This window comes from Rhinoderma darwinii, chromosome 1 (genome assembly GCF_050947455.1).
Source record: "Rhinoderma darwinii isolate aRhiDar2 chromosome 1, aRhiDar2.hap1, whole genome shotgun sequence".
Taxonomy (NCBI): Eukaryota; Metazoa; Chordata; class Amphibia; order Anura; family Rhinodermatidae; genus Rhinoderma; species Rhinoderma darwinii.
The window spans coordinates 593,295,288-593,367,376 of NC_134687.1; positions in this window are offsets into that span (position 1 = coordinate 593,295,288).

The window sequence follows — 72,089 nt, forward strand, 5'->3', positions numbered from 1 at the left end:
TTGACAATACTCTATGGGACGAGTCTGCTGGCCAATCCAGGACAGTGATACTGTGGTTATTAAACCAGGTATTGGTACTTTTGGCAATGTGGGCAGGTACCAAGTCCTGCTGGAAAATGAAAACAGCATCTCCATAAAGCTTGTCAGCAGAGGGAAGCATGAAGTGGTAAGAAATGTCATACTAGATGCTGCGCTGACTCTGGACTTGATATAACACAGCGGACCAACACCAGCAGATGACATGGCCCCCAAACCATCACTGACTGTGGAAACATCACACTGGAACGCAAGCAACTTGGATTAATACCTCTCCATTCTTCCTCCAGACTCTGGGACCGAGATTTCCAAATGAAATTCAAAATTTACTTTGTGAAGTTTCCACAGTCAGTGATGAAGCAACCTGGGCTTCCATACCAGCTCAGCAGTGCCACAGGCTGATCACCTCCATGCCACGCGGAATTGATAACACCTCAGCATTGCCACAGGCTGATCGCCTCCATGCCACACCGCAGTGATGCAGAAATTCAGTCAGAGCCCCGACCAAGTATTGAGGGCATATACTGTACATACTTTTCAGTAGGATGACATTTCGGTATTAAAAATCATTTTTTAAATTGGGCTTATATAATATTCCAATTTTCTGAGACACAAAATTTTGGGTTTTCATTAACTGTTACCATAATCATCAACATTAAAGAAAGAAATGCTGTAAATAGATCACCCTGTGAGTAAGGAATCTATATAATATATGAGTTTCACTTTTTGAATTGGATTACTGAAATAAATTAACTTTTTGATATTCTAATTCATTGAGAAGGACTAGTATACAGCACCAGAACCAATCTCTATATATATGTTTTGAGCTTGGTTGTTCTGATATATATGTACTGAGCTTTGTTCTAGTGCTGTATATATGTACTAAGCTTGGTTCTGGGGCTGTATTTATGTATTGAGCTTGGTTCTGGTGTTGCATATGTGTATGAGCTTGGCTCTGATGTTGTATATATGTACTGAGCTAGGTTCTGGCACTGTATATATGTACTGAGCTTTGTTCTGGTGCTGTATATATGTACTGCGCTTGGTTCTGGGGCTGTATTTATGTATTGAGCTTGGCTCTGATGCTGTATTTATGTACTGAGCTTGGTTCTGGAGTTGTATATATGGTCTGAGCTAGGTTCTGTTACTGTATATATGTACTGAGGGTAGCGTCCATGGCCTCCCGACGCCCGCAGCCATGGATCTGTGAGCGCTGGACTCCATCTCCTTCCTAGGAGACGCCAGCTCTCACTTCCGCTCCGGTCCGCTGTTTCCCATAGGGTGCGCGCGCACATGAAAACAATCATCATCATCATCAACCCACATGATTTCCTGGACTATAAGAAGGCCCCAGCCCTTCTGATCCTTGCCTGAGCGTTCTTGGTATATCCCAAGACTGTCTTGCAAATGGTCCCTTAGTGTTTCCCTTTCCAGTTGTTACCTGTGCCCTGCTACCTGTTTCTGTATCCCGGGCTGTGTTCTTGTTCCTGTGCCTAGTAGTGTTGGAGTCGTGTCCTAGTGCACCTGCTGTCGTTTGCCATGTCCAGTGTCTTCTGCCACGTCCAGTGTCTTCTGCCACGTCCAGAGTCTTCTGCCACGTCCAGAGTCTTCTGCTACGTCCAGTGTCTTCTGCCACATCTTGTACTGTCCGCCACGTCTGGCGCAACCTGCTGCACCGACCACCTTCCGTGCTGAAGCCACAACCACTGTCTGGACTAGTTCAGGTACCCAAGTGTTACTAACTGCTATAGACTTTTGTATAGACTGAGACCTGGTCAGCTGCCTCTCCGCTACAGCAGAGCGGCCTAGTGGGTCTACATACCCTGTGACTGTGACACTGAGCTTGGTTCTGGTGTTGTATATCTGAACTGAGCTTGGTTCTGATGCTGTATATATGTACTGAGTTTGGTTCTGGTGTTGTATATGTGTGTGAGCTTGGTTCTGATGTTGTATTTATGTACGGAGCTTGGCTGTGATGTTGTATATATGTACTGAGCTTTGGCTCAGAGCCCATTTTTCAAATCTGACATATTTCACTTTATGTGGTAATAACGTCGGAATGCTTAAACCTACCCAAGCGATTCTGAGATTGTTTTCTCGTGACACATTGGGCTTCATGTTCGTGGTAAAATTTGGTCGATATATTCAGTGTTGATTAGTGAAAAATTGCAAAATTTAGAGAAAATTTTGAAAAAATTGCATTTTTCAGAATTTAAATGCATCTGCTTGTAAAACAGACGGTTATACCACCCAAAATAGTTACTAGTTCACATTTCCCATATGTCTACTTTAGATTGTCATCGTTTTTTGAACATTCTTTTATTTTTCTTGGACGTTACAAGGCTTAGAACATAAACAGCAATTTCTCATATTTTTAAGAAAATTTCAAAAGCCTTTTTTTTAAGGTACCTCTTGAGTTCTGAAGTGGCTTTGTGGGGCCTATGTATTAGAAACCCTGATAAAACACCCCATTTTAAAAACTAGACCCCTCAAAGTATTCAAAACAGCAGTTATAAAGTTTTTTAACCCTTCAGGCATTTCACAGGAATTAAAGCAAAGTGGAGGTGAAATTTGCAAATTTCATTTTTCTTGCTGAATTTCAATTTTATTCATTTTTTTTTCTGTAACATAGAAGGTTTTACCAGAGAAACACTACTAAATATGTATTGTCCAGATTCTGCAGTTTTTAGAAATGTCCCACATGTGGCCCTACTGCGCTCGTGGACTAAAACACAAGCCCTAGAAGCAAAGAAGCACCTAGTGCATTTTGAGTCCTCTTTTTTATTAGAATATATTTTAGGCAGCATGCCAGGTTTGAAGAGGTGTTGAGGTGTCAAAACAGTAGGAATCCCCCAATAGTGACCCCATTTTGGAAACTACACCCCTCAAGGAATTCATTTAGGGTTGTTGTTACCATTTTGACCGCACAGTTTTTTCACAGCACGTATTTGAATTGGGCTCTGAAATCAAAAAAATGTCATTTTTTCCAATAAAATGTCATTTGTGATCAAAATTTCTTAATTTCACAGAGAACAAAATACCCCATTTTGTTGCCCAATTTGTCCTTAGTGTGGCAATACCCCATTTGTGGTGATAAACTGCCGTTTGGGCCCATGGGAGGGCTCAGAAGGAAAGGAGCGCTATATGTTTGTTGGAGTCCAGATTTTGTTGGATTGGTTTTCGGGTGCCATGTCGCATTTGCAGAGCCTCAGAGGTATCAAAGCAATGGAAACCCACCAAAAGTGACCCCATTTTGGAAACTACACCCCTCAAGGAATTCATTTATGGTTGTTGTTAGCATTTTGACCACACAGTTTTTTCACAGCACCTATTTCAATTGGGCTGTGACATTAAAAAAATTACATTTTTTCCAATAAGATGTAATTTTTTACCAAAATTTCTTATTTTCACAGGGAACAAAATACTCAATTTTGTTGCCCAATTTCTCCTGAGTGCATCAATACCCCATTTGTGGCAATAAACTGCCGTTTGGGCCCAGGGGAGGCCTCAGAAGGGAAGGAGCGCTGTGTGTTCTTTGGAGTACAGATTTTGCTGGTTTGGTTTTCGTGTGCCATGTCGCATTTGCAGAGCCCCAGAGGTATCAAAGCAATGGAAACCCACCAGAAGTGACCCCATTTTGGAAACTACACCCCTCAAGGAATTCATTTATGGGTAATGTGACCATTTAGACCCCATAGTTTCTTCACAGAACTTATTTGAATTGGGCTGGGAATTAAAAAAAAATATATTTTTTCCAATAATATGTCATTTTAGCTAAAAAATTCTTATTTTCACAAGAAATAAAATACTCCATTTTGTTGCCCAATTTGTCCTGAGTGCGGCAATACCCCATTTGTGGTGATAAACTGCCGTTTGGGCCCATGGGAGGCCTCAGAAGGGAAGTAGCGCTGTGTGTTCTTTGGAGTGCAGATTTTGCTGGATTGGTTTTCGGGTGCCATGTCACATTTGCAGAGCCCCAGAGGTATCAAAGCAATGGAAACCCACCAGAAGTGACCCCATTTTGGAAACTACACCCTTCAAGGAATTCATTTATGGGTAATGTGACCATTTAGACCCCATAGTTTCTTCACAGAACTTATTTGAATTGGGCTGGGAATTTAAAAAAAATATATTTTTTCCAATAATATGTCGTTTTAGCTCAAAAATTCTTATTTTCACAAGAAATAAAATACTCCATTTTGTTGCCCAATTTGTCCTGAGTGCGGAAATACCCCATTTGTGGTGATAAACTGCTGTTTGGGCCCATGGGAGGGCTCAGAAGGAAAGGAGCGCTGTGTGTTCTTTGGAGTACAGATTTTGCTGGATTGGTTTTCGGGTGCCATGTCGCATTTGCAGAGCCCCAGAGGTATCAAAGCAATAGAAACCCACCACAAATGACCCCATTTTGGAAACTACACCCCTCAAGGAATTCATTTATGGGTGTTGTGACCATTTTGACCCCATAGTTTTTTCACAGAACTTATTTGAATTGGGCTGGGAATGAAAACAAAATTTTTTTTGTCAAATAATATGTAGTTTTGGCTGAAAATTTCTTATTTTCACAAGAAATAAAATACTCCATTTTGTTGCCCAATTTGTCCTGAGTGCGGCAATACCCCATTTGTGGTGATAAACTGCCGTTTGGGCCCATGGGAGGCCTCAGAAGGGAAGTAGCGCTGTGTGTTCTTTGGAGTGCAGATTTTGCTGGATTGGTTTTCGGGTGCCATGTCACATTTGCAGAGCCCCAGAGGTATCAAAGCAATGGAAACCCACCAGAAGTGACCCCATTTTGGAAACTACACCCTTCAAGGAATTCATTTATGGGTAATGTGACCATTTAGACCCCATAGTTTCTTCACAGAACTTATTTGAATTGGGCTGGGAATTTAAAAAAAATATATTTTTTCCAATAATATGTCGTTTTAGCTCAAAAATTCTTATTTTCACAAGAAATAAAATACTCCATTTTGTTGCCCAATTTGTCCTGAGTGCGGAAATACCCCATTTGTGGTGATAAACTGCTGTTTGGGCCCATGGGAGGGCTCAGAAGGAAAGGAGCGCTGTGTGTTCTTTGGAGTACAGATTTTGCTGGATTGGTTTTCGGGTGCCATGTCGCATTTGCAGAGCCCCAGAGGTATCAAAGCAATAGAAACCCACCACAAATGACCCCATTTTGGAAACTACACCCCTCAAGGAATTCATTTATGGGTGTTGTGACCATTTTGACCCCATAGTTTTTTCACAGAACTTATTTGAATTGGGCTGGGAATGAAAACAAAATTTTTTTTGTCAAATAATATGTAGTTTTGGCTGAAAATTTCTTATTTTCACAAGAAACAAAATACCCCATTCTGTTGCGCAATTTGTTCTGAGTGCAGCAATACCCCATTTGTTGTGATAAACTGCCGTTTGGGCCCATGGGAGGGCTCAGAAAGAAAGGACCACCATTTGGCCTACTCGGGATTTTCTAGTGCGAAGTCATGTAAGCAGAAGCCCCTGAGGTACCAGTACAGTTGAAACCCGCAAGAAGTGACCCCGTTTTAAAAACTACACCCTTAAGGCATTCATCTAGAGGTGTCCTCCCTTATCCCCCTCTTATAGCAGACTTTGCACCTCTTTTGACTTTTTCCCTTCTTGCCAGTTTGGGGAACTTCTCCTGGAAAGTGTTGCCCTGGTACGATGCGTGTGGGCTCGCTTCCAGAAGTACTGGGTGCCCCCCCTTCTTGGTCCCTAAAGATTAGGTTCTTGATAATCACCTCTTGAAATTCCAGGAAAGTTCCCGTCTGGCCTGCACATCGACATAGCATGTACGCATTGTACAATGCCATCTGTATGATGTGCCCGGCCAGCTTCTTATACCACACCGCATGGCGCTGTAGGGCTTCAGGGCTTGATCTTACAAGTCCATCCCTCCCATGTACCTATTGTAGTCCAGGATGCAGTCTGGTTTGGGGGTGGCCTTTCCTTCATATATCCTAAACCTGTAGGTATACCCTGATGCACTCTCACAGCTTATACATCTTCACGCCATACCTTGCCCTCTTACCCGGCAGGTACTCGCGGAATTGAACCCTCCCTTTAAAATGTACCAGGGACTCATCAATAGAAATACACTTCTCGGGGGTGTATGCTTGGGAAAACCGGGCACTGGAACGGTCTAATAGGGGTCTCCGTTTATACAAACGGTCAAAACTGGGGTCATCTCAGGGTGGGCACTGCTCATTATCAGTATAATGTAAGAAGCGAAGTATTGCCTCATTTATTTATTTTTTTAGGTTCCAGTTCAGTTCTGAAGTTGCTTTGAGGGGCCCATATATTAGAAACCCCTATCAAACACCCCATTTTAGAAACTAGACCCCTCAAAGTATTCACAACAGCATGTAGAAAGTTTATGAACCCTTTAGGTGTTTCACAGAAATTTAGAGCAAAGTAGAGGTGAAATTTACATTTTTTTTTTGTCAGAAAATCCTCTTTATACCATTTTTTTTATAACACAAAAGGATTTATCTGAGAAACGCAACTTAATACGTATTACCCAGATTCTGCAGTTTTGAGAAATATCCCACATGTGGCCCTCGGGCGGTAATGGACTGAAGCACCGGCCTCCGAAGCAAAGGAGAACCTGGTGGATTTTGAGGCCTCTTTTTTATTAGGCACCATGTCCAGTTTGAAGAGGTCTTGTGGTGCCAAAACATTGGGAACCCCCCAAAAGTGACCCCAATTTGGAAACAAGACCCCTTCAGGAATCCATTGTAGTTTTCTTGGGGTGCATGCGGCTTTTTGATCAGTTTTTATTCTATTTTTAGGTGGCGTGGTGACTAAAAAACAGCAATTGTACTATTGTTTTTTTTTCTTTTCTTTTTACAGCGTTCACCGTGCGCTATAAATGACATATTCACTTTATTCTGCAGGGCGATACGATTACGGCGATACCAGATGTTTATAGTTTTTTTTTATGTCTTATAGCGTTTGCACAATAAAATACGTTTTGTAAACAATCATTCACTTTTTGTGTTGCCTTATTCTAAGAGCCAGAACGTTTTTATTTTTCAATCAATAAAGCCGTGCGAGGACTTATTTTTTGCGTAACGAACTGTAGTTTCGATCAGTACCATTTTTAGGTACATGCGACTTTTTGATCTCTTTTTATTCCATTTTTTGGGAGGTGAAGTGACCAAAGAATTGTGATTGTGGTTCGGTTTATTATTATTTTATTTTACGGCGTTCACCGTGCGGGATAAATAATGAAATAATTTTGTAGTTCAGGCCGTTACGGACGCGGCGATACCAATTATGTATAGTTTATTTGTTTGTTTATATATTTTTATTAATAATAAAGGACTGATAAGGGAAAAGGGGGATTTTTACTTTTATTACTTTTAAATCTTTTATTTTCTTATTTTTACACATCTTTTTTTAACTTTTTTTGTACTTTATTACTTTGTCCCACTAGGGGACTTGAGGGCAGGAGGCCCTGATCGCTATTCTAATACACTGCACTACATGCGTAGTGCAGTGTATTAGAACTGTCAGCTACTCACTGACAGCAAGCATAGTGGGTCCTGACGTTGTCAGGACCCACTAGGCTTCCGTCTATGGCATAGCCGGACGCCATTGTTTGGTGTCCGGTTGCCATAGTCACCATCGCCGGCCGCTATCGCGTAGCAGGCCGGCGATGGCAGCTTAACCCCTAAAAAGCCGCGATCTCTATAGAACGCGGCTTTTAAGGGGTTAATCAGCGGGGACACAGCGATCGGTCCCCGCTGTAGGAGCTGTGACAGCTGCTGAACAAGACAGCAGCGTCACAGCTCCTGTATGTGTCGGGAGAACGGCCGAAACGGCCGTTACTCCCGAGACATACTATTACGGCATGGAGCGCGAACGATACAGCTGCCATGACGTAATAGTACGTCAAGGAGCGGGAAGGGGTTAATGCCCGTGGAGGCTTTCTTAGTGTTTTGGCACATGGTTTTACGTACCCATGTCACACTTCTATAGGTGCACACATGTTATGGATACATCCATACTATCATTTTCCATAGCGCCCTTATGTATAATTACTTAGTCTACTAGATTTTCAGGATGACCGAGAGGTATATTATGTTTGAATACTTACGCTATGTGCTATTTTACACTCTCTGGCGTCTATAAGATATTCCCCTCACCTCCATGACTGCCGTGGCTTAATTTTTTCTACGGCGCATGCACCGTTTACATCCTGTTACTCGCAACTAGACTAACTTCCGGACATGCGCAGTGCGGTGCACGGATGCCACTTTCGGCGATTAACACTTTTGACATAATGAGAGGTGATGTAATTTTAACTCACGCTACACCTGTTTTCACACAACCTGTTTATATGTTTTATGTGCATATACCTGTCTGTATTTATCAATACCGTCATTTTACATACTGTTTGGATTCTCTGCCACACACCAATGTTATACTTGATGCCATATATTGGTCTATGTGATTTGTTCACTGCTTCACTGATTACTGTTGTAACACTGCTTGATTTACTTCCTGTTATATTGTGTGAACCTACACTGTGTCATTTGCTTGAGAAAGGCTCCAGTGGACGGAGCTGAAACGTTGCACGGGCATTAAAGTACTCACTTTTTTCACCTATAAAAAAACACAAGGGGGGGGCGTGGCCATCTACTGATGTGAGAGGACGTGTGTGGCGATAGCTCCGGGCCGGCATCCTGCATTATATCCTCCTGACGGTACTGTACTCTGTGAAAGCTGCCAAAATTCCTTACCAGCTGCGTCGGAAGGGAAGGACATCTTCCAAAAAAAGACGAGCCCTCCTAAAGCGATGGACGCGGCGGAAAAACTGAAATCATATGCCCGCGTGGTGATCCAAGATGGCGCCGGCGGGTGCTCTGCTGTGCAGGCCGCGGCAGTGGCAGGGACATCCACCTCTGTTTCCTCGGAACAGGATGCGGGAATCACGCTGCAGGAGGCATCGGATAAGCTGCTGACAGCCATCCTTGAGACACGCACGACACTCACGGCTAAGATAGATGAGGTGAGACTGGACGTGGGCCTATTGAGGCAGGACCTGCAGAATGTGCGGGAGAGAGTGACGGAGACGGAGGGCAGGATTTCGGCCTTGGAAGATCTTACTGCTAATATGCCTGCGGCTATACAAGATCTGCACCGTAAAGTGGATTTGTGGCGCCAGAAAGCCGACGATTTGGAAAATAGATCGCGCCGTAATAATCTCCGCATTGTGGGGTTGCCGGAGAGGGCAGAGGGGCAGAGATCGGGAGAGTTTGTGGAGAAATGGCTGAAGGAGACCTTCCCAGCTGCATCATTCTCGCTGGCGTATGCGGTAGAAAGGGCGCACAGGGTCCCAGCACGATTACCACCTCCGGGTGCTCCCCCAAGACCTCTGCTTGCTCGGATGTTGAACTGCAAAGATCGGGATACGGTTCTGCTGGAAGCTCGGAAGGCCGGAGGGATCCGATTTGAAAATGCTTCTGTGTCCATATATCCGGATTTTTCTCCTGATTTGCAGAGACAGAGGGCGTCTTATGTTCCTATCAAGCGCCGACTACGGGACCTGCAGATTCCTTATTCGATGGCATATCCGGCTAGATTGCGGGTTGTGGATGGAGATAGAGCCATATTCTTTACGGATCCAACTGAGGCGGAAGAATGGCTTACGAGAAAGCATAGGCAATCTCCCCGAAGATGAGTGCTGTGGCTGTGCAGGATGGAAGTTGTGTTCGACATATGGAACTCATGGATACCCCATATTGCTTATATTACAGAAGTTCCAGTTGAAAGTATCCTTCTAAGATAATGATGTGATGATGTACCATATTATCTGCAACATGTTATGGGGGGCATGAGGCCCATGTTATAAGATGGGCAGTTTAAACCCCATAGTCTCATCCTTATATGTTCTAAATAGAAGGGATGGGGGACCGATATTATGCGTCAGGTATTAAAATGTCTTTATAAATACCTGGGGATGCTGGCTCGGGGATGTGCTACACCTATACAGATAGTGTATTTACGGCAGAAATAGGCTAGCCGTAGAAACTACCCCCTAGAGTATAGGCTACAAAGGTTAGCTCCTGTTGAGCAATGTTTGTTTTTGAAGGTGTTATGAAGGATATTGAGTCAACTCACATTACCGCAGAAAACGGCTTTGATATTGCACACCTACGAGTCATGGAGGGTACTGTATACGGGACTGGGATAATTGCCACTCAGGGGTTGGGGGATAGGCTCCAGGGCAATGGTGCTCCAATATGTGTTAACAGTATGAAATGGCAGGATTACGGTTAATGTCCTGGAATGTCCGGGGAATGGGGTCTCCTGAAAAGAGGCATATGATATTCGCTACTGTGCGGGGACAGCGTCCACATATAACGTGTCTACAAGAAACACACATGACACCGGACACTGTGTCGAGTCTGAATAAGCCCTGGGTACAGTGGGCGGGACATGCTTCGCACACTTCGTACTCCAGAGGGGTGGCCATCTTAGTGCACGCAGAGCTCCGTTGGAAATTGCTACAATCCAATGTGGATCCGGAGGGGCGGTACATTTTTTTACATGCGGTCCTAGATGACTGCCCATATGTGATCCTGGGGGTGTATAATCCTCCACCAGCCTCATTGGCAATAATTCAGGAAGCCGTCCGATTTGTATCAGCACACCCGGGAGTTCGAGTGATCATGATGGGGGATCTCAACTTGGTTATGGACCCAGGTATAGATAGACTGCAGGGGAATGGGAGTAGAGGTCCTGGAAGCCCCACACAATTGAGCCTGCTGGTAAAGGAAATGGGATGGATAGACTTGTGGAGGGTGACACATGAAGGGATCAGAGAGTTTACATGTCACACCTCGCAATACAACGCGCTGTCCAGAATTGATTATATATTTGGATCACATGCGGTTTTCCAGGAGGTAGATTCAGTGGATCATTTACCGAGGGGGATCTCGGATCATAGCCCGATCTTATTGACATTAAAAAGGCCACAGGTAGGCAGAAGGGGGATGGGTAAAATACACCCGTTTTGGCTTCAGCTCATCCAACAGAATGATCGCATACCGGAACAGTTATCAATATTTATAGAAGCGCATGCTCAGATGGAGAATCGGTCACTGGTGTGGGATACCCTCAAGGCCTATTTAAGGGGGTGTCTCCGATCCTCCATATCCTATGTAAAACGAGCTTCCGCCCTGCAGGAGGAGGACTTAGCATATCAATGTTCACAGGCGGAAGGGGCATTTGTTCAGGATCCCACATCAGCTAACCGGAATGCATGGCTGGATTTGGGTAGACAGTATCTACAGGTCCTGAGGGATAAGACATCGCGTAGTTTATTCTTTAGCAAACAATCTCATTTTGAATTGGGCAACCAATCGGGTAAAATTCTGGCACATATGGTACGGAACAGTTCTAGATCCCCTCCGGTGATGGGTATAGCGGGGCCTGGAGATAGGATGTACACCTCCCCGGGAGAGATTCTCGAGCAATTTACACAGTTTTATGATCAGCTGTATGCCTCAAAAGCTGATTATAAGATGGAGGAGATGGAGAGCTACTTGGATGGAATATCGTTTCCTTCATTGACAGCGGAGGGGGTGGCATCGCTAGAGGCTCCATTTACGGTAGATGAGATTTTGGAGGGAATGGCTTCATTGGCTAAGGGGAAGGCTTCAGGGCCGGATGGTATTCCCCTGGAGGTATATCTACAGTATGGAGAGCTGCTGGCCCCCCAATTGCTGGCCCTGTTTGAACACAGCTATCGGAATTCTGCTCTTCCGGAATCCATGTGTGACGCCACCATAATTGTGTTGCTGAAGCCAGACAAAAAATCAGATGAATGTGGTTCATATAGACCGATCTCGCTGCTGACAGTGGATTACAAAATCTTGACTAAGATGTTAGCTAACAGGCTCTGCAGATTGATAAAAGAGATCATCCATTCAGACCAGTGCGGCTTTATACCTGGCAAGTCCACCTCAGAGAATATCAGGCGGGTACAGGTGGTGGCAGATTGGATGGGAGGAGCAGCAGGACTGGGCGGTGGCATCTCTGGACGCGGCAAAGGCATTTGACTCGGTAGAATGGCCTTATCTGCTGGCAGTGCTGCGAAGATTTGGGTTTGGGGAAGGATTTATTAATTGGGTTTCCTTGTTGTATAAATCTCCACGAGCGCAGGTGTTGGTGAATGGGGCCCTGTCCCCTTCCTTTGGCCTCCATAGCGGCACGAGGCAGGGGTGCCCACTTTCGCCACTTCTCTTCGCATTGGCCATTGAACCACTGGCTCTTAACATCAGGAGGGATCCTGCATATATGGGAATTAGAATAGGGGACAGAGAGGACCGGATAGGGTTATATGCGGACGATATGGCGTTGTTCATGGCGAACCCCAATGTCACCCTTCCCAGGGCCATTTCCCTCATTAACATTTTTGGAAGATACTCAGGTTTACTAATTAATTGGTCTAAATCGTATCTGATGCCTTTGAGGCAGGATAACTGTGGATGGGGCACCCAATTTTGCGGACTGCCAGTAAGATCAGAGTTCAAGTACCTGGGGATTAATATTGCTAGAGATAGCTCTAGATCGTATGGGTTAAATGTAGCACCCTTGGTCACGTATCTAAGGGACAAAATACAGGTGTGGAAAGGCCTGCCTTTGTCAGTGGCAGGACGCGTCAATCTATTATAAAATGATAGTATTGCCAAAGTTCTTGTATGTGTTGGAGCACATGGATGTGTTGGTGCCTAAAAGGTTCTTTAAAATAATAAACTCGTTGTTCGCGCCGTTTGTGTGGGGGGGGGGGGGGAGATCTAAACTCAAGCTGTCGATTCTACAAAGACCTAAAGATGAGGCTGGGGCTGCGTTACCGGATGTTTTTCTATATTACTTGGCGGGTCAGCTCAGGTACTTGATCTCTTGGGTCTCCCCCCCCCCCTAAAGACTAATGCTGAGTGTCATCTAGCCCGGGTACTGGGCTTAAAAACTTTGTGGCCGATACTGGAGCCGCATGATTTCAGACACCGTTCCCTGTTACCCTTACATAAGTTGGCTAGACGAGTCTGGCAACAGGCTAAAAATCTACTGGGGTGTGTGGGGGTGGTGGCGGAGAGCCCGCTGTGGGATAATCCGAGCTTTTCCCATCTGCATGGGTTGGTGGGGAAACGTTACTGGTCCTCTAGAGAGGTAGTTGCTATGTCACAACTGCTAACGGAAGAAGGGTTGGTTATGTCGGTGAGTGAGATTCGGGCAGCATTTAATATACCGCCAGGGGATGAATTATATTGCATACAGCTTCATCATGCTCTATTAGCACAATTCCCATTGAACTCCGTGACGTACTCTAGCTGTGACTTGGTGGTGAGGTTGAACACGCCGTTTACAAGGGGTGTTGTTTCCCAAATTTATTCTTTTCTAATGGAGGCTAAAATGCGAATGGAGCCCCTGGGGGCGGAGGATAGGTGGCGTGCATTAATTCCACAACTCACAGCGGAGGAATGGAGGGAGGCGCAGGGCTCCCATCTGCTGGTTTCACCAGCTGCAAATAATAAACTAGTGCAACTGTTCATCATCCACCAATGTTATTTAACGCCCGTAAAGTTACATCGTATGGGAAGAATGGAGTCCTCACAATGTCATAGATGTGGAGAGATGCGGGCAGACTTTATACACCTAATGTGGGGTTGTCATTGGATTCTTCGCTTTTGGGAGGAGGTGGTTGCATTATTAACGGCAGTGATGGGGAGGACGATAACTTGCAGGCCGGAGGTGTGTTTACTGGGTCTGCTAAATGAGGAGCAATGGTCAATATATGAGAGGATCTTTCTCAGAGAAACACTATTTATGGCAAGAAAGGCGGTGGCCATGAGATGGATGGCGGATAGGACCCCGACAGTAGCGCAATGGCGTAAACTGGTCAATGACATGTTTCCATTTGAGAAAATAGTGTATAAACACCGGGGAAAACCAGCTAAATTTGATCTGATCTGGGAAGGTTGGTGCTCATCGAATCTCACTCACTGTACAGTCCAAGGGCTAACAGCTGCTCTGGCACAAGCTGGGGTGGGAGAGGGTAAAAGAATCGGGAGGATGACACGTCCAGGTGCTTCAATGTATGATGTACGAGAGGATTGGGGCGTTGTGGTAGAATATTGAAATGCGGGAGTATTCCTATTCTCATGATGTACTGTAATAAAAGCCAGGTTGGATTGACTTGAGAATCCTGTATTATGTATGTGTGGTCTGCGAACCACGGGTTAATATGATGGATACCTGCGAGTAATCCCTTTGTATATATTGATTCTTCTGACATATGTACTATTGAATGTATAATGTTCTCCTGATGTATGTGATGGTTTGACTCTGACAGTTACTTTTAATAAAACGAGTTTAAAAAAAACAAAAAAACACAGGCATTAAAGTACCCACTTTTTTCACCTATACTATTGGAGTTGCTGCTCATTTTTGGAATTCTGTGTATCTGGGACTTGGTCTGTCCCTCAGAGCTTGCACCCTCACGCTGCCGGTGATGCTGGAATTTGTGTGTATATATATATACACACACACACACACACACACACACACACACACACACACACACACACACACACACACACAGCACCAGAACGAAGCTCAGTACATATATACAGCACCAGTACAAATACAGCTCAGTACAGAGATAATTTGCAAATTTAGTTTAACGCCTGCCATATAAGTTTGTACGGAATAAAACTACAGTTCCCAGTATGGCCAGAACGATGGTTAGGATATGCTGGGAGTTGCAGTTTCACAAAAAAGAACGATAAACACATCATCTCGCTGCAGATCATACAGTGACTACAGTACTGAGCAGTTACAGGGAGAATAAACATTTAGTCACTCATCAATGATGACTTCTAAGATTCTAGTCGTTCTTTTTCTCTTTACTTTTCCATCTGGTCCAGAACTCTATGATGCCTCCTGGCCATGACCCATTTCTGCAGAAATGGGTCAATTTGCTCAATCAGATGTCTTCGGAAGCTCACTTTTTCAAAATTTCTGCACCTATAAATGACCTATAAATAATAGTATCATACACTGTGTCCCCTGAATATAATAGTGCTATACACTGTGCCCCTGAATATAATAGTACCATACATTGTACACCTGATTATAATAGTACCATACACTGTGCTCTTGAATATAATCGTACCATACACTGTACCCCTGATTATAATAGTACCATACACTGTGCCCATGAATAAAATTGTGTCTAACATTGTAGAGTAATGCACCACACACAGTGCCCCCTGTATACAGTGCCCCTCATAGAGCCCTCTGTAGATAGTGCTCCCAGTAGAGCCCTCTATATAAATAGTTCTCCCCATAGAGCCATCTGTATGTAGTAGCGTTGCATGTAGATAGTGCCCCATGTACCGTTCCCTGCAGACAGGGCCCACTGTAGCATTCCCTGTAGATAGTTCCCCCTGTGGCATTCACTGTAGCGTTCCCTGTATAGGGACCCCGGTAGATAGGGCTCCCTGTAGATAGGGCCCCCTGTGGCGTTCCCTGTAGATAGAGCCCCCTGTGGTGGTCCCTGTAGATAGGGCCCCCTGAGGCTTTCCTTGTAGATAAGGGCCCCTATATAGTCCCCTGTAGTTAGTGTTCCCTATATAGTCCCCTGTAGTTAGTGTTCCCTATATACTCCCATGTAGTTAGTGTTCCCTATATACTCCCATGTAGTTACTGTTCCCAATATAGTCCCCTGTAGTTAGTGTTCCCTATATACTCCCCTGTAGTTAGTGTTCCCTATATAGTCCCCTTTAGTTACTGTTCCCTATATACTCCCTTGTAGTTACTGTTCTCTATATAGTCCCCTGTAGTTACTGTTCCCTATATAGTCCCCTGTAGTTACTGTTCCCTATATAGTCCCCTGTAGTTACTGTTCCCTATATAGTCCCCTGTAGCTACTGTTCCCTATATAGTCCCCTGTAGTTACGGTTCCCTATATAGTCCCCTGTAGTTACGGTTCCCTATATAGTCCCCTGTAGCTACTGTTCCCTATATAGTCCCCTGTAGTTGCGGTTCCCTATATAGTCCCCTGTAGTTACGGTTCCCTATATAGTCCCCTTTAGTTACTGTTCCCTATATACTCCCTTGTAGTTACTGTTCTCTATATAGTCCCCTGTAGTTACTGTTCCCTATATAGTCCCCTGTAGTTACTGTTCCCTATATAGTCCCCTGTAGTTACTGTTCCCTATATAGTCCCCTGTAGCTACTGTTCCCTATATAGTCCCCTGTAGTTACGGTTCCCTATATAGTCCCCTGTAGTTACGGTTCCCTATATAGTCCTCTGTAGTTACTGTTCCCTATGTATTGTCCCCTGTAGTTACTGTTCCCTGTATAGTCCCCTATAGATAAGGCCCCCAACAGTGCCCATGGTAGAAGGGAAAAAAAACCACTATATTCTTACCTCTCCCGTTCCTGCTCCATCCTCCAGCGGCGCTAGTTCTCCTCCAGCGGAATGATGCAGCGGTGCGATGTCGTCATTGCGCCGACTGCATCATCACTAAAGCGCCGAAAGGCGAGGCATTGTGTGCTTCGCCAGGGCAGCGCTAGTGAAGTCAATTGTATCCGCGTCCTAAGGACGCGAATACAATTGAGTGCAGGGGACCGGTTCCGGCTTCCCGCTTCACCCTCCTGCTAACCGGCCGTAATTTTAACAACCGGTTCGGGAGAATCGGGGCGAACCGGCCGGATCCCACCCCTGTGTGTATAGGAGGGAATAAGAAAGGGGAATTGCATTGCAAGTGAGAGCAGAAAAAAAGATCACAACCTGTTACTGTCATCTCCCTTCTTGTCCAGCCTCTAGTGACCCCAAGGAGCGATACAGGAACTTTTCTTAATGTTATCACTCCCTTGACAATCAGGGATGGCATGTGGGGAGGGGAGGGGGGGTCTTTTTTTCTACTAAAGAAAAGAAGATCAGTTACACATCTAATCCCCCTGCATCTAATAAGACCATTTGTTGACAAAGTGACTTGGATGTTTACTGCCATCTAAATCGCTGATATTTTTGGTCTATTCGGTTCTGGTGAATATGTGAAGATATATGCATGAAGACATAGGCATAATTGGTATCTATGATCTCTAAAATTATTGAACTTTTAGTTTTAAGAGTGATTCTCAGGCTCTGCTTGGATCAGACTTTTAGCCACACACATAACTTTTATGCATTTTTTTACTCAACTTTACGCTGTGATGCAAAATTGAATGAAGGCGCCCATGAGTGTAAAGTTCCCAGTGGCATTTTTACAATGTGTAAGGTGTCCTCTTTCAGTAAATATATAGGTATGGTGGTTTAATATGATTTTATTTTATTTTATAATTCAGGTTTTATTTGCGCATGTCAAAGTGAAAATTGTCACAGCAGTGAAATGGTTAATCATTATTATTGTTATTAATTAGTATACCTATTAAAAATACACAGGCAAATCACCTAGCAGTCATTATTTCAGGATAGCCCAGGTGGCCTTTGTCTGGTCCAGGAGTATCCCATAAAACCATCAGCCCCTTACAATGGGGGCAAAGGGAGCCATTTGCAGCATCAAAAGGGGATAAATAGTCAGGATCTGAGTTTTCTTCCCTCCTGGCAGTTGTTGTTGGGGACGCCTGTCAATGAAAAAGCTTCTGCCAGTGCCATAAATTAAAAGTCTTCAGGCGCCAATAATTTTTCTACACTTCTTGTTATTGTTTGGCTTTCACATCCATAATAAACCACATAAAATACTCTTAGACCACAGACTGGATTATGCAGATTGTTGTTTTTATCTTAGGAGTAGTGACACTACTGTGCCAATCAGAAGTGATGTAATTTTAGCTGGTTTGACCGGGAAGTCTAACTTACTTTCCAGCTTGTAGCTTCATATAACTGTGATGTCATATAGTTGGATATTTGATGACTAGATGGCAGAATCATCCTATAGAAAGTGACGTGTTGTTGATACAGTCAGTTTAGCAATGGCAACCATAATTTTTTTTTGCGAGTGAAATGCACTGATATTATGAGAGTGTACCATGTGCAGAAATGGTACAATGAGTAATAAAATAGTCGTTCATCCACATCAGCTGATCAGGTTCAAGAAATTGAGGCAGCTTAGCGGGGAGATCATTAAAATAGACATTGAGGGTATGTTCACACGGTAGCAGGCTTTTACAGCTGAAATGACAGACTGTTTTCAGGAGAAAACAGCTGCTTTGTTTCAGCCGTAATTCCTCCTCCTCGCATTTTGCGAGGCTTCTCTGACAGCCGTAAATTTTGAGCTGTGCTTCATTGAGTTCAATGAAGTACGGCTCAAATTACGTTGCAAAGAAGTGTCCTGCACTTCTTTTGACGAGGCTGTATTTTTACGCGTCATCGTTTGACAGCTGTCAAACGATGACGCGTAAATGACAGGTCGTCTACACAGTACGTCGGCAAACCCATTCAAATGAATGGGCAGATGTTTGCCGACATATTGTAGCCCTATTTTCAGACGTAAAACGAGGCATAATACGCCTCGTTTACGTCTGAAAATAGGTCGTGTGAACCCAGCCTGAATGTTCCTCATAGCACGAAATGGGACATTGTTCATGAGCATTTACAATACCAAAAGAGCGTAGCAAGTGGGTTCAAAGACTGGAATTGCATCTATGGTTTCGCTACTGGCTTATGAAAATGTTTGGCCCCTCGCATTGCGGGGGACACTATGCATCTCTTGGAAAGTTAGGATTGAGACGTTTGGAATCCTCCTTTCTACAGCCATGACATGGCACTGTCTGATCTTTTTCTGAAGCTGAAGAAACATCTTCAAGCCTTACGCTTCCAGTCTGATGACAATATTAAAAAAGAAATCCAAAAATGGCTCCACAAGCAGGATAAAGCTTTTTACCAGAAACAATTTGATTCCTTGGTCCTCCACTTTGACTAAGGATTCAATCAAGGTGGCAATTATTATTAAAACTAGACTAGATACATTATCTTGTCAAAAGTGCACACCTAACTATCACACCTATATGAGCTTGTTAGACATCTTATTCCAAAAGCATGGCTATAAGGGCGGATTTACACGAACGTGCAATACGTCCGTGCAATGCGCGTGTTTTTCACGCGCGTCGCATGGACCTATGCTAGTCTACGGGGCAGTGCAGACTGTCAATGATTTTTGCGCAGCGTGAGTCCGCTGCGTAAAACTCACGTCAGGTCTTATATTTCTGCGTTTTTCGCGCATCACGCACCCGTTGAAGTCAATGGGTGCGTGAAAATCACGTGCACCACACGGAAGCACTTCCGTGGGAAGCGCGTAATTCGCGCAGCAGCAGTCAAAAGTATGTTTGGAAACAGAAAAGCACCACGTGCTTTTCTGTTTACAAACATCCAAACGGAGTGTGATAATGATGGCAACCGCACATCCTATCTGATGACACACACGGAGCTGTTAAGTGCCTTTTGAGCATGCAAAACGCTGCGTTTTTTGCGTGCGCAAAACGCACACGCTCGTGTAAATCCCCCCTTAATCATTTAGGCTCATTTCTGGCTATGAGAGCCTCCACTCTTTTGCGGAGGCTTGACGCAAGATTTTGGATTGTGCCTGTGGGAATTTCATGAAGCTTCGAATGCACAGTTCTTGCGCTGATGTCACTTCCAGAGGCAGTTTGGAACTTTGTAGTAAGTGATACAACAGGGGATAGGAGATGTTTTAATCTTTACGTGATTTTTTAAGTGTCACTTGGCATTTTCGCTCTGTGAGTCTGCATAGCTGTAAGGCTGGGTTCACACAACCTATTTTCAGACGTAAAGGAGGCGTATTATGCATTGGCGTAGCTATAGGGGTCGCAGCGGTCGCAATTGCGACCGGGCCCCGAAGCCAGGGGGGCCCACGGCCCCCCGCACTACATCAATAAAAAGTTACTATAGTAACTCGGGCCGCGGGCCCCTGTTACTATAGTAACATACTTTACTTACCTTCCTGGTTCCGGATCGCAGCGGAGGTCCTGACGTCAAGCGCTGTGTGCAGCGCATGACGTCACAGCGCTATGCGCCGCGCACAGCATCGAGACGACAGAACTTCGCCGCGGCCGAAGAGGAAGGTAAGGTTAGCCCTGACTGGCGGGGTCCGACTCCCGGGACCCGCCAATCAGCTGTTTTGAAGGGGCCGCAGCACTCGTACGAGAGCTGCTCCCCTTCATTCCGGTCACTTCATTCCGGTCACACTGTGAATCCGTGTCGGCGATTCACAGTGTGGGCGAGTAGTGAAATGAAGGGGAAGCAGCTCTCAGAGTGCTGCGGCCCCTTCAAAACAGCTGATTTGCGTGTCCCGAGAGACACATCAGCTATTGATGGCCTATCCTGAGGATAGGCCATCAATGTTTAGGGACTGTACAACCCCTAAGCCTACGATGTAGCAGGCTTAGGGGGCCCATGAGACAGGATCACAGATTGTGTGATCCTGTCTGCTGGGCCCTGTATCTTAGCTAATCACATGGTAGGCTTAGATACATGGCCCATGCGTGATCCTGTCTGCTGGGCCCTGTATCTAAGCCAATCACATGGTAGGCTTAGATACATGGCCAATGCGTGATCCTGTCTGCTGGGCCCTGTATCTAAGCCAATCACATGGTAGGCTTAGATACATGGCTCATGTGTGATCCTGTCTGATGGGCCCTGTATATAAGCCTACCACACTGTAGGTTTAGATACAGGGCCCCAGCACACAGTAATCTTATACTGTATCTAAGCCTACATTGTGGTAGGCTTAGATACAGGGTCCCACAGACAGTATCACACATGGGCCCTGTATTTAAGCCTAACACACGTGTTACTAATCATTTTTTGTGTGTTTTCTTACAGGTTCGGTCGTTGGACTACGGCGGATTCCAGGACTACTTCGATGACAGCTTTTTTTTTTATTATCAATAAAATGGTTAATGAGGGTTGTGTGGGTTTTTTTTTATTTCAATAAAATATTTTTTCTATGTCTTTGTGTTTTTTTTAAACTATATTACTACCGCCTTAGTAATGGCCGCCGGCTGATTGACAGCATCCATTGCTAAGGCGGGGCTTAGTGTTAGCGGATGCAGAGGCTAACACTAACCCCCTTTATTACCCTGGTACCCACCGCCACCAGGGGTGCTGGGAAGAGCCGGGTACGATCCAGTACCTGACCATCTGTAGTGATGGTCGGCCACTGGGGTGGCCGCAGGCTGGTAGTATCAGGAGGGGAAAGGCCAGATACAGTGGCCCTTCCCACCCTGGTAATGCTAGGCTGCTGCTGCTTTATTGTATCTGGCTGGTTATGAAAAATGGGGGGGACCCCACGTCATTTAAAAAAAAATAATAATTGGAAAGAACGATGTGGGGTCCCCCCCAATTTTCATAACCAGCCAGATACAACACAGCAGCAGCAGGCAGCATAGGTGGTAGGTGCCAGTGTTTTTGGCCTTCCCCAGCGTAATACTACCAGCCTGCGGCCGCCCCGGTGCCTGTCCGTCACTACAGATGGTCGGGTACTGGGTCGTACCCAGCTCTTCTCAGTACTCCTGGTGGCGGTGGGTACCGGGCTAATAATGGGGGATAGTGTTGGCCTCTGCACCGGCTAACATTAAGCCTCGCCTTAGTAATGGAGGTTGTCAATCAGCCAGCGGCCATTACTAAGGCGGTGATAATAAAGTTTAAAAAGATACAATCACATAGAAAAAATATTTTATTGAAATAAAAAAACACAACCCTCATTAACCATTTTATTGAGAATAAAAAAAACGCCGTCATTGAAGTCCTCGTATCCGAAGTCCAACAACCGAACCTGTAAAAAAACACAAACACACAAAAATAATCAGTAACACATAAAGAAGCAAAATTATTATTCTTACCTATCCTGGGTCCAGCGCTGGAGACGCAATGTCAGCGAGCTGGGCCCTGTATCTAATCCAATCATGTGTGATACTGTCTGCTGAGCTGTGTATCTAATCCAATCATGTGTGATACTGTCTGCTGAGCTGTGTATCTAATCCAATCATGTGTGATACTGTCTGCTGAGCTGTGTATCTAATCCAATCATGTGTGATACTGTCTGCTGGGCCCTGTATCTAATCGTATCTTGTGTGATACTGTCTGCTGGGCCCTATATCTAATCCGATCATGTGTGATACTGTCTGCTGGGCCCTATATCTAATCCGATCATGTGTGATACTGTCTGCTGAGCCACTGTATCTAATCCCATCATGTGTGATACTGCCTTCTGAGCCACTGTATCTAATCCTATCATGTGTGGTACTGTCTGCTGAGCCACTGTATCTAATCCTATCATGTGTGGTACTGTCTGCTGAGCCACTGTATCTAATCCTATCATGTGTGATACTGTCTTCTGAGCCACTGTATCTAATCCTATCATGTGTGATACTGTCTGCTGAGCCACTGTATCTAATCCTATCATGTGTGATACTGTCTGCTGGGCCACTGTATCTAATCCTATCATGTGTGATACTGCCTTCTGAGCCACTGTATCTAATCCTATCATGTGTGATACTGTCTGCTGAGCCAATGTATCTAATCCTATCCATAGTTTATAGGGTCGTAGTGCTATAGATATGCTATGCTGTCTCCTATACACACATACATTCTTTTGGGCGGACACATATGTATTGGGGCTATTTCCCTGACATTTTAAGCCCTGAGGTTATGTTCACACGGCAGCGTCTGTTACGGCTGAAATTACGGTGCTGTTTTCAGGAGAAAACAGCACCGTAATTTCAGCCGTAATGGCATGTGCAGGCGTCTTTCGCTGCGTCCATTACGGACGTAATTGGAGCTGTTTTTTTATGGAGTCCATGGAAACCGGCTCCATTTACGTCTGAAGAAGTGACAGGCACTTCTTTGACGCGGGCGTCTTTTTTACGCGCCGCCTTTTGACAGCTGGGTGTAAAAAAAAATGAACGTTGGCACAGAACATCGTAAGACCCATTCAAATGAATGGGCAGATGTTTGCCAACGCTTTTGAGCCACATTTTCGGACGTAATTCAATGCTAAAACGCCCGAATTACGTCCGTAAATAGGGTGTGTGAACCCAGCCTTAGTGACGCCCCCGGCTGATAGTGCTGCATTGTTGGGTCACTTAGGAGACCCAGCGATGTAGCTGAAAGCTGCGGACCGTCGGCCATGAGAAGTTTGCGGGGGGGGGGGGCCTAGTAAGAATTTTTGCATCGGGGCCCATGAGCCTTTAGCTACGCCCCTGGTATTATGCCTCGTTTTACGTCTGAAAATACGGCTCCAATACGTCGGCAAACATCTGCCCATTCATTTGACTGGGTTTGCCGACGTACTGTGCCGACGACCTGTCATTTACGCGTTGTCGTTTGACAGCTGTCAAACGACGACGCGTAAAATGACTGCCTCGGCAAAGAAGTGCAGGACACTTCTTTGAAACGTAATTTGAGCTGTTTTTCATTGAATTCAATGAAGAACAGCTCAAGATTACGGGCGTCAATGACGCCTCGCAAAATGCGAGGAGGAGCATTTACGTGTGAAACGACGGTGCTGTTTTCTCCTGAAAACAGTCTGTAATTTCAGACGAAAAAGCCAGTTATCGTGTGCACATACCCTAAGAGTATGTGCACACACAAAATCAAAAACGTCTGAAAATACGGAGCTGTTTTCAAGGGAAAACAGCTCCTGATTTTCAGCCGTTTTTTAATTAAACTCGCGTTTTTTGCTGCTTTTTTTACGACCGTTTTTGGAGCTGTTTTTCTATAGAGTCAAAAATGGCTCCAAGAACGTCTCAAGAAAAACGGCCACGTAAAAAACGCGCCGTCGCAACAGAACGCCATATTTCTCTTTGAAATCTATGGGCAGATGTTTGCTTCCGATTTTTCAGCGGTTTTTCAGAACATTTACGTCCAGGAAAACGGCTGAAAACGCTACGTGTGCACATACCCTTACTTCTGGATTCTTCCATTTTTACAATAATAGCACTTACAGGGGATTAGGGTAGATCTAGCAGATCAGAAATTTTGTGAACTGATGGTGGCAAAAATGGCATCCTATGAAAGTGCCACGTTTGAAGACACTGAGCTCCTCAGTATTACTCATACAACTACCAATGTTTGTCTATGGAGATTACATGGCTGTGTGCTTGATTCTATGCACCTGTTTGCAATGGGTGTAGCTGAAACACCTGAACGCAATAATAAGGAGAAGTGTGCACGTACTTTTGTCCAACTAATGTATCTGTTTATATAAGTTGAGTAAGCAATTCTATGTAACTTACATGAACCCATTCCAGCACCACGCTGTACATTTATGGCACAAGCAGAAATTACCGTATTTTTCGGACTATAAGACAAACCCAGGTTTTAGACAACAGAAAATAGGAAAAAATGTTATATTTTACTTCTTTTACAAAGAAAAAACTATTGGTTCAAAAAATTAATTTGTTCAACACATTCTTAGAGCCATAACTTATATTTTTCCATCATTTGAGCGGTGTGAGGGCTTATTTTTTGCGGGACGAGCTGTAGTTTTTATTAGCACCATTTTTTTGGCACATACGATTTTTTTATCATTTTATTTTCATTATTTTTAGCGCTATGGTGACCAAAAGACAACGATTCTGGGGTTTTACATTTTTTTCTTTTTTACACCGTTCACTGTGTGAGTCCAATAATGCTATATTGTAATAGTTTTGGACTTTTACGGACGCAGCGATACCAATTTTTTTTATCTTTACATTGTGCACAGTTTTTTTTTTTTACTTTTACATTTGTTTTACACTCCTGAAAATGTATCTAACTTTTTTTTATTTTTACACATTTTATTAGTTCCCCTAGGGCGGGTTCACACATAGCGGAATTTCACTTAAATTCCGCTGCGGACACTCCGCAGCGTTAATCCGCAGCGGAGCCGTTTCTCCATTGACTTTCACTTTAATTTAGCAGTGTTCGTTTACACGATGCGTACAATTCCGCTGCGGAGCATAGGCTGCGGAGCGGAATTTGGTGTCCGCAGCATGCTCTGTCTGTTGCGGAGCAGTGGCGGACTGGTTGCGGACTCATGGCGGAATTTCTCCATTGACTTCAATGGAGAGTCAAAATTCCGCAATGAAGTCCGCAGATCTTATGTGTGCTGCGGAGCGTATTGTTTTTACTACCATGACATTTCTTCATTCTGGCTGGACCTATGTATTTCTAGGTCTACAGCCAGACTGAGGAAGTCAATGGGGCTCCCGTAATGACGGGAGCGTTGCTAGGAGACGTCTGTAAATAGTCACTGTCCAGGGTGCTGAAAGAGTTACGCGATCGGCAGTAACTGTTTCTGCACCCGGGACAGTGACTACCGATCTCAATATACATGTATCTGTAAAAAAAAATATAAGTTCATACTTACCGAGAACTCCCTGCGTCTGTCTCCAGTCCGGCCTCCCAGGATGACGTTTCAGTGTAAGTGACGGCTGCAGCCAATCACAGGCCAAGCACAGGCTGCAGCGGTCACATGGACTGGAGCGTCATCCAGGGAGGTCGGGCCGGATGCCGAAAGAGGGACGAGTCACCAAGACAACGGGCGGTAAGTATGAATTTCTTTGACTTTCACTAGGGAAAGTGCTGTCCCTTCTCTCTATCCTGCACTGAATAGGGAGAAGAGAAGCACTTTTCCTGCAGTCCGCAGCGGCCAGTCCGCATCAATTTTCTGCACATTTTGTGCAGATCCGCTGCAGAATCTGCAACGCAGATTCTGTGCGGCATTGATGCGGACAGTTGCGGAGGAATTCCGCCATGTGTGGTCATGCCCCTAGGGGACTTGAACCAGCAATCATTAGATCGCTGGTACAATACACGGATGAGTTACGGAAACAGAGTAACTCGCTGAGCTACGCTATTTCCGTAACTCCCATAGTACTGAATGGCAGTTACAGAAGCAGTGTACGCTGTTCCCGTAACTACTATTCAGTTGTATGGGAGTTATGGAAACTACGTAGCTCAGCGAGTTACACTGTTTCCGTAACTCGACCATGTAAGCAGGAAGTGGCCGGAAGACAGCGTAGCCGGGTAAGATAGAACGGTTCTTAGGGGGCCCCGTTCTAGAGTTAGGACCCGCATCTATCTGACATTTATGGATATGTCATAAATGTCTCTGAAGGGAAAACCACTATAAATGCCGCGGTCAATAGCTAAACGACCAGCAACAGAGCCATCACTGTTCCTAGCCGTTAGTTCACCATGTGAGAAGCGGACACCTGCAATGTATGGAGCGGGCTAGAGCCCGCTCCATACATCATCCCCTCCCCACTCCATGATGTGCCAGCACATTACGGGTTGGGAAGGGGTTAACTAAGGAGCGGTCAGGGGGCGCGGGTTCCCCTGACTGCCGACTATAAGATGCAGGGACTTTTAGCAAGATTTATTCTTGCTAAAAACTGCGTCTTATAATCCGAAAAATACGGTACTTTCCGCATTGTGCTGTGACTGTGTAGCAAGGAGTATTGTAATGTATTATGGAAGCAATCAAAGGATCGCAAGTTAAATTCCCCTAGCAGAAATAAAAAGTTCAATAAAGTTTATTGTAAAAAAAAAATTAGAAGCAAAAAAATATATACACCCTTTTTCCCATAAAAACTTTAGTTGTGTACAAGTATTAAAAACAGATTATCTATACCGCACAGTAAATTATGTATAAAAAAAATGTAAAAAAAACTAAAAAACAATGGCAGAATTGATTATGTTTTTTTTATCCCTTCCCAAAAGAAAAAGAAAAAAAAAAGGCAGGGAAACTCACTTTTTCTCTTGAGATATACACAGTCGAGTCAAATTATTATGACCACCTCCTACTTTCGACGTCGGCAGCGTGTAGCCCTTGAAGGAAGTGATGTGTGGTGGGCTGGCATGGTGGGTATATAAGGTGTGCAATAGGCTGTCTGAACACATATCACTCATTATTGCCATGGGTAAAAGGGGCACTTTATCAGATTTACAAAAAGGGATGGTTATTGGCTTTTGGGCCAAGGGTGGCAGCATTTATCAAATAGCGCAGTTTGTGTACTGTTCGCGTGCAACTGTGGTGAAAGTGTATCGTGAGTGGACAAATGGCACCATTGGGAATTACCAACGCAGAAACTGCGGCGCACCACGTGCCATTGATGTAAGAGGTGAACGTTGGCTACGAATGTGCGCGAGGGGCAAATTACACGCTACAGTGGAGCAGCTCACCGTGAAAATCAACCAGGGAGCTGCCAGACGTGTGTCTAAAACAACAGTTCAGAGAACCCTACTGGGTATGGGGCTTCGTAGCAGACGAATGGTCACTGCTCCTATGCTAACAAAAGGTGCATGGGAAAAAAAGGCTTCAATTTGCACGGCAGTATCGAAATTGGACCACCGATGACTCACGTTTTCTGCTTCATCGAATGGATGGACGTTGGCGTGTCAGGTGAGAAACATCAGAGAACAAACACCCTGCTAAAAGAACACAAGCTAAGCTAGTGGCGGCAGTGTTATGGTCTGGGGATTTTTTTCATGGCATTCTCTGGGCCCACTCATCCATGTGGAAGGCACTCTGAACCGATTTGGTTACGAATCCATCATTGCAGATCACGTCCACCCATACGTGCTGTTTGTCTTCCCTGCGGCAGATGGAATCTTCCAGCAGGACAATGGGACATGGACTATGCGACGTGTCACACGGCTAGAAATGTTCAACAGTGGTTGGAAGAGATCGATCAGACTTCCAAGTACTTACCTGGCCCTCTAATTCGCCAGACTTGTACCCAATTGAGCATCTGCGGGACAACCTTGATTGTCTTGTTCACTCTATGGATCCTCCCCCACGCACCCTCCAGCAAATGTGGGATCCACTGCAGTCAGCATGGCTCCAGATACCGGAAACAACCTACCACAGCACCTTAATAAGTCACTCACAGCTCGTCTAGCTGTTGTCCGTGCTGCACACGGCGGTTACTCTGGATATTAGCTGGTGGTCATAATAATGTGACTCAACTGTGTATAAGTAATGCAAATGTCAACATCGCAAAGACCCATTACACCCATAAAACCGTATCCACCACTCCCATGAACATTTGGGGACACCCAAAGTATAACAAGCATTGATGATACTGTGTAGCAGTCTGACAACAGCTCCTGATATTATTTAAGTCATTTGTTTATGTTTGCATTTTACATTTGTATTTTTCCAGCCCCATTAGGTTTTATTAAGCTATTTACTATGGAAGCCAAAAGCCAATAGAATAAAAAACACAAATCCTTTTCTGAACAACCCGGATCAGTATTCCTATACACAAACTTTTAGCCATGGAGACAATTATTTAGATAACATTAATCTGAAGTTATCTCAAGAATTGTTTCAGCTTTTTAGTCCTAATGGCCAGAAAGTTGTTCTAGTTTTTTAGTATATGTTTGTAAAACGATACCTACTAGTAGGCATAGAGACCTCAGTCAATGGTTTAATAGGGTTTATGGATTATGTGAACGGTCTTGGAGTCCGATTGTGTTCTTTATCTTTGCACTATAGAGTATGTATTACTCTTCTATAGAGTATGCCTCACGTAGGATGTAGTATGACCCTGGCTTGTTCTTTGTTCCTACTTCTCCTTCTGAGCCGCTCACCCTGGATCCTGCATAAATATGACCTTGTGATCTGACTATGAGCCAATGCCAGTGACTTTGACCTTGGCTATCTCTTAACTACTCTCATGTCTTCTGAATTGGTACTTCATGCTCTTTTCTTCAGCCATCACCCTGGAAAACCACCTGAGGACCATGACCAGCAGATTCTCTTGAGCTTGACACTCCCTTGAAAGGAGTCCCTAGTAAAGACAACGGTGTTCCATGAGCCTGTTAGCTTATTTTCTGCTCAATCTACTGTGACATGGTAGGATCCACAACTCTATCACATAACGGGGTTGTCCAACTATTAGAAGTAATGGCATATTTCTAGGATATGCCATCACTTGTGGATCAGTGGGTGTAACGTCTATGGCCGGGGGACGTCGTTCAGACTTACCCCTTGACGATCCCGGCCATGGACATCTCTCTTCAAGGCGTCAGCTCCCTCCAGGGAGACGCCGGCACTGTCTTCCGGGTCCTCAGACTGATTCCCGCAGGGTGCGCGCTCCCGCGTGTGCACGGCTTTAAAGGGCCAGTACGCGTCCAGCTGTCACCCATCAATTATCAGCCCAAATGGCTGCTGGACTATAATAAGGGGCTCTGCCCACTGGTTCCTTGCCTGAGCGTTGTTGTATACCTAAGTTTGTCTTGCAAATGGTCTCCCAGTGTTTTCCAGTTCCCAGTGTTACCCATTCCTGCTGCCTGTACCCTGTATCCCGTGCTATTGTATCTACAAGTGAAAGTCAAGTCGTGCCTTCCGCTGCACCCACGGTGCCACCTGCTGATACAGTCAAGTCGTGCCTTCCGCTGCACCCACGGTGCAACCTGCTGATACAGTCAAGTCGTGTCTTCCCGCTGCACTTGCGGTGTCACCTGCTGTGAAAGTCAAGTCGTGCTCCCGCTGCTGTCTACATTGCCTCAGGTACCCGTTCTGAACTATAGACATTGTTTTGTACCTTGTTGGCCAGCTGCTACTCCGCTACGCGGTACGGCCCAGTGGGACCACACCCCGTGCCGTGAGAGTACGCTCAGGCCATGGACCCCGCTGGCCAAGTCAAGAGCCTGTCATCCTCCCAAGCTATGCAGGTGGACCTGCAGGATCTGCAAGCACGACAGGATCAACTCTTTGTGGCAGTAGACTCCATGGCACAGCATCTAGGTGTGCTAGTTACTTCCGTCACCACTCCTATTCAAGCTCCTCCGATCGACCCTCCTGCTACACCTCCTGGCAGCCCCAGTTCGGACTCTCGGTTCTCGCTGCCATTGCCACCTCGGTTCCATGGAGACGCAAGTTCATGCAGGGGGTTTCTGAATCAATGCCAAATCCATTTCACTCTGCACGCCTAAGCATTTCCTTCGGACGGAGCCAGGATCGCCTTCATTATATCCCTACTCACCAGCAAGGCCCTGGCGTAGGCGAATCCAATCTGGGAACGACAGGGGTTTGTGCGGTTGTTCCGTTCCGTATTTGAGGAGCCTGGACGAGCCTCATTGGCAGCCACTGCTATCTTTAACCTGCGTCAGGAGGAAGCCTCTGTGGGCGAATACACCATCCAGTTCCGGACTCTGGCAGGGGAATTGTCCTGGAACAATGAGGCATTGGTAGCATCCTTCTGGCATGGCCTATCGCCTGAGATCAAAAACGAACTGGCTGCTCGAGATATCCCAGCTGCCCTGGATGACCTGATTCTACTGGCTATACGTGTGGACATAAGGCTCAGAGAGAGATCCCAAGAGATTCTACAGGAGAAACGGCTTCCTAGACTGGCGCCCAACTTCCAGCAACCCCTCTTGCCTTGTTCTTCTGCTGCGCCCGAGGTTCCGATGCAGGCGGATCGGCTTAAACTGTCCGATAAGAAAAGCAGTGCAGGCGCACCTTTGGACTCTGCCTATATTGCGGCCTCGCTGGCCATGTCGTGCGTTTGTGTTCCCAGAGGCCAAAGAAACCCCAATGCCTGGGATTGGTTGAAGAGACAAACCTGGGCGCTACTGCACTTAATAGAGAACTCTCTTCCAAGCTGTTTATTCCTGTGACCATCGTCGCTGGCGAGAGACCTCATCCAGTCTCTGCCTACCTGGACTCTGGCTCTGCAGCCAATTTCATCTACTAAGACCTTGTGGATCTTCTTCAATTGCCTACTGTTTTGCTGTAGAGACCATTGATCGTTGCCTCGGTAGATGGACTGCCTTTGCCTGACCCAGTATTGTCTGTGACCAAGCCATTGAGACTCCAAGTGGGAGCTCTTCATTCTGAGCTCATCTCCCTGTATGTCCTGTCCAAGGCCATCAACTCCGTGCTGCTGGTTTTGCCTTGGCTCCGTCTTCACGCCCCAGTCCTGGATTGGAACTCCGGAGTGATTCTCCAGTGGGGCCCCAAGTGTCTAGACCGCTGTCTGGATCATGTCCATCCATCCCAGCCTTCTCTGCATCAGTCATTGGCAGGGTTGCCTCCTTGTTACTCTCAGTTCGCTTATGTCTTCGACAAAAAGGAGGCAGAGATATTGCCACCACATCGAGAATACGATTGTCCTATTGACTTGGTTCCTGATTCGTCCCCTCCTCGCGGTAGAGTATACCCTCTCTCCTTGCCAGAGACCCAGTCTATGTCGGCTTACATTAAAAAGAATCTGGAGAGGGGCTTCATACGAAAGTCTTCATCCCCGGCCGGAGCCGGGTTTTTGTTTGTCAAAAAGAAGGATGGATCCCTTCGACCCTGCATTGACTACCGAGGTCTCAATCAGATCACGGTGAAGAAAAGGTACCCTTTGCCGTTGATTTCAAAGCTCTTTTTTATCGTATACGGGGAGCGAAAAAAAATTCCAAGCTGTACCTGCGGGGGGCTTACAATCTAATCCGGATCCGTCAGGGAGACGAGTGGAAGACTGCATTTAACACACGTGATGGACACTACGAATATTTGGTCATGCCCTTCGGCCTGTGTAACGCTCCCGCAGTATTTCAAGAATTTGTGAATTACATTTTTCGTGATCTCCTCTATGTCTGTGTTGTGGTGTATCTCGATGATATCTTCATTTTTTCCCCAGATCTTGTGACTCATCAGGGCCATGTCCACCAGGTGTTGCTTAGATTAAGGGAGAATCATCATTACACCAAGTTGGAGAAGTGCGTGTTCCAAGAGAAGTTTCTACCCTTCCTGGGCTATATCATCTCTGATCAGGGTCTCAAGATGGACCCTGAAAAGGTCAAGGCTGTCCTGGAGTGGCCACGTCCCCAAGGCTTAAGGGCCATACAACGCTTCCTGGGATTCACCAACTTCTACAGACTGTTCATTCCCAACTTCTCTTCTTTGACATCCCCCATATCCACCCTCACTAAGAAGGGTATGAATGCCATGGTATGGACTCCAGAGGCGGAAATCGCATTTGAAACCTTAAAAAAGGCCTTCACGTCAGCCTCTATACTTCACCACCCTGATGTATCCTTACAGTTTTCATTAGAGGTGGATGCCTCCTCTGTTGGTGCCGATACACTATTGTTCCAGAGAGGTTACTACTCCGAGCTGTTTTCTTCTGCAGAGCGCAACTACTCGACTGGAGATCGGGAGTTACTGGCCATCAAGCTGGCTCTGCAGGAGTGGAGACACCTCCTGGAGGGCGCAGCTCATCCTATCCTGGTCTTCACGGACCGCAAGAACTTGACCCACCTACAGACGGCTCAACGGCTGAATCCTCGTCAAGCCAGATGGTCATTGTTTTTTGCACGGTTCCGGTTCGAACTCCACTACCGACCTGCCGACAAGAATGTGAGGCCTGATGCCTTGTCTAGGTCATTTGAGACAGAGGACACTGTGGAGTCCCCACAGAATATTATCGATCCTTCCTGCATCTACTCTGTTAACCCTGTGCAGGTTAGAGACATTCCTCTGGGAAAGACTTTTGTACGGCTGGCAGACAGAAGAAGAATCCTTCGCTGGGGTCACAGTTCCAAGCTGGCAGGTCATGCCGGTGCCCGTAAGACCTGAGACCTAATTGCCCGTCAGTTCTGGTGGCTCACGCTGCCCAAAGACGTCATGGACTTTGTCTCCTCCTGTACGGTGTGTGCAGCAAACAAAGTTGCCCACTCCAGACCAGCCGGTCTGCTCCAACCACTGCCTGTGCCCTATGCCCCCTGGTGGCATATTGCTATGGACTTCGTCACAGATCTGCCTCTCTCTGCGGGATACAGTGTGATCTGGGTGGTGGTGGATAGTTTTTCTAAAATGGCTCATTTTGACTGGCCTGCCTTCTGCCGCTCGACTGGCTGATCTCTTCATGCAACACATCTTCCGTCTACACGGATTACCCCTGCATATTGTCTCGGATCGAGGGTTCCAGTTCACCTCAAAGTTCTGGAGAGCACTCTGCGGCCTACTCGGTGTAAAGTTGGACTTCTCAGCTTACCACCGTCAGTCCAATGGACAAGTTGAGAGGATTAACCAAATTATGGAGAACTATCTGTGGCACTTTGTCTCAAGACGACATGATGACTGGGTGCAGCTGCTCCCGTGGGCGGAGTTCTCTTATAATAATCATACCAGTGAGTCGACCACCTCCAGTCCGTTCTTCATAGTCTACGGCCAACATCCTCGAATACCCCTGCCCGGCTCTACTATGTCTCAGGTGCCTGCAGCCGACTCTACCTTCAGGAACTTTCTGCAGATATGGCAGCAGACACGATCTGCTATTCTGCTGGAGGTGGACCGCATGAAGGGAAAGGCAGACACTAGAAGACGAGAACCTCCCCAGTTTCTTCCAGGTACAAAGGTCTGGCTGTCTGCCAGGAATATCCGGCTGAGGGTGCCATCTTGCAAGCTTGCTCCCAGGTTCCTTGGACCCTTCGAGATTCTACTAAAGATCAATCCTGTGTCTTACAAGCTTCGACTGCCTCCTACCCTCAAGATCCCTAACTCCTTCCACATCTCCTTGCTGAAACTCGTGGTCCTGAACCGCTACTCCAGGACTCCTAGTTCCGCAGTGGCTCCTGGCGGTTCATCCAGAACTTTCGAAGTGAGGGAGATCCTGACCACCAAGAAAGTAGGAGGCAGGACGTTTTTCTTGGTGGATTGGAGGGGATTTGGTCCAGTGGAGAGGTCTTGGGAGCCAGAGGAGAACATCGATGCTCCTGTCCTCGTGAAGAAGTTTCTTTCCCGCTCTGGTCCCAAGAGGAGGGGGCGTAAGAGGGGGGATACTGTAATGCCTATGGCCGAGGGTCGTCGTTCAGACTTACCCCTTGACGATCCCGGCCATAGACATCTCTCTTCACGGCATCAGCTCCCTCCAGGGAGACACCGGCACTGTCTTCCGGGTCCTTGGAGTGATTCCCACAGGGCGCACGTGCCCGCGCACGGCCTTAAAGGGCCAGTACGCGTCCAGCTGTCACCCATCAATTATCAGCCCAAATGGCTGCTGGACTATAATAAAGGGCTCTGCCCACTGGTTCCTTGCCTGAGTGTTGTTGTATACCTAAGTTTGTCTTGCAAATGGTCTCCCAGTATTTTCCAGTTCCCAGTGTTACCCGTTCCTGCTGCCTGTACCCTGTATCCCGTGCTATCGTATCTACAAGTGAAAGTCAAGTCGTGCCTTTCGCTGCACCCACGGTGCCACCTGCTGATACAGTCAATTTGTGCCTTCCGCTGCACCCACGGTGCCACCTGCTGATACAGTCATCGTGCCTTCCGCTGCACCCACGTTGCCACCTGCTGATACAGTCATGTCGTGTCTTCCCGCTGCATCCGCGGTGTCACCTGCTGTGAAAGTCGAGACGTGCTCCCGCTACTGTCTACATTGCCTCAGGTACCCGTTCTGAACTGCAGACATTGTTTTTACCTTGTTGGCCAGCTGCTACTCCGCTACGCGGTACGGCCCAGTGGGTCCACACCCCGCGCCGTGACAGTGGGGATCTGACTGCCGGGACCCCTATGATCCTCAGCTAGAACTGCGGCAGATTCAAATTTTTTCCAGGAATCACCACTGTACAGAGGAAAGACTAAAGTGGGTTTTGCCCTTTTATTCTTGGGATCGGCAAGAAGGCTTCGTGGTTGGTCTTCCATGAATTATAATGTAATGGCATATACTAGTGATATGATGGAAATACCCCTTAAAAGATAATCATGTATTAACCCCTTTCCTTAGGAGCTGTGCCTGTGCAATCAGCAGCAGGTGTCAGCTGTAACATGCAGCTAATACCTTGCTTCAAAAACCCGGTATAGGGGACAACACCAATCCCGGTCATTAAAACGCGTACAATCTGTGGTCAATAGTAGAACCAAAGTGGTTTTACAGAGGGAGGGGGCTCTCTCTGTAAGCCCATCGTCGTCCCTGCAACGTGATTGTTGGGAGCCAATGGGTTTTAAGAGCAGCCGGAGGCCTAACAAAGGCCTCCAGGTATGTAAGCCTATGCCTGTTGGCAATTGACCACAACATCTATGTGGTTTGACAGAAGGACGGGGCACCATCATTCACCCCAACAGGGCCCTCTGCAACGCAATTGTTGGGTGCAGACGAGTTTTCTATGGGCCTAACAAAGGCCTTCGGCCTGCCATGTCTTTGTGTCTATTAAGCCCTATAACACTGACCGGCATAATACAATACCAGAGTATTGCAAAGTATTGGGGAAGCAGTCAAAAGTTTACAAGTTCAAGTCCCCTCGTAGGATTAAAAAATAAAAATAAAGTTTATTGTAAAAAAAAGTGAATAAAAGTCTATCAATAAGTCATATGCACCCCAAAGTGAAGCCATTGAAAAATATAACTCATCCCGCAAAAAGCAAGCTACATGAACAGCAAAATGAAAAAGTTATGACTTTTGGAATGTGGTAATGAAAAAAAGATTACTGTGTACTTAAGGGGTTAAAGCCTGACATTACTAAGATACTCAATTTTGGCCTGGGCCCCTGTTCTCCCAACTTATGCAATGACTGGGCACCATCTGGCTACTTGTTTTATGTGTGGGTTCATTGTACTACATAGAATAACTACTAGTGACCACTTACATGACAGTGTGGTCACTGATATGGGAAGTCTTTGAGAAGGAGGGATTTTTTATAATTAGATTTGTTTTTTTTTACTAAAATCTTTCTTTTTAAAGATAAACAGATTGGGCAGATCGTATTAATCGATTGATCGTCTCTATTGTGATATGAGGATTGGAAAATAAGGTGGCATTAGAAAGAATATAATATCTAAATTCCTTTTAATCACATATTACTCAAGACCGAAGCCTTATCGGCTTCTGCGCAGCTCGATAAACCCTGACAAATTACGTAGAAAGTAAATAATGCCATCTGCATAGACCTAACACCAGTCCTCTGTAGTCATGAATACCTACCGTATATATAACAGTACTTTGTATTTATGCTGCTCCACTTACATGCTTTACGGCTTTGCCAAGATCCTCAATATATGTTGTCATCCAGATAAGCCATCAGATGCCAGCTGCACCATATCAAATCACTCTTTGGCATCTGTGTAGTGCCATCTCAATGATGTGATTATACATTTATCCTATTTACGTAGTCCAACGGTTTAGAACGTTGCAGCAACAATGAGTACGGTCATTACATTACAAAGTACTGGTTTCTATATGGACAGAGATGCCAATGGACAGAAACCAACATGGTTTTGTATGGTTAGTTAACTTTCTGTCATCCAACACCATCCTTACCCACTCAGCTGGCTGCTCTGACCATGCTTTGCAAGTTCAGACCTTGGCCTATTTACTATCTTCTTTTTATCTGCAATTTTTTAGTAGATTTCACATTTTATGATCTTTTTCTTGAAGGTCGCATTTTATGAATTTCTCTCTGAAGTGTAACTTCACCTATTGGCTTATGGGTAGAGTTGAGACTTCTGCCCAGCTATTTCCTGCCTCAGATTGTACCAGAGGTAAAAAAGGTACGGGTGATACCGGACCACAAGTGGATACTAGGTCCACTGGTTTCAACATTGGTGGACTGCCTTTCCTGTGCCATCTATGCCTTTTTTCTGCAGTTCTGATAAGAAGTGAAGTATCACCCCTGCACTGTACTGGCAGCCACCCATATACCAGAAGAATATACTAATAGGATGTCATACAACTGCAAATCTTTGACTGCAGTCATTTCAACTACTGTACATCACTAAATTTGTCTAGTTCAAGGATCTAGCAATCTACATAGTTGATGTCTACCTTTGAACACTGTTATGCACATTACATCTTGAATTAATACTTAAAAAGTAACTTTACTTTCAGAAACATACAGACATACCAGAAGTCTTGATCGGTGGAGGCCAGGTGCTTAGACCTCCACCATCGCTAAAATGAAGGGGAAAAAAGTGTTCAGTCGAGTGATCTGCACTTTCTGTGATCAGCTCTACACGTCATGCTGAAGATAGGCTGACCAAGGGCGTAACTAGGAAACACTGGGCCCCTTAGCAAACTTTTGGCTGCCCCCTCCCCTCCCCTGGGTGCCACACACAGCACCCCTTGTAGATATTGCTTCCCGGTAGATTGTGCCATACAGCACCCCTGCAGATTGTGCGATACAGCCCCCCTGTAGATAGCACCATACAGTCCCCCTGGAGATAGTGCCAGACAGTCCCCCTGGAGATAGTGCCAAACAGTCCCCCTAGAGATTGTGCGATACAGCCCCCCTGTAGATAGCACCATACAGTCCACTGGAGATAATGCCAGACAGTCCCCCTGGAGATAGTGCCAAACAGTCCCCCTGGAGATTGTGTGATACAGCCCCCCTGTAGGTTCGGTCATACATCCCCCCTTGTAGACAGTGTCCCACCTCCCCCTTGTAGATAGTGCCACACAGTCCCCCTGTAGATAGTACCATACATCCCCCCTGTAGATAGTGCCCCAACCTCCCCTTGTAGATAGTCCCATTCAGCCCTTCCACCTCCCCCTTGTAGATAGCGCCATACAACCCCCACCACCAACTTGTTGACAGTGCCCCCCACCTCCCCCTTGTAGACAGTGCGATACAGCCCCCCCACTACCCCCTTGTAGACAGTGTCATACAGCCCCCACCTCCCCCTTGTAGACTGTGCCATACAGCACCCACATCTCCCTTACCATACAGTCCCCGACCTCCCCCTTGCCATACAGCCCCCACCACCTCCTTGCAGGCAGTGTCCCCTAAACAAAGCAAAAAAAATTATACACACCTAGGCCCTAATCCTGCAACGAACGTTGCGATACACCCCCTGTAGTTTCTGCCATGCAGCCCCACTTGTAGACAGTACTATCCAGCCATCCTGTTGATAGTGTCCCACCCCCTTGTAGATAGTGCCTCCACCTCCCCCTTGCAGTCAGTGCCATACAGCCCCTGAACCTCCCCCTTTCAGATAGTGCCATATAGACCCCACTTCACCCTTGTAGACAGAGCCCCCACCTTCCCTTGTACATAGTGCCATACTGCCCCCACCTTTCCCTTGTAGACAGTGCCCCCACCTCCCCCTTGTAGATAGTGCTATACAGCCCCCAACTCCCCCTTGAAGACAGTGCCATACAGCCCCCACCGCTCCCTTGCAAACAGTGCCCCCCCAAACAAATAAAACAAAAATAATTATACTCACCTATGTTCCGTTCCCGCAACGAACGGAGCTGCTCCACAACGCCGACGGGATCCTTGCGTAGGCAGGCGTGATCCAGTGATGAATGGCCTGTAGCCTAGTAAATGTCAGAGCAGGGAGATACCCCCCTGCTCTGTCATAGTGTTCAATAGTATCTGCGCCCTAATGACGCAGATGTTATTTAATGTGGCGTCGCTACCGCCGTAGCAGCCATAGCAGCTGCTAGCGGCGCGACCGGGCATGGGGGCTCCCTTATGCCGTGGGCCCAGTAGCAACCGATATGGCTACAGCGGTACTTAAGCCACTGGGGCTGACATTGAGCTTTTATGAGCCGTCTTCAGCCTAACAAGAAGAACTGATTACAGCCGAAGGTGCAGCGCGTTCAGCTGAGTGCATTTGCACCTTCGTTACAGAGATGGTGGGGTTTCAGCACCCGGACCCCCACTGATCATAACTTCTGATATGTCACATATCAAAAATTTTCTGAAAGTAAAGTTACTCTTTAATAAACTTTGTAAATACATTACATAACCTATCATGTACTGATCAGGAGTAGCCTGTGTCATACTCCAGAGCTGCATTCACAATTCTGCACACGCCAGTGCTAAAACCGCTGGTTCGGTGAATGTACAGAGCTTGTTCTGGTAATTTGCATGCAGCCCTAGTTCCAACAAACTAAGCTAAATATATTTTCTGTACCAGTGCTACACCATAATAATAACAACAACTTATTGAATATGGCCCCTTAAGTTCATAATTCATAATATTGCTACCTGTGGACAATAATATATCTGCTAGATTACTGCCCCCTTTGTACAAGAATATAACTACTATAATCCTGCCCCCTATGTACAAGAATATAACTACTATAAAACTGACTCCTATGTACAAGAATACAACTACTATAATACTGCTCCTATGTATATAAGAATATAACTACTATAATACTCCTCCCTATGTACAAGAATATAACTACTATAATGCCATCCCTATTTACAAGAATATAACTACGATAATACACCTCCTACATACAAGAAGATAACTACGATAATACTCCTCCTACGTACAAGAATATAACTACTATAATACTGCCTCCTATATACAAGAATACAACTACTATAAGGGCACGTTCAGACGTGGCAGAATTTTTCCGCTGCAAGCGTTGGTGCAGATTTGGGGCAATTACGCAACGAATCTGCCCCAACATTTGCATTTTTGACAGGTAATTCAGACGTTGCAGATATCACAGCGGACTTGCCACAAATTTCAGTTTTTGCATTGCAAAGGCTGAAATCCGCAGTGAAATTCCTCTTCTTCTCCGCAATGGAAAGTGCACGCTGCGGAGGGAAAAATCTGCGTCGCAGCCTAATTTCCGCAAAGTAATTTTCTGCAACGTCTGAACTAACTTTCCTAAAAATGTATAAAAACAAATGAAAAAAACGGCCGCTGCAGCATTCCACTGCGGACTGTCCGCAGCGGAATTCCACAACAATTCCGCCACGTCTGAACGTGCCCTAATACTGCCCCTATGTACAAGAATATAACTACTACAATACTGCCCCCTATTTACAAGAATATAACTACTATAATACTGTCCCCTATGTATAAGAATATAACTACTATAATACTGCTCCTATGTACAAGAATATAACTACTATAATATTGTCTCCTATGTACAAGAATATAACTACTATAATACTGCCTCCTATATACAAGAATATAACTACTATAATACTACCCCCTATGTGCAAGAATATAACTACTATTATACTTCCCTCTATTTACAAGAATATTACTACTATAATACTGCCCCTATGCACAAAAATATAACTACTATAATACTGTCTCCTATGTACAAGAATATAACTACTATAATACTGCCCCTATGTACAAGAATATAACTACTATAATACTGCCCCCTATGTACAAGAATATAACTACTATAATACTGCCCCCTATGTACAAGAATATAACTACTATAATACTGCCCCCTATGTACAAGAATATAACTACTATATTACTGTCTCCTATTTTCAAGAATATAACTACTATAATACTGCTGCCTATGTACAAGAATATAACTACTATAATACTGCCTCCTATGTACAAGAATATAACTACTATAATACTGCCCCCTATGGACAAGAATATAACTACTATAATACTGCCTCCTAGGTATAAGAATATAACTACTATAATACTGCCCTCTATATACAAGAATATAACTACTATAATACTGCCCCTATGTACAAGAATATAACTACTATAATACTGCCCCCTATGGACAAGAATATAACTACTATAATACTACCCCCTATGTACAAGAATATAACTACTGTAATACTGCCGCTATGTACAAGAATATAACTATTAAAATACTGTCCCGTATGGACAATAGTATGTGAATATGGATCTGAAAAGTGGGGGAATTGACTGAGTATTATATAGTTCATTAGCACGTCACTTTTAGATATTAAGATAACTTAAAACAATGTAATGAACTGGATCTGTGTAATTTCCCTTAGGTCGAGTTCACACAGCATATTTTGCAGTGATTTTGCCGAGTCAGCGCCAAAAAATACCCTAAATCTCCCTCAATTGATTTTAATGGGCAGTAGAGGCATTCTTTTTTTGGGAGGTTTTTGACCGCTCTCTGAAAAAAAAGCATCATGTCCTATCTTGTAGTTGTTTCCGTAGCTAAACCTCCATTGAAATCAATGTCAGGCAGAATAAAATCGTTTTTGACGTTTTTTTCTTTTTTACGAGAAAACACCTGTGGTTTTTGAATTTGCTTAATAAAAAAAATGCGTAAAAAAAGTGTACAAAAAAAACCTTCAAAAAACGCTTGCATTTCAAAATCTGCCTCAAGAATTCAGACGAAATTTTGAGGTAGATTTTATCTGCTTGGCAAAAAAACTCTGTGTGAACAGACCCTTACTGGTTAATTCAAAGCTCTTCATATTAATTAGGACTAGAAAAATGAATAAATGTATATAGGGCAATAGCTGAGCATGAAGATTCTTATCTAATTCATGAAAAGTAGTTTTGCGCTACATATCACAGTAAATATTTTATTTGCCAGGCTGTTAGAGGTTTGTGTATTTTTTATTTATCATATGCTTACAGCATATTCTAATGCCTTGCCATATCTTTGGTACTGTCATGGTCACGTCCATGGCCGTCTTTTCCCACTCCCGCCATGTTCCTACTGGTACTTTTTTGCCTGGGCCGACTCTGTGCCGCTTCTCAGGACTACCCCGTTTGTGGCCTCCCCCTCCGTGTGCCAATCTACAAAACATTACCAGGGTACAAATGGTAGCCTCCTCTTTTGCTCTGGGCCTGTTAAATGAGGTTCAACTATTGTTTGCTTGTTTTTCTACTTGAACTTGCTATTGGATTACAGTTACCGACTGCCCGCATTTTAACCACGTCTTGTCTAACCCCCTGCCTTAACCTTCTGCATGTTTCCTGTTACGACCATACTCTGCCTGCTCTGAGCTTCGGCCCCTCTAACCGTGTGTAAACATCTGCAGTCTGCTCTGACTTCTGCTATTCCTGACCATGTATATTGTCTACTGTCCTTGGTACTGTGTATACGTCAGTAATTTCCGACGGACACTACTCAGGAGGTAGGACATGGAGAGTCCTGGCTGCCGAGGCCACATTTCTTTATGTAGGTTAAAGGGTAAAAACCTAGGAATCCCTTCATCTCCACTACCCAGATTAGCCCCATGTCAAATCTTTTGGCAACACAGAGGGTTTACACCATTCTCTAATGGCCTCGTGACAGGTACATCAGAGGAAGCCATCTTGGGGTCTGATCTTATCATAGAGGCAACTAGGGTCACATTATTTTTTTAAGTTCTACTGATTCCTCTAATTGTGACTATGATGTTGGAATAAAAATATTGGTTTTTATTATTATTAAATGTTTTTTTCAGGATTAGAAAAACTTGGATGTTTTCTTCCAGAAACAACCTATCCATGAATTGTACTTGGTATAGCAGCTCAGTTCCATTGAAATGAAGAGTGTGGACAGGTGTGGCGCTGTTTTTGGAAGAATGCAAACATTTTTTTTTATTCTGGAAAACCCTTTTAATAACATTAGTGATGGCCCAGTGAGTTAAATGATAAAATATCTTTGGAGACTAATGGGTTAATAACAGAGATGAGCGAATCAATCAACTGAATCTTACCCCAAAATTTTTTCAGTCTTTTCTAGTTAATAATCATATCCCTGGTGGCCCAGTGGGTTTAATACTAATATCTTTGGTGGATAATGGCTTACTAATATATTCCTGGTGACTTGTAGGATAATGATAACGTTAAAGGCTATGAACACCTTTGAGGGCATATATATTTTTAAAGAAATAGATTAGTCAGTGTGTTTAGTGTAACTTTGTAATTAGTCTTTTTTTAAAAAAAAACTAGTTTTACTTTTGGTGATACAACTGTTCTGTACTCTCTATACAGATCAGCTTTATCACTCATTTTACCCTGAAACCGTCAGTCCGGCGGATCTGGTTCAGTGTCGGCGGGTCCTGTGTGTCTCTGACACGCAGGATTCACCTGTAATCGAGCACATCTAAGTTATGAACTAAGATGTGATCGATTACAGGTGGATCCTGCGTGTCACAGACACGCAGTACCGCCGGCGCTGAATCCGTCAAGTCCGCGGGACTGCCGAATAACATGTAAAACGAGCGATACAGCTGTTCTGTATAAAGAATACAGAACAGCTGTATCTCCAAAAGTAGAACTAGTTTTTAATATAGACTAAGTTCAAAGTTTCACTAAACACACTGACTAATCTATTTACATATTCAAGAAAATATGCCCACAAAAGTTGTTCATAGCCTTTAATAATGTCCCTGGCTTTCAAAGGTATTGGAATAAGTAAGGGGGAATCAGCTCGAGGTTATGCCACCTTCCTTTCTACAGGGTTTGGGAATTGTCCTGATTGGCTGTGGAGGGGCGTCCATTTTGCATTTTCAATTTTGCTATGAGGCTTATTTACTTCCACGTACACACAAGAGGGCAGTAAATAGTTCTTGTTTGACACTTTCCTATTATTTTGACCTACTTGTAACTTCTAGTTTGGACCTTGGCTTGACCCTGACTCATCTTTGCTTGCTAATTTTACTCATGTGCTTGGTGGGTTAAAGTTTGCCTGATCCAACTGCCTGCTTGTTTTAGTGTTGACCTGGTTTGTTTGACTACACTTTTTACCTGGCAGCCCTGACTTTCTACCAAACCCGAAGAAAAATTCTCCTTTTTGTTGCCTTGTACTGAAGTTGCCTACATTCTTGTGTTAGCTTGGCAGCCAAGTGATTAGGTTCCTGGGGCCAGTTGCGTACATTACTCATTCTTATTTAGTAGGCTTCAAATAGGAGAAGGTCATGATCATTTTGGCCATAACTAGGTATCTAGTCACATGATGTTACACCCATCCATTGTTATAATGTCAATGGTGAGCTAAAACAGGGCTCTTTTACCTACAGCCAGTGGCGTAACTACCGTCGTAGCAGCCGTAGCAGCTGCTACGGTGCCCGCGGCATGAGGGGGCCCGTGTCGCCCGCCGTCACGGGCCCCCACCATGGCCGGAGGCTCCGCTAGCTGCTGCTATGGCTGCTACAGCGCGACGCCACTGAACACTACGGCAGAGCAGGGAGGTATCTCCCCGCTCTGCCATTAAACAAAAGACATGTATCCCCTATCCACAGGATAGGGGATACACGTGTGATCGCTGGCAGCGATAGGGAGAACGGGGGACTGAAAGTCCCCTGAAGTTCTCCATCACAAACCTCGGACTTCCGAGGTCTGTGTCGGCAGCTCCGTAGAAATGAATGGAGCGCCGGTCGCGCTTGTGCGCATGCGTGACCAGCGCTCCTTTCATTTTTATTGAGCTGCGCAGACACCGGAAGTCAGAGGTTAGTCATGGAGAACATGGGGGGACTTTTAGTCCCCCGTTCTCCCTATCGCTGCCAGCGATCACACATGTATCCCCTATCCTGTGGATAGGGGATACATGTCTTTTGTAGGACACGCTGTAGGTCAGATTTTTTGGGGAGGGAGGACGCTGTATGGCGTTCCCTACAGGGGGGGGCTGTATGGCGTTCCCTACAGGGGGGGCTGTATGTCGATCCCTACAGGGGGGGCTGTATGGCGTTCCCTGCAAGGGGGGGGGGCTGTATGGTGTTATCTACAGGGGGGCTGTATGGCGTTCCCTACAGGGGGGCTGTATGGCGTTCTCTACAGGGGGGGCTGTATGGCGTGCTCTACAAGGGGGGCTGTATGGTGTTAGCGCCATACAGCCCCTTCTGTAGATAACGCCATACAGCCCCCCTGTAGATAACGCCATACAGCCCCCCCTGTAGAGAACGCCATACAGACCACCCTGTAGATAACGCCATACAGCCCCCCCTGTAGGGAACGCCATACAGCCCCCCCTGTAGATAACACCATACAGCCCCCATGTAGATAACGCCATACAGCCCGCCTGTAGATAACGCCATACAGCCCCCCTGTAGATAACGCCATACAGCCCCCTCTGTAGATAACGCCATATAGCCCCCTCTTTAGATAATGCCATACAGCCCCCTCTGTAGATAACGCCCTACAGCCCCCTGTAGATAACGCCATACAGCCCACCCTATAGGGAACGCCATACAGCCCCCCCTGTAGATAACGCCATACAGCCCCCCTGTAGAGAATGCCATACAGCCCCCCCTGTAGAGAACGCCATACAGCTCCCCCTGTAGGGAATGCCATACAGCCCCCCTGTAGAGAACGCCATACAGCCCCCCCTGTATAGAACGTCATACAGCCTCCCCCTGTAGAGAACGCCATACAGCCCCCCCTGTAGATAACGCCATACAGCCCCCCCTGTAGGGAACGCCATACAGCCCCCCCTGTAGGGAACGCCATACAGCCCCCCTGTAGGGAACGCCATACAGCCCCCCCTGTAGAGAACGCCATACAGCCCCCCTGCAGGGAACGCCATACAGCCCCCCCTGTAGAGAACGCCATACAGCCCCCCCTGTAGGGAACGCCATACAGCCCCCCTGTAGAGAACGCCATACAGCCCCACCTGTAGAAAACGCCATACAGCCTTCCCCTGTAGAGAACGCCATACAGCCCCCCCCTGTAGATAACGCCATACAGCCCCCTCTGTAGATATCTACAGGGGGGGCTGTAAAAAAGGCACTATCTACAAGGGGGGGGGGTTGTGTGACACCCAGGGGAGGGGGGGCCCCAGTCAAAAGTTTGCTATGGGGCCCAGTCTTTCCTAGTTATGCCCCTGCCTACAGCAGATCATTTTCCGTTTGTTTGATATCGGCATTGTTATTATTATGACCCCAGGACAACATTAGATCAATCAGACTGTCAAATCACAAAATGTGGTATGAGAATATAAATGTAAAAAAATCTTGTTAGTTAAATAAAATAAAAAAGTAAGCTTGTGTAGCGCTACAGTATTGTTTTTCCCCCAAATCTACAACCTTACACTTGTTAACATTGAACCTACTATTGCCACTGTGCTGCCCAATTAACCAGGTCACCCTGTAGGGTAAGACACAATCTGTATGGTATGTGCAACATACAGAGCTTTATCTCATCTGTAAATGCAGAGAAAATGCCAATGGCATCTAAAAACTAGAGCTAGATGGTTAATAATACAGTGCTATGATCCTAAGCCTACAATAGAGAACCTATACAACTTGTGGTTTCACCTGATTTACATTGTGTCCTGAGCTTGGTGACTATAATCGTCAAATGTCAACATGATACCACCATCCATGACCATTGTCTCCATTTTGTAACTCAATGCATTCGTATATGTCTAGTCTTATCGTGTAGTTGGCTCCAGAAAACGCGATCTCCTCTACATCAGTGAGGTCAGTTGACTATTTACAAGTCAATTTGGATGAGAGCAAAATGAATGCTTGTGATCAGACATATGCTGGGCCTTTAGGAATAAGCAAGACAGGTCACAGTCGAGACATGAGTCATGTAACACCAGATGTCAGGTAGAGGAGCACACAGCAAGCAAATGATTCGGGTGACACTTTTTACCAGAATTAGGTTGACTGGTTCACCAGCTGTTATGACACATCTCTAGTTTACATTTCTTGTAATGGAGTCTACTACTAGTAAAAGCAATATATAAGTATAGTCCATAAGGTGCCTTCAAAAAGTAAAGTAAAACTTGTATGTACAGATGTATCCTTTCTTACCTTACCTCTTGGCTTGACATATCCTGAGATGTGTGGCGCGAGATGACCACTTTTGAAAAAACACATGATTTTTCAATACGCTGTCGACAGTTGTTCATGCTTTATTTGTCTACATGTGGCCACCTAGTGTTTGCGATGTAAATTGCAGCCTGTGGAGGGTTGTGCTAGTATGTCGCGATAATGTATTGAATTTGTATTGTGAAAAATTGGAGTCCTTAAAAATTTTTGTGGAAAGCTAAGCAGGGGCGTAAATAGGGGGTATAAGGATTAAGTGAAACTTATTTGATGAAATTTCTTCACCATGTACCTTGAATTATTAACATGCGCTTCAATAATTGGAGAATTGCTCTTTAAGACTTGGTCGCTAGTTTTTCCTTTGCTCCTAGAGTATGTCGCAGTACGTGAAGTTGTAAGGTATGATTTATGGGTGTGTAATGTGACACCCTCTACATGGATGTAAAACTTGTAATTAGGATTTCCTTTCAGCCAGGCTAATAAAAAAAAAATCATTAAGAAAATGTAATTTAGTTAAGACCAATAATTTAAATCATTTCTTCCTGTCTGCGGTGTGATCCGTATCAGAGGGTTATTTGTGCAGCTTTTTGTCCCCATTATTATATAATTAATATTATCATCTTCTAATATCTTGTATTATCTCATATCTTAATGTAGTCATATCTGATTTAGTGAAGAGTCCTATAGTGTCTATAGGTTAATGACTACAGCAGAACACATAAATACTGACAGCCTGACCTGACGGGATGAAATGTGACAGGTATGTGAGTGTCAGCTGTGAGATCAGTTATCACAGTAACATGAAATGAACTCTGTATAGAAGATATTGGTGTCACCATATCCTCCATAGTGTACGTGCTGCTTATCTGAACCATGACTCCGATCGCTGACGAAACAAGTATAGTTAGGGGAAGAACAGGGGCTTAGCTGTAGGGCTGCTGAGGTTGTAGTTGCGCCCAGGCCCCAGTCCCTAAAGGCTCTATTGAACGGGCCAATTATCGGGCAATCGAGTATTCATATGAACGCTCATTCCCTATCGTTGCCCTGTGAAAACAAGGCAATGATCTGCCGTCGAACGAGCAAACTCGTTCATCGACTGATCTGCTCTTTTATACAGAATTAAAAATCATCGTTGTCGGCAGCACATCTTCCTTGTGTAAACAGGGAGAGGTGCTGCCGACATTATGAAAATGTATAGGGACGAGCGATCGGAATAACGAGCGCTCGTCCTCATACATATCCACTCATTGCTCCATGTGCTAGACTTGGCTGCTTTCTTCCAAAAAGACTTCCACCCCTGTCCACATGTTGTGTATGGTATTGCAGCACAGTTTCATTCACTTCAATGGAGCAGAGCTTCAATACCAGACACAACCCATGGACAGATGTGGAGTTGTTTCTAAAAGGAAACACTCCTATTTTTCTAATCATGGGCAACCCCTTTAACCCCATACACTACCCTAGACTACTAGAGAACCAGACATTACCCTCCCCTGTACTCTAAACGGCATAAAAATCTGGTATTAATTCCTCTACTATCCTAGACCACTAGGGAAACAAGCATTAACCCCTACACTACCCTAGACCACCAGGGATGGTGGCATTAACCCCGCCATTACTCTGGACCACCACAAAATTTAGCATTTACTTCTTCACTATCATAGACAATTAGGGAAGCAGAATTAACCCCTCCACTACTGCCAGTGAAGACTAAAATATTTTTTCATATTTTCTACTTGAAAATTAAATTAAATGCATCCTATAGTCCAATATGTATTATAGTACAAATAATATAGTATATAAAATATATAGCAATAACCCCTCCCAGATCACCAGGAAAGCTGGGCTTAACTCCTTTACTGCCCAGACTAGCATGGAAGCAAGCATTAACCCCTCCACTACCCAGACCACCAAGGAAGTTTTATTATCCTGGAATACCAGGGAAGCAGGCATTAACCCCTTCACCAGTTCCGGTTTTAGACAAAGTGTGGCCCTTGGCAAAGTTAAAAGTGGGGCCCCAAATGCTTAATTACTGTATCAATAATGCAGTCCATTCAGAAGGTGATGTGCAGAGAACTGCATTGGTGATTTCTAGCGCGTCTAGGAGTGTTGCAATCCCCAAAGCATATGTCCCCCCACTCACACAAAAAAATTATCTATATACATATACAATTATTAAATCATACCACTATACCAGATTAATATTACCTGCATACTATTATTGAACGCAACTCACTATTATAAGACAAATATTACCAATAATAACACAATATAAGTTCCAAATAATACCGCCACAGGCCAATAAGTGATTACAGCACATTTATATCCAGTGACACACAGATCATGTTTTCTCTGATTAGAGTCGTTCACTTTCTCTTTTTTTTTTTTTCTCCATCCGGCACAGACCACTGTGACGACTTATCCCAGCCTCTGCAGAATTTGACACACAGACATGTTGGTTTCTCGCTTTTCCAGCATCCTTCCAACCTATACCCCATCATCTAAACAAACTCGTAATCCACAGTGCCCCAGATGGTAATAATGGTCCCTTAGTGCTGGACAAAATAAAAGTGCCCCATCAGTAAACGTGCCCCCCACAGTAATAATGCCCCTTCTATATAGCGCCACAGTATCCCCTGTAGATAGCGCCACACACAGCCCCTGTAGACAGCGCCACACAGCCCCCTGTAGATAGCACAACACACAGCCGCCTGTAGATAGCGCCACACAGCCCTCCCCCTTGTATATAGTGCCACATAGCCCCCTCCCTTGTATAGTGCCACACAGCCCCCCCTTGTATATAGTGCCACACAGTCCCCCTTGTATATAGTGCCACACAGCTCCCCCTTTCTATATAGTGCCATACAGCCCTCCCTTTTATATAGTGCCACACAGCCCCCCTCCCTTTGTATATAGGCCACACAGCTTCCCCCTCCCCTTGTATATAATGCCAAACAGCCCCCCTCCCCTTGTATATAGTGTCACACAGCAAGCCACCTCGTATATTGTGCCACACAGCCCCCTCTTGTATATAGTGCCACACAGCCCCCCCAAAAAAATTACACTTACCTAGCCCCGTTCCGGCAACGGACGGAGCGTTTTACAGCATCTGGGCGTGACCCTTGCGCAGGCCACCGTGATCACGCCGGCCTGGGCAGGGATTCTTCCCAGCGCCTTATAGGCTGCAGGCCGAACTTGGCCTGCAGCCTATAGTATTCAATTCTATCTGCTTCCTGAGGATTCATATACAAGTGAATGTGGCTGTCGCTAGCACCGGGGCCTCCTCCGGTGCTAGCGAAGCCACCAGGTATGAGGGTGCCTGTGCCGTCCAGTCCATAAATGTTATTTGTGGGATGGAGGCCCTGGGTAATTGCCCAGTTTGCCTCCCCTAAGCCGGATGTCTCTTCACTACCCTATGCTAAAAGGGAAGACATTTACTCCACAACTACCCTAGACCACCGGGGATGGTAGCATTAACCCCCTCATTACCCTAGACTACCAGGGAAGTAGATATTGACTCCTTCACTGTCCTAGACCACCAGAGTAGCTGGAATTACCTCACCAGTACTCAAGACCACATAAAAAGCTGTCATGAATTCCTCTACTAGACCACTAGAGACACAAGCATTAACCCCTACACTGCTCCAGACTACCAGGGATGGTGGAATTAACCCCTCCTCTACTACTACATTAACTCCTTAGCTACGCTAGATAATTAGGGAAGCCAGAATTAACCCCTTCACTATCTGCTGTCTAAACTTGGATGCATCCTATAGTCCGGTGCGTCTTATAGTCCCAAAAAGAAATTCTATAAAATATATAGCAATATCTAATAACAATGTTTTAACAAATAATGTATACATTTGTGGTACCTCATTGTACATGCACAGCACAGCCTCATTGAAGACACTGGCTTTTCTCACCTGAAGCAACTCAAAAATGCATGGAGACAAAGACACCCCGTTATCATCTGACATCAGAATATTTTTAATTTGGAAAACCCCTCTACATAGAAAAACAAGTTAGTTTTGCTTTACACGGGATCTTCCCAGCTTTACATACTCATATACAGAGTACAGTGTGTTGGTTTTGATTGACAAGCTGGCAGTGAATTCCCCTGAAAATGCTGAAATTGCTCTGTTATGAATAGCCAAATACACACCTATAAGACGGTAATGTCATGTCGTCAGTCTCAGACAGAAATAATCATGCCAAAGGGGATGCGGAGAGTATTAAGCAACTGGTGGTTGTATAAGCTGAGTCCCATCTGCTTTGTAAGACTTCTATAAAACACTAGATAAACAATTGTGTAATGCCTATACCGACTAAAAAAATGATATGAGCACCAAGAATTAAAGGTTTGTCTCTGCTCATGGGGGGGGGGGGGGGGGTGTACGGTCTCTTATTGAAGAGATCCAGCGGGTGTATAAAGAATTATTTACAATGCTTCATGGGGAAAAAAAAGTATGCAAATTAACTTATATCAACCAAACCAATGAAAACCCCTTTTAAATGGAAGCCAGCATAGCATTTGGCTGATTGCCATCAGTCCGGCTTCTCTAACCCCCAGAGATCTGCTGTTATTGGACGTTGTGTTTGGCCATTTATTTCCCCTGAATGCACGGATGGGTTAGATATGCCAAAGCGACTTTCTTCCCTGACCTATAGAGGGAGGGAAACACACACCTCTGTGACATCCATGTGCCCTAATAAAAAAAACGTAAAGAGGCTCTGTCACCAGATTCTGAAATCCCTATCTCCTATTGCATGTGATCGGCGCTGCAATGTAGATAACAGTAACGTTATATTTTTTTTTTTAAAACGTTCATTTTTGGCTAAGTTATGAGCTATTTTATATATATGCAAATGAGGTTTGAAATGGACAACTGGGCGTTTTTTTTTCGTTATGTCCAACTGGGCGTGTTTACGTGTATGATGCTGACCAATCAATCAGTGACCAGTCAGCATCATACACTCATCTCCATTGATTTACACAGCAGCGATGTGCAGCCACATAAACAGAGATTAACGTTACTGCAGTGTCCTGATAATGAATACACATGACCATCCAGCCTGGACGTCATGTGTATTCAGAATCCTGACACTTCTGAATCTTTTCTTTGAGATTTCTAGCACGGGAAACGAAATCTCGCGAGATTTCGGAGATAAACGAGATTTCGTTTCCCTTGCTGCACATACCCTATTACTGATCTGTAAGGCTAGGATCACACATACAGTTTTGATGCAGTTTTTGGTGCTGTTTTTGGCTCTGTTTTTTGAGCCAAAGCAGCCAGAAGTGGATCAAAAAGGAAGGAGAGGTATAAAGAAAAGTCTGACACGTCTCCTTTTTTTGTGTCAACTCCTCTAAATGGCTCAAAAACATGAGCCAAAAACTGAAACAAAGACTGCATCAAAACTGTGTGTGCGATCCTGGCCTAATACTGATGAAATACAGATGACATACTGATGCAAAATCATTAGTATTATGTCCGTATTAAGGATCAGTAATACGGACGTTTACAAATACGCTCATCTGAAAAAGGCCTTATACAGGCAGCCAGGGGCGTAACTAGGAAAGACTGGGCCCCATAGCAAACTTTTGACTGGGGCCCCCCCTCCCCTGGGTGTCACACAACCCCCCCTTGTAGATAGTGCCTTTTTTACAGCCCCCCTGTAGATAACGCCATACAGCCCCCCTGTAGATAACGCCATACAGCCCCCACTGTAGATAACGCCATACAGCCCCCCCTGTAGATAACGCCATACAGCCCCATGTAGATAACGTCATACATCCCCCTGTAGATAACGCCATACAGCCCCCTCTGTAGATAACGCCATACAGCCCCCTCTGTAGATAGCGCCATACATACCCCTGTAGATAACGTCATACAGCCCCCTGTAGATAACGCCATACAGCACCCCTGTAGATAACGCCATACAGCCCCCTTTGTAGATATCTACAGAGGGGGCTGTATGGCGTTATCTACAAAGGGGGCTGTATGGCGTTATCTACAGGGGGGACTCTGTATGGCGTTCTCTACAGGGGGGCTGTATGGCGTTATCTACAAGGGACTGTATGGCGTTATCTACAGGGGGGGCTGTATTGCGTTATCTACATGGGGGGGCTGTATGGCGTTATCTACAGAGGGGGCTGTATGGCGTTATCTACAGTGGGGGCTGTATGGCGTTATTTACAGGGGGGGGGGGCTGTATGGCGTTCTGTACAGAGGGGGCTGTATGGCGTTATCTACAGAGAGGGGGCTGTATGGCGTTATCTACAGAGGGGGCTGTATGGCGTTATCTACAGAGGGGGCTGTATGGCGTTATCTACAGGGGGGTCTGTATGGCGTTATTTACAGGGGGGGTCTGTATGGCGTTATCTACAGAGGGGGCTGTATGGCGTTACTTACAGGGGGGGCTGTATGGCGTTCTCTACAGTGGGGGCTGTATGGCGTTCTCTACAGTGGGGGCTGTATGGCGTTATCTACAGGGAGCTGTATGGCGTTCTCTACAGCGGGGGCTGTATGGCGTTATCTACCGGGGGGGCTTTATGGCGTTCTCTACAGGGGGGGCTGTATGGCGTTATCTACAGAGGGGGCTGTATGGCGCTAACGCCATACAGCCCCCCCTGTAGAGAACGCCATACAGCCCCCCCTGTAGAGAACGCCATACAGCCCCCCTGTAGGGAACGCCATACAGCCCTCCCTGTAGGGAACGCCATACAGCCCCCCCTGTAGGGAACGCCATACAACCCCCCCTGTAGGGAACGCCATACAGCCCCCCTGTAGGGAACTCCATACAGCCCCCCCTGTAGGGAACACCATACAGCGACCCCCTCCCAAAAAAATGCGACCTACAGCGTGTCCTACAAAAGACATGTATCCCCTATCCACAGGATAGGGGATACATGTGTGATCGCTGGCAGCGATAGGGAGAACAGTCCCCCGAAGTTCTCGATGACTAACCTCTGACTTCCCGCGTCTGCGCAGCTCAATAAAAATGAAAGGAGCGCTGGTCACGCATGCGCACAAGCGCGACCGGCGCTTCATTCATTTCTACGGAGCTGCCGACACAGACCTCGGAAGTCCGAGGTTTGTGATGGAGAACTTCAGGGGACTTTCAGTCCCCCGTTCTCCCTATCGCTGCCAGCGATCACACATGTATCCCCTATCCTGTGGATAGGGGATACATGTCTTTTGTTTAATGGCAGAGCAAGGAGATACCTCCCTGCTCTGCCGTAGTCGTGTTCAGTGGCGTCGCGCTGTAGCAGCCATAGCGGCTGCTAGCGGAGCCTCCGGCCATGGTGGGGGCCCGTGCTGGCGGGAAACACGGGCCCCCTCATGCCGCTAGCCCCGTAGCAGCCGCTACGGCTGCTACGGCGGTAGTTACGCCACTGCAGGCAGCCTTAGGTATGTCCAATCAGATGCCTGTGTACATTATAATGTATGCGCACAATATACTGGTATTTAGAGATATTACAATATATTAAAATGTAAAAATTACTAAAATAATTTTTTAGAAATTAAACAAATTAGGAAACAATTTTTTAGACCGAGCTTATGAAATAATATAGAAACACGAGCACCAGTTTGTATAAAATTGGTTACAGCTTCCTCCCCCCACTGGGATCCATGTCAGATGCCGTGCAGATATATACCTATTATTGAGATCAGCTGACTGGCTTTAGGACATGCAGTGTGCTTGTGGTTTGTATGTTCAGTCAGAGGCGTAGCTAGGTTCTCCAGCACCCGGGGTAAAGATTCAGTTTGGCGCCCCCCCCAACCTCTTTCCCTACATCTCCTTCCCCCTCGCCGTGTTTGTTTTCTCTTCCTATCAATGACGTGTCATTTCTTTTCCACATTTCTTTTTATGTAACTCGAGCATAAAAACATTTGTACATTTTACAAGCAATATAGTTCTATACACAACACCAGAACCAAGCTCAGTACATAAATACAGCCCCAGAACCAAGTTCAATACATATATACAGCACCAGCACGAATACAGCTCAATTTAGTGCAACCCCTGCTGTACAGGTTTGTACGGCGTAAAACTACAGCTCCCAGCATGGCCCGAACAATGGTAAGGCTATGCTGGGAGTTGCTGTTTCACAAAAATTAAATCATATCATATAATCATACCACCCATCATCTCGCTGCAGATCATACAGTGACTACAGTGCTGATTAAAGGCAGAATGAACATTTACATTAAGTGACTCACCAGTGATGTCTCAGATTCTAGTTATTTTTCTCCATCCGGTCCAGACCTCTATGATGACTTCTCCCGGTCACAGCCCATTTCTGCAGTTTGCCGCTCAGATGTCTTCAGCTTCTCACTTTTCCAACATTTCTACACCTATAAACAAAGATAAAGTTATCATTATACCACACACTACGCCCCTAAATATAATAGCGCCATACACTGCACCTCTAATTATAATAGCACCATACACCGTGTCCCACACACACACATACACACTGTGCCCCCTGTAGATAGTGTCTGCCATAGAGCCCCCTGTAGATAGTGCCCCCATAGAGCCCCCTGTATATAAAGCCCCCATATAGCCCACCCCTGTATATAGTGTCCCACAAATAGCTCCCCTTATAGTGCTCTACAGATAGCCCACCCCTGTATATAGCCCCCCTGTAGATATAGCCCAGCCCTGTATATAGTGCTCCACATATAGCCCATCCCTGTATATAGCCCCCTGTAGATATAGCCCACCCCTGTATATAGTGCTCCACAGATAGCCCACCCCTGTATATAGCCCCCCTGTAGATATAGCCCACCCCTGTATATAGTGCTCAACAGATAGCCCACCCCTGTATATAGCCCCCTGTAGATATAGCCCACCCCTGTATATAGTGCTCCACAGATAGTCCACCCCTGTATATAGTGCTCCACATATAGTCCACCCCTGTATATAGCCCCCCTGTAGATATAGCCCACCCCTGTATATAGTGCTCCATAGATTGCCCACCCCTGTATATAGCCCCCCTGTAAATATAGCCCACCCCTGTATATAGTCCCCCTGTAGATATAGCCCACCCTTGTATATAGTATCCCACAAATAGCTCCCTCTATAGTGCTCCACAGAGAGCCCACCCCTGTATATAGCCCCATGTAAATATAGCCCACCCCTGTATATAGTGCTCCACATATAGTCCACCCCTGTATATAGTGCTCCACAGATAGCCCACCCCTGTATATAGCCCCCCTGTATATATAGCCCACCCCTGTATATAGTGCTCTTTAGATCGCCCACCCCTGTATATAGCCCCTATAGATATAGCCCACCTCTTTATATAGTCCCCCTATAGATATAGCCCACCCCTGTATATAGTATCCCACAAATAGCTCCCCCTATAGTGCTCCACAGAAAGCCCAACCCTGTATATAGCCCCCCTGTAGATATAGCCCACCCCTGTATATAGTGCTCCATACATCACCCACCCTTGTATATAGCCCCCCTGTAGATATAGCCCACCCCTGTATATAGCCCCCCGGTAGATATAGCCCACCCCTGTATATAGTGCTCCATAGATCGCCCACCCTGTATATAGCCCCACTGTAGATATAGGCCACTCCTGTATATGGTGCTCCATAGATAGCCCACCCCAGTATATAGCCCCCCTGTAGATAGACTCCCCCCGTAGATAAAGCCCCCCCTGTGTAGATAAAGTCCCCCCATAGATAAAGTCCCCCCATAGATAAAGTCCCCCTTGTAGATAAAGCCCCCCGTGTAGATAAAGTCCCCCCGTAGATAAAGTCCCCCTTGTAGATAAAGCCCCCCCTGTGTAGATAAAGTCCCCTTTCTAGATAAAGCCCCCCCTGTAGATACAGCCACACACTTTTTTATTACAATAATAAAAAATAACTATTCAAACTCACCTTAATCCCATTCCCACGCCGGCCGGCAGCAATGGAGACCTGCTCTCTTCTGCGCGCAGGTCTCCTGGGGGTTGAACGAAGCGTCTATGAAAGGCGCTGATTGGCTGGGCAGGATGACTTTGCCTGTCATTCAGCGCCTTTCAGCGACGGAAGCGCGACTCGTACAAAAGAGCTGAATGGACGGGCACGGAACGTACCCGGCCATTCATGCTTCTAATTGTACCAGTGTCCTATAGACACAGGTACAATTATAGTGCAGGAGGAGGTGGCGCTGGCGCCCCGCTCTAAGTTGCGCCCGTGGCACATGCCCCGCCTGCCCCCCCCTAGCTACGCCCCTGGTCTGTCGCCTATTTAGTTATTTATTTAATGTAATTGCATGTAACAAAATGGAGGTGTTACTCTGACATATCCAGAAAAGGCTTTTAATACTATATATCTAATTATTCTTTCCATAGTGTTATTATATTATAGACATAAGCACAATACTATGATACTAACTGAATAATAGAGTTAATGCCTGTTTTTAGACTTTTGTTCTTTCAGGATTTCTGCAGTGCTATTAAAAAAGCTTCTCCAATTAGATATAAAAATTGTAATCAATATGTCTATACTTAGCAGCAAAATAATAATAATAATAATAATAATAATAATATTCAGTGGCGGATTGAGTAGCGCATAGGCCCTGGGTTGTTCCCCAAACTTGGGCCCCCTTTCACTAACACCGCCGCCCAGCCTCGCTGTGTGCTAGCATTGCTGTGATAGCATTGAAAAATAAGTGTTAAAGTTCCCCTTGTCAAAGGGCTGTGTCTCTACATACTGACAGTCTCCAACCATAGCTGACAGCATCACACTGTGAATGGACACATCCTCTTGACAAGGGGAATGGTAACACCCCTTTGTTTATTAGTCCTTGACTACATCAGACTTTTTGTGGAGAGGTGACAGATTCTCTATAAATCCAATCACTCACATGAGACATCTTCTCAGAAACTAGTCGTTCTTTTTCTCTCTTCTTCTCCATCCGGTCCAGAACTCATGACGACTTCTCCCGGCCACGACCCATTTCTGAAGAATTTGCCACTCAGAAGTCTTCAGTTCTTCACTTTTCCAACATTTACGCAACTATAAATGAAGAAAAAGTTGTCATGGTGCTACACACTACACACGCGCCTGAATATAATAGTAACATACACTGCGCCCCTGAATATAATAGTACCATACACTGTGCCCCTGAATACAATTGTGGAAAACACTGTAAAGTAAAGCACAACACACACAGTGCCTCATGTCGAAAGTGCCACTCACAATGCCCCCTGTAGAAGCGCCACTCACAGTGCCCCCTGTAGAAAGTGCCACTCATAGTGCCCCCTGTTGATAGTGCCCCTCAGAACCCCCAGTAGACAGTGCCACACACCTCCTGTTGACAGTGCCCCACACCCCCTGTAGATAATGCCACAACTGCCCCCTCTAGAAAGTGCCACACCCTGCTCCCTCTAGATAGTGACAAACCCCCTCCCCCATAGATAGCGCCACACAGCCCCCAGACATAGCGCTACACTGCCCCCGTATGTAGATAGCGCTATACTCACCTGTTCCCGCTCCCGTGCTGCCATCTTCTCCAGCGATGCAGGCCTGGTCTCTTCTGACCAGGCCTCATCCAGCAGAGTGATGCAGGCGGTGCGATGACATCATCGAGTCGTCTGCATAACAAAAAAGCGCCGAATGCCAGGGAAAGGAACCCATGATCTCCTTGCCTTGCCAGTGCTGTCAATTGTATCCGCGTCCAAAGGAGATCCACTTTATTTTAGTGTAAATAAATCCAAAATTCTGAGCGGATTAATTTTATAAAATGGCTGCATAGTTTTCAGGGCTGTGTCAATTTTTACAGATTCCAATATTCCCTGCATAGACATATATTTAAAGGAAGTGCATGAGATTAGAATTGAATGGGGAAGAGCTGCAATACCAGACACAGCCCATGGACAAGTTTTGGGCTCTTTTTCACATTTTGTACAACTCCTTTAAATGATACAATTCTGTTTACTTGCACACACCACTAGATGGAGTAAAGGAGCTTACAATTTGTACTTTGAAATCAATAATAAAACAGTATGCAGACAAGGAAAAAAATGGAGGAATCCTCCAGCTCACCACTGCTGTGTCTCAATCCAGACTGCGCTCGGATCCTTGTGACGGCACACGGTAGGAATCAGAAGAAAAGAAAGGCTCTGATCCAGCGCTGGTTGTATTAAAAGGAAACGGTGTTCCAACTTTATTGCAAACAATTAAGAAAAAAAAATTCAATATGCAAAGAGGTTGTTGCAATGGAAAATCGCCTACGCGTTTCGGACAATGCTTGTGTCCTTACTAATGGCATGTAGTCAGTGCTATCGTGAACTTTCGAAGTTTATATCCAGTCAGTGTAGCTCAGACGAAATCAGAGTTTGTAAGATATGTGACTTCCGGAAGTCCGAGAAAACCGGAGTGCAACGATACTGTAACGTCTATGGCCACGGCCCGTCGTTCTGACTTACCCCTCGACGGCCGCGGCCATGGACATTTGAGTTCCCTGCAGCGTCGTCCCCCTGTGAGGCTCCGGCACTCACTTCCTGGTATTGAGACTGTCTCCCGGAGGATGCGCACGTCCGCGCGTCCGCAGTCTTAAAGGGCCAGTCACGCATAATTGCAGGAAGTCTGCAATCAAGCCCAGAATTCTACTGGACTATAAAAAGGGCTCTGCCCTCTTGTTCTTTGCCTGAGCGTTGTTTGTTACCCAAAGTTTGTCTTGCAAATGGTCTCCTAGTGTATTCCAGTTCCCAAGTGTTCCCTGTTCCTGTATCCCGTGCTATCCTGGTCAAGTGCCGTGGTGAAGCTGTTGTCGTGTTGTGCTGTATTCCACGCCTGTTCTGCTACTCCACGCCTGACGTCTACCTGCTGCCTGGTCCCAACCGAGCCTGCCTTGCTACTGTCCGAGTTGCCACAGGTACCCTTTCTGCACTATAGACTCTGTACTATACCTGTTTGGCCTGCTGCCATCCCGCTACACGGTATGGCCCAGTGGGTCCACACCCCGCACCGTGACAGATACAACATAAATCTCGAGTAAAATCCAAGTTTAAACCTGGAAATATAACTATTCCATCATACCTCGTATATTAACTAGTTGCCGATACAGGACGAGAATACTCGTCCTGAGCGGCGGGTACTTCGCGCATTAGGACGAGCATTCTCGTACAGTGTGACAGCCGTGTCTGCGCGCGATCAGGAGCGGGTCAACGATTGTAATACACAGCTGCAGCCCAGCTATAACGGCGAAGAGAGGAGAAACCTCTTCTCTCCACCGTTAATCCCTTGAATGCCGCGATCAAAGCTGATCACGGCATTCAAAGTAAATAAGAGGAGGGAAAGAAAATCCCTGTGATGCGATCAAAGCCCATAACTTGTGTGGCCAGGCAGCCCAGGGTCCATTAAGTCTGACCATATTCCCTGTTGTTAGAGCATACAGAGGTATGCCCTAACAACTGCCTTTGTAGAATCAGTACACAGGCTAATGTACTGGTATATAGATCTATGCCAGTACATTACAGTTAAAAAATCAAAATGAAAAATCCCTCTATGGGGTTAAAAAAAAATAATTATTTTTTTTTAAAAATTAATGTTGGATAAAAAAAAGGATTGTAAAAAAACCCACAGAAATACACATTTTTTTACAATAAATAAACTTTTTAAAATATAAGCCCCAAAACATGAAATAATATAAACATATTTGGTATCACCACGTCCGTAACAACCCGTACAACAAATGTATTATATTATTTATGATGATCAGTGTGTGGTGTAAAAAAAAGAAAACAAATAAAACTGCATTTTCACCAAAATAAAAATGTATATAAAATTAAATGATAATGAATTAGTACAAAAAAATGGTACCTACATAAAGTACAGCTCGTCCCGCAAAAAACAAACTCATACAACTACGTCGTACAAAAAAATCCAAAAGTTATGGCCGTCGGGATGCAAAGTGGGAAATATTAAAAAAAGTTGTTCTGTCCTCAAGGCCAAAATTGTCCGTGTCCTTAAGGGGTTCAAGGCAGATGGTGATTTTAATCAATATACGATATAGAATGAATTATACTCAGAAGCAAGTTTGGTCTGAGAGCGGATGTGAACATGACGGGAGTCACATAGCAAAAGACACTATCTTAAAAACGGTTAAAATGTATGAAAAAGATAACATGCAAATTAAAAATAAATTGGCCGAAACTGTGTGTCGAATTTTTCTGATATCATTAACAGAATAGGCACCCTATATGTAATATCTGTATTATTTACGTAATTTTCCAATTAAAACATTCATTAAGTGCAATAGCGAATTTGTAATATATGTCACAGAATGTATCGACTGTAGTTTAATGTACGTTGTCTGCACAATGAGAAAATTCAAAATCACAGTTCTCAAACACCTAGGATACGTCAGAAATCCTGCCATTCTTAAAGAGGCTCTGTCACCAGATTATAAGTGCCCTGTCTACTATATAATCTGATCAGTGCTGTAATGTAGATAACAACAGTGGTTTTTATTTTGAAAAACGATCATTTTTGAGCAAGTTATAAACGATTTTAGATTTATGCTACTTTTTAACTACTGGGCGTTGTACAGAGGAGTGTATGACGCTGACCAATCAGTATCGGATATAAACTTTGAAAGTTCGCAATAGCACTGACTACATACTCATGGTTGTCCGAAACGCGTAGGCGATTTTTCATTGCAACCACTCTTTGCATATTGAAATTTTTTGTTTTAATTGTTTGCAATAAAATCTGGTACACCATTAACTTTTAATACAACCAGCGCTGGATCAGAGCCTTTCTTTTCTTCTATAAAACAGTATGCACTAAGCTCCTACGCTCCCTCTAGTGGTGGCTGCAGTAAGCCAGAATTTTGTCAATTAACTATATGTTTATGCAGGGGATTTGGAGTTCTGTATCAGAACAATTCCTCTAAAAGGGGTTTTAGCTAAGAAAAACATGATGTTTAGTGGTGGCTGTTCACTTTACAGCATAATGGAAAGGACATTTCGACCACAGATAAAGGTATTTAGCCTATTTAACAATAAATATATTTTTATAAAATGCATCGGGAATATTACGAGTGTAACTTCACCATTTGGATTAATATTAGTTGTAATTGGGATTGCTCTTTAAATAATGCCTTTTCATATTTTTATTCAATGTTGTATCTCCAGTGTCCATAAACAACAGACACTTTCCTATGTCTCTGCTGACACTGCTGTCCTGTTTCCTGTAAAGGACACAGCACACAGAGAGAATGAAAAAGAAACCCTCGTTGCAGCAATTTTGAGGCTGCTGGAGGCCGGTCAGAGACTGCAGGAAGCTCTCTCTATTGGATCCAGGCAGGTTAAAGGTGAACAGATGAACAGCACAACTATAGAGAGGACTGAAAGATGCCTGGACACCAAAGTAAACACATGTAGAATAGAGATCATCTGGGAATGTGCTGACACAGGGACACCCGGCTCAATAATAAAACACCCATAATCTTTCCAATCAACGGTGCGTTTCGTCATTTCCACTACAGGATGAAAGCAGAGAAGAGTTGACATTTATACAGCACAACTAAATGCAATGCTTGAAATTAAAGTGCTAACAACAATTATGTCATCATAGATGGTCTTAAAATGAGAATAATTAACAAACGAGATGAAAGTCTAAAGAAGCACGGAAACAGAATCTCCACAACAAAACCACATTATTGTATGATTTTATTGCAGCCAATTGTGTACAGAAAGGGAGGGGGTAGAGAGTCAAGCAGCCACTTCAGCATTGACAGTGATGGATACTCCTGGGCCTTGTGCCCTTCATCTCAAACTGTGGCCCCCACACCATAACAGCAGTCAAAAGGCACAGATTTTTTTGTAAATTATGTCTTAAAGTATAACTAAACTTTCAACAAACTTCTGCCATGTCATAGTGACATGTCACAAGTTTTGATCAGTGGGGGTCCGAGCACCGAGACCCCCATGATTGCTAAAACATAGCGGCATGAGTGCTTGGGTGAGCGCTGAGCCGCTTGGTTTCTGATCTGCTTTTTTTTTTCTCCTTCTCTCTCTGTCTCTCTCTCTCTCGTTTTATGTTGTAAGAGGAAAGGGGGAGTAGAAGTGGGAGACATCTGAAGTACTAGCATCACACCAAGAAGAGCCTACCCACTCAGCAGCAATGGAAAGACAAAAATTGAATGCAGAAAAGGTAAAGGGATGGTATAAAAAAAATACAAGTTACAGCTGTAAGAGTACTTGTGATTTTTCTTGTAATGATACGTTCACTTTAAGCAGCGTCCTGGATGGAGCAACCTATTCTGCAAGACAGTCCTTCTGTCTACAGCTGATGTCCCATGTGCAGTGCATGGGGGAATCTGAGATTTGAGGTCCCAGTGGCCATCACCCTATGCCAGCCTAACGAAGTCCATACAAGTCACCCCATATCATCTATCTGCTGCTTTCTATGGTCTAGTTATATGCTTCTCACAAGGAGTTTTATTTTTAGTTGGATTTTTTATATAATATTCATACATTTAGGCATCTTATATTCATGAATGCAAATGCTAAGTGACCCATACAGTACATCGAAGCTTTCCAGACAGCAGGAACCTCCTGACCTAGTTTTCATAAAACAATGAATTTCTCAGTAAAGCTGCCTAGAGATTATTATCTTTCTTGGGCTTTTACCAGATCCCTTGAAGTAACATTGTAATGATGTTATGGAAATAATCGCTTAATGAGTAAAATTTTTAATTTGTGCAAATCATCCTGAGCTTTCATAACCTGACAGTGAAGTCATGAAGGTGTAGCACGTTGCTCTGTTATTCTGGGATTATAACCACCAGTTGTATAACAGCGGTGTTGGGTGGCTTTAATTCCAAGGGTGGGTTCTGACGAAGGTGTCAGCTTCTTACTATAATATCTTCATATGTCTATCAATCTGTTTGTAAGCTAGAACTTAGTTCATTGTGTGAATATATTTCTAAGAGCTATATCTAATGGGCATTATGCATATAATAGTAAAGCCTTAAAGGGGTTTTCCCCGCAAACACATGTGGGAGGGACCCCCGAAGTTCTCCATGAGAATGGAGCGCTGGTGCACATGCTCGACCTGCGCTCCAATAATTTCTATGGGGCTACCGGAGACTGCGGTCCCCGAAGTCCCATAGAAATGAATGGAGCGATGGCTGAGCATGTGCTCCAGCGCTCCCTTCTTATAGAGCTCTTCAGGGGACTTTCGGTCTCCCGTTCTCCTCATTGCTGTGGGTCACAGTGGTCAGACCCCCAGCGATCACACATGTATTGACCTATCCTATGGATAGGAGATACACATACATGAGTTTTGTTGGAAAACCCCTTTAAAGAAGATTTCTGACTAAATGTTTCAATTTCACAGTTGTCAACAGTCCCAAATTTGTTGGGACTGTCCATATTTTCTAAGGGCAATCCAGGCAAATATTTGTCCTGGGCACTGTCCCACTAACTCAGGGAATGGATTTAGGGGTGGGGTGCATAGCAACAATTACACCTCCAGTTTTGTTTATTTTCTTTTTAAAAATTGGAATGAACCGATTGGATTTATCCGATAATGGCCGATATTATTCACCTTTCCCCAGCTCCACTGCTTCAGGTCTGCCTCCTCTTAAGCTCTGTGCGCCTCTGCACATAACGTCTCAATGCTGGCCAGTGTCAGGATGTCATGTGCAGCGGCACACGGAGTTGAAGAGGAGCCTGGAGAGGTAATTAATTAAAGGGGTCTGATCTGTGGTCTGAATTTTGTAGTCTGAATTATGGGGTTTAGTCTGCGGTCTTAATATTGGTTTGTGAATATTTGGGTCTGAATTATGGGGTCTGGTCTAGGGGCTGAATATTGGGATATGAATTATGGGGTCTAGTCTGGAGAGTGAATATTGGGGTCTCAATTATGGGGTCTGGTCTGGGGTCTGAATTATGGGTTCTGGTCTGGGCTCTGAATATTGGGGGCTGAAATATGGGGTTTGAATTAAGGGGTCTGGCATGGGATCTTAATTTTAGGGTCAGAACTATGTGGTCTGAATTATGGGGTCTGGTCTAAGCTCTGAATTTGGGGTTTAAATATTGGGGTTTGAATTATAGGGTTTGGTTTGGGGGTCCGAATACTGGAGTCTAAATTTTGGGGCATGGTTTGTGTTCTGGAATAATTTTGGGGTCTTGTCTGAATTAACCCCCTTCCTGCCAAAGCTATTTTTATTTTTGTTTTTTCCTCCCAGAACCACTCAGAAGCTAGAACAGTAGTCATGGTGATCGTAAGGGAACAGGCGTTTTCCTAACATCCCCCATTATTTTTTGGGTTTTGATTTAATGGTGTTGATCATGTGGTAAAATGACATGTTAACTTTATTCTGCAGCGTCAGTATGATAACGGTGATATTGCATTTTTATAGTTATTTTTATGTTTTGCCTCATTTACAAAATAAAAACTGTTTATTAAGAAAAAAATTGTGTCACGATATTCGGAGACTCATAAGTTTTCAATTTTTGCGTCGATTCAGTTGTGTCAGAGCTTGTTGTTTGTAGGACAAGCTGTGGATTTAAGGTACATATGAGTTTTTGATCACTTTTTATTCAATTTTTTTGATAGGCGATGGGTTGACAGTGGGCTCCCATGTGCCTAACAACTTAGATGCCGAGGTAGCTATTGATTGAGGCAACTAGTGGAAGACCACCTATCTCACAATGTTGTAAACAGATCACATTGGTGTGCACCACCTGTAGTAACTATGTATTTGAGAAGTATGTGATCTGAAATTAATATGTAACTTTTATTAATATGCATTAAATGAAATGAAAATAAACAGTAAAATATCCGATGGTGTAAAAGGTATGTGTGAGTGACCCCCAAACTCACATACCTAGGCCATATATATTGAAGATGTCATTGTTAGTGATTCATGACAAAGTGTTCAAAAAGGAACACGTGTGACTATGCTTCCAAACCAGCAATTGTATTCTCAGGTCTGCGGTAGTGCAGTGTTAAAGCAGGGTAGCTAGTGTCACCACCATGCAGCTGCACTACAGCAAAGTGTGAACATGGGTCTAGAGACTAACCCTCTCATAGGTATGATGTGTGCCAGACCAGGAGCACAAACAGCCACTCAGGCTGTGCTGCTGTGATATGCAAAGACCTTGTGTGTGTCCTTGTTATATAAGAAACCGTGTAGTAAATGAATTATTTATTATGAACTGAATTAGTCGGTTTCAGTAGGGATGCCGGCAACCTTATAAGAATTGAAGCAAACGGGTCAGAGTAGTGGGAGCCACTCATGCCCGTGATGTTCCTGGTTCAGGATGAATGTCCTGCTGCACCCATACACACAATTGCCGCAGAGGGTGTGAATAGTAAGCAGACAGCTGCGCTGTCATGCCTTCGCTCTGTGTGCCAGAGCAGTAGCCTGGAGATAAGCTCTATATCCCCTGCTGTGCCGAACTAAGACACGTGTAGCCAGCCGCTCATGTGTGACAGCAGATTGCGCTGTGCTGAGCAGCACTGTCACTAAAGTACACGGGTCAGAGTAGTGAAAACCACTCATCCCCGTGATGTTGCTGTAGGACACGGCTGATTCAGGGTGAAATCCTGCCGTACCTACAAGCACAATTGCCGCAGAAGGTGTGAGTATTGAGCAAGCAGCTGCACTCTCACGCCGCCGCTCTGTGGATCAGAGCAGTAGCGTGGAGACCAGCTGTATCTCCCTTGCTGTGCTCGCGCCCAGTGTGAGCTCAGACGCGGCACAGATAATGTGCCAAAGCGCAGATCCACTGTGAGTGGACCTGAGCTATGTGTGCAGCCCTGTCCCCGTGGGTGACCGGGGTAAGCAGTGATGAGGGAGCCGCACGGCAGTTGCACCGGCGGTCAGATTAGAACGGCGGCTGGAAGAAGCGTACAACCAGCCGCTCGTATATGACAGCAGGATACGCTAGGCTGAATAGCACAGCCGCACTGTTAACTGTCGGCTGAATAAACTGCTGTCAACCAGGTAGGAAGCATTGATAATTCATTAGCCTGTCAGGCATATATGGCCATGTGTTACACCAGGGAAGGATTAAAAGGATTGAGCACCCGACGCGCGTTTCGCCAGCATTCTGGCTTCTTCTAGGGGTGGGGGACCGCCATTAAACCGTCCTATTAATAGGACTGAAATTGATTGACATCCAGGCCAGCCAATCCTGAGCCTGGGAAAGAATGCAATAGTGATGTTAACTAAATAACCACTTGAATAAGGAGCAGTGGATTATAAATGCTCACAATTCTCAGACAATAGTATCAATGTCAATTATCCAAATAGGAGTAAAATAGATTTAAAGGGGCCAGAAAAAATCTCTACCGGAGAGAATCTCCTTGCAATAGAAGAAATGATTAACTAAAAGAAAATAATTCTTATTATCAGCAACAATAGTAAATAGTAAGGGAAGAATTATTCCAACAAATTAAAAATTCATTGTCAAGATATCCAGCACAGAATAATTCTCTATATTTAGAAATTACCAAATTGTCACATTTATCGCAAGAGTTATGTATATGTGTTTCTCAAATTATCAGAAGGTCCTATGAAGAAATAACATATTCAGAGCAAAACCAGTATCAAAGAAAACTACCGAACCCAAAGTTCTCATTCAGTCCAGATGGATTGACTGTATTGAGATTAAATATCCATTCACTTTCTTTTTTGAGGAGTGCCAGATCTAAATCTCCCCTTCTAATGCCCAATCGTACTTGGCATATAGCCCAGCCTTTAAGAGTAGTCCAATTCAGATTATGTTTAATTTTAAAGTGTCTGGCTATTGGGGTAGGGCAGAATGGTCTATTTCTAGACTGACAATCACTCAGATTTTTATCGTAATTGATGATGGAGTTGATATGTTCCCTGATACGGATACGTAATTCTCTCACTGTTTTGCCAATGTATTTAAGGCCACAAGGGCATTCAAGGCAATAAATCACCCCAGGTGTGTCACACCTGATGTGGTCCCTGATGTTATGCTTGTTTCCATATGCGTCTATAAAGTGTCTTTTCTGTACCAGGATTCTACAAGCCCTGCACATTTTGCAAGGATAAAATCCAGGATTCAAAGTAGTCTTGACACTATTCGCCCTTGAAAAATGGCTACGTACTAGCACGTTTGAAATAGTCTGACCCTTTCTATAGCCCAAAGAGACTCTGTTGTCCAAAAGGTTTCTCAGTGTCGGATCACTGAGCAAAATTTTCCAATGGCGATTAAGGACGTTATTCATTTCATCCCAGTTTTCATGAAAATCGGTGATGAAACGTGGTTGTTCTCGTCCTGTATCTACTTTCACCTTTGGGACCAACAGCGTTTGACGATCTGTTCTCAAAGCCCAATTGTATGCCCTCTTAATGCTTTTTTTAGAATAATTTCTAACTGACAGTCTGTTTTTCAATTCAGCTGCCCTTGTTTTAAAGAGCTGAAAAGTTGAGCAATTCCGTCTAAGACGCAAAAATTCCCCCTTAGGGATCCCTTTGATAGTATTGATAGAATGAGCACTCGTGGCATCTAGAAGGCTATTTGTGGCCGTGTCTTTACGGAAAAGGTCAGTCTCAATGGTTCCATGTTCATTTACAAAAATCCTCACATCCAAGAATGGGATTGATTGTTGATCGTATATCATGGTCAGTTTTAAATTGAAATTATTGGTATTTAAATTTGCAATGAAATTTTCCAGATCACTGGCGGAACCGTTCCAAATAAACATGATGTCATCAATATAACGCCGCCAAATATTGATGTTGACTGTAAATTGATCCATAGAGGGGCAGAAAACAGATGTTTCCTCCCACCAGCCCAGATAGAGATTTGCAAAGGTTGGTGCTACTGCTGCTCCCATAGCCGTACCGCGCACTTGTAGATAGAACCGTCCATCAAACACAAAGTAGTTGTGCTTGAGGATAAATCTAAGAGCACGTAAAACAAAAGTCCTGCGTATTGGACTGTAATCCTCCTTCCTTAATAGAAAGAATTCCACAGCACTACAACCCGTATCATGGTCAATGCTGGTGTACAAGGACTCCACGTCACAGGTAACCAGCCATTCATTGGCCTCAAGGGAGCTACCATCCAGATCCTTGAGGATCTGCATGGTGTCCCTGGTATGGGAAGGTAACTGGTAAACAAATTCGCGCAGCTCCTGATCCAACCAATGATTACAATTTTCAGTCAGGTTTCCCACACCAGAGACAATGGGCCTCCCAGGGGGATTGGTGGAATTCTTATGGATCTTAGGTAGGAGGTAAAATGTTGAGATCCGAGGATCTTGTACTTTGAGGAAATCCCTCTCAGTCGCAGTAATAGCCCCTACTTCAAAACCCTCTGAGACCATGATACTGTAATCGGTGACAAACTGTGACGTGGGGTCACCCCATAATGGGCGATAGCATGCCTTATCCATCAATTGTCTCTTCGCCTCATGGAGATACTGATCCTTAGACCATATGACCACATTGCCCCCTTTATCGGAGTTTTTAAAAACCACATCCTCCCACTTTTTCATCTCCCGTAAGGCCCTTTCTTCATTTGGGCTGATGTTGTTAAATGGGCATATGGCAGGCAATGACATTAGATCATGTGTGACCAAATCTATAAACACTCTGATTGCTGGGCAGCTATCTAGTGAAGGCATTACACGGTTTTTGGATAGAAGTTTCTTTTTAAATTTATTAGGGATCAGGGAACCTGTCTCATTCCCTTCCAATGTTGTTGAATTCTCAGCAAGTAATTCCTCCAGGTCTCTGAGAGTGTTCTGTTCTACAAACGATAGAGATTCCATATTCCCTGTAGTGGTTAAATCATCATGTATGTGGGTAGTAGATTTATTATAGAGCTTCTGATAATAAAGTTTTCGTCCGAACAGATGAAGGTCCTTAATAACTGTAAATTTATTCAGTCTTGTGGTTACACAATAATTAAAACCTTTTTTAAGGACTGAGACTTGTGAATTGGTCAATACATGTTTGGAAAGGTTAATGACTCTGAGGCAATCTTCACGTGTATCATCAGGGTTGACATTCATTTTTTGTGGGTTCTCTGATGACCCCCTCTCCCTGATTGGGAGCCCCTGAAACCCCATCTCCCTCTGTCCCGTAAAAAAGGGACCTCGGTATGATTATCGGAATTCTTAGACAGGTTTTTATGTCTTACAGGGTGTCTACCTTGGGACTGTTGTGGGTCTGCATCGGAATCCGAGAGATCCGTACCATCAGTCCCAGTATCAGAGAAGTCATGTGAGTTGCTGGGTTCAGCATTGTTGTGTACCCTGTTATGTTGACTTTTGTTGAGCCTAAGAGATTTAGTTTTGCCCCAGTCATAAACCTCCCCTCTAGAATAATCTGCCTTATCACGTGAATATTTCTTCCTCTTTCTTCCTCTTTCTGTTCTTAATCTTGGTCTCTATCTGATCAATATGATCCATTGTTCTCTTAAATGTTTCCGTGAACTGTGCAGAACTCTCATGGCTCTCTAGGCTGGGGGTTAAGGCCTCAAGGTCCTTCTCTACTGTATTGAGTATGTAGGTCTCATCCTCAATCAAAATGCCCATGAGAGCTCTAGAGCATTCCGACAATACCGTTTCCCATCTATCCTTTAACCCGGGTTTGGACAATTCATATGAAGGGAAGAGTGGTACACGAAGACCCCTCGATATTACAAATACATAGCTATTGATTGAGGCATCTAAGGGGTTAAACGACCGGGATCAGAGTTATTTCCGATCCTGGCTGTTGGAGCGAGGTGTCAACTGTAATATACAGCTGACACCTGCAGCGCACAAAGCGGGCTTAGCTCGTGAGCCCGTTCCATAATCTCCCCCTCCTGATATGACATACATGTACATCATGGTGCTGGAACGGGTTAAAGGGGTTATCCAGGCTTTAGAAATACTGTAACTTTAAGCCATCTGCTCCCTCTATATTGTCCTCAGTCTAAGGTCATTATAGTGAAGACAATATACAATTAATACTTTGAAAAAATTATATATATTTTGGCAAGCTCCGCCCTATAACAAGTCAAGCCCTGCCAAACACTGCCCCATAAACAAGCCATGCCTCGATAAAATTAAAAATATACAATTACAAAAATCTGATAGAGAAATTTGGAATTTCACAACTTTGAAGCCTTATTGCCCCTTTTTGCCCTAAGCCCGAGGTCCATTTAGACTTTAGCGGAGGGTCTGAGTATTCTGATACTGATTTGTTGCTAGTTGTTGCTATTTGGCAGTGTGTCTATAGCAACCATATGACACAATTGTTTAGCTTACCACTGGATAGGCATTGCGTTGATACTAGAGAATGGCAATTCATTTCGCCGGAGACCCTTTTTAACACACGTTACCTAAAAAAAAAAACTGGAGAAAAATACTAGTAATACTGACAAACTCTTTATTTATTTACTCTGATATCACAATCCAGATTGTTAAAAAAAAAAAAAACATAATAAAAATACATTTTGTCTCACTTTTCTTACCCCTTACCAGGAGGATTGAGAAAAGGGACATGGCTCAGACTTTTCTACTCCCTTATGTGCTGTTATGACTTGTAGGGCTACTGTTGCATAAAGAAGGTGTGGACAGTCTCAACCGCAATTGCTTTGACACAAGCTAAGGGGTCTCCCCATTCAAAGAGGTATGGCCTTTTCTGGTTGATTCCCCAGGTCACGACACTCAGAACAGTCTCCAATTAGTGGTCTATATTGGGTAAGAGAAGAGGCTTAAAGCCGAAGAATACAGAGAAGGTAGCGCCAACTAGAAGCTGGAAAGGAATAGTATAAACTTCTAGGAGTCAAAACTAGATAAGCAGGCAAACAAAGTTGGACAATCCAGACAGGAGTATGGAGCAGATATATTTAGAGGTCAATGCCAGGGATGAAAAACGGACTAAATGGCACAGATAATGACAATTAAATTAGATACTTAGATGCACATCCGTAGCCGTCTGTATTTACGGAAACGCACATAGGCTTCTATGGGAGAGTCCGTACCGTAATTACAGACAAGAATAGGACAAGTTCTATAATTTTTTCAGCACGGACACCGTCCGTAAAAATACGGAAAGCTGTCCGTGGCCAATATAAATGAATGGGTCCGTAATTACGGTCCGTAATTACGGATGAAATATACAGTCGTGTGCATGGGGCCTTCGGAATGATCTAATTACAATATGTAAATATATAATTGGGCAGTACCGAGATCTTTCTAATGATGTAATTATACCCAGGACTGTAACAATGACAAGGGAACATCCTCTACGTCTAGAGGAAAGAAGGTTTCACCATCATCATAGACGCAGATCCTTTACTGTAAGCGCAGTGAGACTATGGAACTCTCTGCCACAGGATTTTGTGAATATTAATACTTTGGGAAAGTTTAAGAAGGGCCTAGATGCTTTTTCTGAAAAATATAATATTACAAGTTATGAATACTAGATTCTGGAGATGGGATGTTGATCCAGGGATTTATTCTGGAGTTGGGTGTGATTTTTCTCCTAATGAGGCAATTGGCATCCACCTTATGTTTTTTTTTTTTGCCTTCCTCTGGATAAACATGGTAGGATTACAGGTTGGACTTGATGGACCTGTGTCTTTTTTCAACCTTATTAACTATGTAACTAT